Source organism: Rhinoraja longicauda, chromosome 2, assembly GCF_053455715.1.
Source record: "Rhinoraja longicauda isolate Sanriku21f chromosome 2, sRhiLon1.1, whole genome shotgun sequence".
Classification (NCBI taxonomy): Eukaryota; Metazoa; Chordata; class Chondrichthyes; order Rajiformes; family Arhynchobatidae; genus Rhinoraja; species Rhinoraja longicauda.
Genome location: NC_135954.1, coordinates 109636482 through 109708570, shown reverse-complemented (window position 1 = coordinate 109708570; position 72089 = coordinate 109636482). Strand labels below are relative to the sequence as shown.

The following is a 72089-nucleotide window of genomic DNA, read 5'->3' as shown; positions in this document are numbered from 1 at the left end:
GCGGAGAGTTTCAACCATCCTGACGCAAGAGTTTCGATCGTCCCGAGCGCGAAGGCTTCGGACCGTCTGCTGCGGGGGCTTTGATTGGGGACGGTTCAACAGCCCTGGACCGTGGGAGAACAAAGAGGAAGCTGATTGAACTTTATTACCTTCCATCGCAGTGAGGAATGTGGTGGATGTTTATGCTACATTTTATTTTATGCGGCTGTGTGTCTTGTTGCTTTTCACTTCGTGTGGCTGTACGGTAACTCAAATTTCACTGTACCTTAATTGGTACACGTGACAATAAATTGATCTTGAAATCTTGAAATGGTAACTTGTTTTTTTGGTACAGGTCCACCACCGATTTTCCAACAACTATTAATCAGTACCCCGTTCCTGCCTTCTCCCCATACCCCCTGACTCCGCTATCCTTAAGAGCTCTATCCAGCTCTCTCTTGATCCGGCACCTCCTACAATCCAGACAACATCACAACAGCATACTTGAAATCCCCAGCCTCCGGACGTCCCCCCGAAAATGTGGTGCTGATGCCGGGTGAGGTGGCTGATTCCCACCTCATTGGAACGTACGTGGCTGATCGGCTGTTCAAATTTGTCCCCCCGCGGCCAGGGCTCTGGAACTCCGGCCCGATCGGAGCCGATGGATCTGTTCCCGTTGCCGACCTTCCGAGACTGATTTTGCGGGTCAGTAGATCGACCCCCCCTCCTCCCTAGGCAGACAGTTCTAATGCCATTGGACTCCTTCCAGAGACCGTGAACTCTTTTAAAAAAATCAAAAATATTTATTAATATTAATATTAAAATAATATATACAATACAATAAAATCAAAACACCCTAATACAAGACAAACAATAAACTATTATAGAACTATCTTACAATCCTTGTCCAGGATGCATTCAACCCCCCCCAGCGTGCCCAGCGGTCCCGAAAACCTCCCGGGTACCAGTGGACAGCGCGACCGTGAACTCTGTTTGTCCGGCAAACGGATAAACCAGAAAGGCTCTGGAAACCAAGGGTGCCGGAAGCTCGGTGGTGGATCTCTCTTCTCTGTAAGTCACAAAACAAACATCTCTGTGTGGTTAATGGGCAGTCAGTCGCAGGCTAGAGAAGCTCATCGCAGGAGCTAGCAGGTCCCACGAAGCAGGACTTTCCAAGTGGGTTTTACTGAACGCATTACAATTCTGGCGGCCACAATTTCCCTTTATTGAGGTTGGAACCAGATGTCACTTACCCACTTCCGTTTACACCGACTGACTTGTGAGAAATTGAAAACGTTCACAAGTTTTTGCTTTTGCATCAATCCGAAATAAAGAAAGAAAAGCTTCATAACAATGAGAAATTTCGCTGGAAGTGAAAATCATGAAATTTTTCAAAGTGTCATCGAGCTGAAGCCCAAGAATGTCCTTAAATGTATGAGTTGCAAAAGTAATTGTAGTAATTGTTCACAAAATATAATAACAAATCCTTAAGTATTTATAAAGTGCATATAAAAACGACCTGCTCTAAAAATGTCATTTTGTAGACAATAGACAATAGGTGCAGGAGGAGGCCATTCAGCCCTTCGAGCCAGCACCGCCATTTAATGTGATCATGGCTGATCATTCTCAATCAGTACCCCGTTCCTGCCTTCTCCCCATACCCCCTGACTCCGCTATCCTTAAGAGCTTTATCTAGCTCTCTATTAAATGCATTCAGAGAATTGGCCTCCACTGCCTTTTGAGGCAGAGAATTCCACAGATTCACAACTCTCTGACTGAAAACGTTTTTCCTCATCTCAGTTCTAAATGGCCAACCCCTTATTCTTAAACTGTGGCCCCTTGTTCTGGACTCCCCCAACATTGGGACCATGTTTCCTGCCTCTAACGTGTCCAACCCCTTAATAATCTTATACGTTTCGATAAGATCCCCTCTCATCCTTCTAAATTCCAGTGTATACAAGCCTAGTCGCTCCAGTCTTTCAACATATGACAGTCCCGCCATTCCGGGAATTAGCCTAGTAAACCTACGGCTGCACGCCCTCAATAGCAAGAATATCCTTCCTCAAATTTTCCAACAATCTGCGTTTGGTTTCATGGAGTTAAAGAAACACGGAAACAAGCCCTAAGGCCCAACGTCCATGCCAAACAAGATGCCCCATCTAAGCTAGTCCCATTTGCCCACATTTGGCCCATTTCCCCCCAAAGCCCTTCCTTAACGTCCAAGTATCTTTTAAATGTGGTTACAGTACCTGCTTCAACTACGAGGCTTATTCCATACAGCCACCACCGCCCGAGTGAAAAAGTTGCTTCTCCCACCTTACACGTCCGAGCTGTGCATTGTCCATTTTTTTCACTTTCTGCCATCCAGCGACACCTTCACGCATCGTTGCTTCTGAAGGAGCGAATAATGCGCCGGTGACTCGGAGAAACATACATTAATTCTCGGCCAGCCATAGATTGCCTGCAAAACGGATAAGAAACATAGAAACATAGAAAATAGGTGCAGGAGTAGGCCATTCGGCCCTTCGAGCCTGCACCGCCATTCAATATGATCATGGCTGATCATCCAGCTCAGTAACCTGTACCTGCCTTCTCTCCATACCCCCTGATCCCTTTAGCCACATCTAACTCCCTCTTAAATATAGCCAGTGAACTGGCCTCAACTACCTTCTGTGGCAGAGAATTCCACAGAGTCACCACTCTCTGTGTGAAGAAATGTTTTCTCATCTCGGTCCTAAAAGACTTCCCCCTTATCCTTAAGCTGTGACCCCTAGTTCTGGACTTCCCCAACATCGGGAACAATCTTCCTGCATCTAGCCTCTCCAACCCCTTAAGAATTTTATATGTTTCTATAAGATCCCCCCTCAGTCTTCTAAATTCCAGCGCGTATAAACCTAGTCTATCCAGTCTTTCTTCATATGAAAGTCCTGCCATCCCAGGGATCAATCCCAGGAAGCAGCAGTAAATCAGGCGAGGCGGATGCACAGCTGCCCAAGTCATATTCAATTGGGGTGGGAGCTGCTTTACGAGCTCCTCGTCCACCCTGGGTAGTTCTACGGAACTGGCAAAATTCGCAGCAAAGCCTCAACTACGGTACTCTGAAGCACCAGTTGCCACTTTTGATTGTTGTAGTTGACGTACGATAGAAGAAGATATTCAATTGAAGGTCGACACAAAATGTGGGAGTAACTCAGCGGGACAGGCAGCATCACTGGAGAGAAGGAATGGGTGACGTTTCGGGTCGAGACCCTTCTTCAGAAGGGAACGTCTGAAGGAGGGTCTCCACCTGAAACGCCACCCATTCCATTTGTCCAGAGATGCTGCCTGTCCCGCTGAGTTACCCCAGCATTCTGTGTCTATCTTCGGTTGAAACTGCAGGTCCTTCCGACACAAATTCAATAGAGCCCCCTTTAAGCAGAAATATACCAAATGTGCCGCCAAGCTGACGGTGGGATTTCAGGTGTAAAGAAGTGGAAATCTCGTTGTACCCCCTGTACAATGACAATAAAGATATATTGTATTGTATTGTATTGTATTGTGGAAACGTTTTCTATGCAGCACTGCCTAGTTGTATAAGCTGGTGAGCAACCTCAGCAGCACCCCACAAAAGATTCCATTGCCCAGCATGGTATTTTTGTAGTGTAGCCAAAAAGAAGTGTTGTCAATGTTAACTCATTAACTCATTAACTAATTATATATCGTGTAATTCGTGTAATATCGTGTAATTCATCTGAGCCTTTGATTTTTGTAGTGTAGCCAAAAAGAAGTGTTGTCAATGTTAACTCATTAACTCATTAACTAATTATATATCGTGTAATTCGTGTAATATCGTGTAATTCATCTGAGCCTTTGATTTTTGTAGTGTAGCCAAAAAGAAGTGTTGTCAATGTTAACTAATTAACTAATTATATATCGTGTAATTCATCTGAGCCTTTGATTTGTCACACACCCATCATGATCTGAAATCATTTAAAGAAAAGAAAACATTGCAACAGTCCAAACTGCAACAACTCAGCCTGTCAGTGCTCAAGGTCCTTGATTAGTTCACAATACCTGCTGTACGTCAGTAGTGTAATATTAATTATTTCTTAAGAGCCGGTCCTGAGCCTACTGTGAAAATGACAATCACGGCCCGCTTCCACTCCCCATGATCTGAGCATTCTCACCGTCAAAGTTTATTTAACTCCACAACTAGAGAGTGCTTCTGAACCTCTTTGGTGATCCTCAGAGTATCCTTGATCGGACTTTGCTGTCTTTACCTTGCACTAAACGTTATTCTCTTACCATATATCTATGCAGTGTAAATGGCTCGATTGTAATCATATATTGTCTTTCTGCTGACTGGTTAGCACGTAACAAAAGGGAGGCACGGTGGCGCAGCGGTAGAGTTGCTGCCTTACAGCGAATGCAGCGCCGGAGACCCGGGTTCGATCCTGACTACGGGTGCTGTCTGTACGCGGTTTGTACGTTCTCACCGTGACCTGCGTGGGTTTTCTCCGAGATCTTCGGTTTCCTCCCACACTCCAAAGACCTACAAGTTTGTAGGTTAATTGGCTTGGTAAATGTTAAATAAAATTGTCTCGAGTGGGTATAGGATAGTGTTAATGTGCGGGGTCGCTGGTCGGCACGGACCCGGTGGGCCGAAAAGGCCTGTTTCCGCGCTGTATCTCTAAACTAAACTAAAAGCTATTCACTGTACCTCAGTACATGTGACAATAAACCTAAACTGAACTGAGCTGAATTTACCGTGTAAATGTCTTGTTTTTGTTGTTAAACATTTCGGTTATGTCATGATTAATTAAGAAATACTGCGGTCCAACAGTGCTGATTATGGGCGGCACGGTGGCGCAGCGGTAGAGTTGCCGCCTTACAGCGAATGCAGCGCCGGAGACTCAGGTTCGATCCTGACTACGGGCGCCGTCTGTACCGAGTTTGTACGTTCTCCCCGTGACCTGCGTGGGTTTTCTCCGAGATCTTCGGTTTCCTCCCACACTCCAAAGACGTACAGGTATGTAGGTTAATTGACTGGGTAAATGTAAAAATTGTCCCTAGTGTGTATAGGATAGTGTTAATGTGCGGGGATCGCTGGGCGGCGCGGACTCGGTGGGCCGAAGGGCCTGTTTCCGTGCTGTATCTCTAAATCTAAAATCTATATTATCTAGATGGATACTCTCAGACTCTGATCATTGCTTTATTTCTGTGGATTTCTTGTCCTGTTGAAAGTTAAAAAAATGAGAAATATCGTTTTCTTAATTGTTGTTCTTCAGTGGACATTTTAATTGTTCGGAAGGGAAGCAACATCAGAAATAAAGGGAGATTAAGTTTCACAGCAAAAATAAAAAAGAACTTTAAAAAACATCGGGTGGGACGGTGCAGTGGAAGAGTTGCTACCTTACAGCGCTTGCAGCGCCAGAGACCTGGGTTCGATCCTGACTACAGGTGCTGTCTGTGTACGGAGTTTGTACGTTCTCCCCGTGACCTGCGTGGGTTTTCTCCGAGAACTTTGGTTTCCTCCCACATTCCAAAGACGTACAGGCTTGTTGTAGGTGAATTGGCTTCGTATCAACGTAAAATTTGTGTAAGATAGTGTTAATGTGCGGGGATTGCTGGTCAGTGCGGACATGGTGGGCCGAAGGGCCTGTTTCCGTGCTCAACCTCTCCCTATAGCTCAAGCCCTCAAGTCCTGGCAACAATCCTGTAAATCTTCTCTGCATTCTTTCCAGCTGAATAACATCTTTCCTGAAACAGGGTGACCAAAACTGAGCACAATACTCTAAATGTGGCCTCACCAACGTCTTGTACAACTGTAACATACATGCCAACTTCTATACTCTGAAGAAAGGTCTCGACCCGAAACGTCACCCATTCCTTCTCTCCCGAGATGCTGCCTGACCTGCTGAGTTACTCCAGCATTTTGTGAATAAATCGATTTGTACCAGCATCTGCAGTTATTTTCTTATATATCTCTATACTCAATACTCTGACTGATGAAGGCTAATGCGCCAAATGTCATTTTGACCACCCGATCTACCTGCGACTCCACCTATCTATATACTAAAACTCACGTTTGTTTGTTTATTTGTTTCTGAACTACAGCCAAAATGGTACAGGATAGTGCGACAATTTTAGGCCCACCTTACTCACCGTCGTCCCTTTGGTGCTAATGGAAGAAGTTTCATTGAAATCGGTGTTATCTTTTTAAAGTTATTCACATTTTAAAGTTTAAATCTATCTCCGAGGGACGGAAGGGGGGAGGGGGGTGGAGGGAGGGAGGGGGAGGAGGGGTGAAGGGGATGGGAGCGGGTGAAGGGGATTGGGGTGGGCGTAGGGGGAGGAGAGGTTTGGACCCAACGGGTCCACCTGGTCTAGTATTTAATAAAAGGGAACTACAGATAGTGGTTTATACCAATGACAGACACAAAATGCTGGAGTAACTCAGTGGGTCAGGAGTAACTCAGTGGGTCAGGCAGCATCCCTGGAAAAAATTGATAGGTGACATCTCGGGTTGAGACCCTCTAACTGATGAAGGCCAATGTGCCAAAAGCCTCTATCTACTCTATCTACCTGTGATGCCACTTTTAAGAAACGATGTATCTGCACTCCAGATCCCTCTGCTCTACAACACTCCCCAGAGCTCTGCCATTCACTGTGGCCTTGCCCTGGTTTCCAAAGTGCAACTCCTCACACTTATCTGTACTGGCCACAACTGATGACTGCACCAATCCTTGCCACTCCCCCGGCCATCAACTCACCTGGACACCAGGGACAGTTCCAGACCAAATGTCTGAAGAAGGGTCTGGACCCGATGTATTGGCTAACCATGTTATAGACAATAGGTGCAGGAGTAGGCCATTCGGCCCTTCGAGCCAGCACCGCCATTCAATGTGATCATGGCTAATCATTCTCAATCAGTACCCCGTTCCTGCCTTCTCCCCATACCCCCTGACTCCGCTATCCTTAAGAGCTCTATCTAGCTCTCTCTTGAATGCATTCAGAGAATTGGCCTCCACTGCCTTCTGAGGCAGAGAATTCCACAGATTCACAACTCTCTGACTGAAAAAGTTTTTCCTCATCTCAGTTCTAAATGGCCTACCCCTTATTCATAAACTGTGGCCCCTGGCAACGAGATCTGGGTGTCCTTGTATATCAATCATTGAAATTAAGCATGCAGATACAGCAGGCAGTGAAGAAAGCAAATGGCATATTGGCCTTCAGAGCAAGAGGATTTGAGTTTAAGAGCAAGGAGATCCTACTGCGGTTGTACAGGGCCCTAGTGAGACCACACCTGGAGTATTGTGTGGAGTTTTGGTTTCCTAATTTGAGGAAGGACATTCTTGCTATTGAGGGAGTGCTGCGAAGGTTCACCAGGTTAATTATGGGATGGTGGGACTGATATATGAAGAATGGGTCGAATGGGCTTATATTCACTGGAATTTAGAAGGATGAGATGGGATCTTATAAAAACATTAAAAATTCTTAAGGGATTGAACAGGTTAGATGCAGGGAAAATGTTCCCCATGTTGGGGGAGTGCAGAACCAGGGGTCACAGTTTAAGAATGAGGGGTAGGCCATTCAGGATTGAGATGAGGAAAAACGTCTTCACCCAGAGAGTTGTGAGTCTGTGGAATTCTCTGCCATTTCACTGGATGTTTTCAAGAGAGAGTTAGATATAGCTCTGAGGGCTAAAGGAATCAAGGGATATGGGGAGAAAGCAGGAACGGGGTACTGATTTTGGATGATCAGCCATGATCATATTGATTTTAGATTTAGATTTAGAGATATAGCTCAGAAACAGGCCTTTCGGCCCATCGGGTCTGCGCCGCCCAGCGATCCCAGCACATTAACACTATCCTACACCCACTAGGGACAATTTATACATTTGCCCAGCCAATTAACCTACAAACCTGTACGTCTTTGGAGTGTGGGAGGAAACCGAAGATCTCGGAGAAAACCCACGCAGGTCACGGGGAGAACGTACAAACTCCGTACAGACAGCACCCGTAGTCAGGATCGAACCTGAGTGTCTGGCGCTGGATTCGCTCTAAGGCAGCAACTCTACCGCTGCGCCACCGTGCCGCCCATGAATGAATATTGAATGGCGGTGCTGGCTCGAAGGGCCGAATGGCCTCCTCCTGCACCTATTTTCTATGTTTCTATGTTTATTGCTTTACCAGTCCAGCCACTCACTTTGAAATCAGTGCAATTCAATCCAGCAGTCCTCCCTCGCTCCCTGCCCGGCTCCTGCCCATTGTACCCGTCGTGTGTAGGATGTGAAAGTGGGATAACATAAAACTAGTATACAGGTGATTGTTGGTCGGGGCAGACTCGGCGGGCCGAAGGGCCCGTTTCCACGCTGAATATCTAAACTGAACAAATCTCAGCAGGTCAGGCAGAATTGAGGAAAGAGAAACAAAGTTATGGTTGCAGGCCAGAGACTCTGCTGGAATTAGGAAGGAGAAAAAAAAAGTTTCCAGTAACAAACAAAGAAAGTGAAGGTACGATGTGGTGAATAAAGGGAATGTTTCTGATCGGGCAGGTCCAGATGTGACACTTATAAACACATTAGCAAATCAGGTTATACTAATTTAAATTATTCGTTTAATTCAGAGATTCAGCGCGGAAACAGGCCCTTCGGCCCACCGACTCCGTACCGACCAGCGATCCCCGCACATTAACACTACCCTTACACACACTTGGGACAATTTTAAATTTGCACCAAGCCAATTAACCTACAAACCTGCACGTCTTTGGAGTGTGGGAGGAAACTGAAGACCCCGGAGAAAACCCACGCAGGTCACGGGGAGAACGTACAAACTCTGTACAGGCGGCACCCGTAGTCGGGATGGAATCTGGGTCTCTGTAAGGCAGCAACTTCACTGTTACTGGTGAGAGAAAACCTGAGCCACACTCACGGATTATCAACAGGCAGAAATTGTCTGTTCTGATTCAGGCTGAAAGAAAGAAAGAGTGTGTCATAACATCATTGAGTAATAGACAATAGACAATAGACAATAGGTACAGGAGGAGGAGGCAATTCGGCCCTTCGAGCCAGCACCGCCATTCAATGTGATCATGGCTGATCATTCTCAATCAATACCCCGTTCCCGCCTTCTCCCCATATCCCCTACCCCCTGCAAAGGAAATAGAAATGCAGCATGGGAACAAGCCCTTCGGCCCAACTCATCCATGCCCACAAAGATGCCCCATCTGAGCTAGTCCCATTTGCCGTCGATTGATCCATATCCCTCTCAACCTTGCTTGCTCCTATATATCTGTCCGAGTGTCTTTTAAACGCTGTTATAACCACCTCCTCTGGCAGCTAATTCCAAATACTCGCCACCCTTTGAGTGAAAAGGTTTCCCCTCAGGTTCCTATTAAATCTTGCCCCTCTCAATCTTATTGAAACATATAAGATTATTAAGGGATTGGACACGTTAGCGGCAGGAAACATGTTCCCAATGTTGGGGGAGTCCAGAACCAGGGGCCACAGTTTAAGAATAAGGGGTAGGCCATTTAGAACGGAGATGAGGAAAAACTTTTTCTGTCAGAGAGTTGTAAATCTGTGGAATTCTCTGTCTCAGATCGGGTGGTCATAAAGGCATTTGGCACATTGGCCGCCATCAGTCAGAGTATTGAGTATAGAGGTTGGGAGGTCATGTTGCAGTTACATAAGACGTTGGTGAGGCCACATTTAGAGAATTGTGTTCAGTTCTGGGCACCATGTGATAGGAAAGATGTTGTTACATTGGAAAGGGTGCAGAGGAAATTTGCAAGGATGTTGCCAGGACTAGAGTTTCAGAGCTATAGGGAGAGGTTGAGTAAGCTGGGACACTATTCCCTGGAGGATGAGGAGTGATCTTATAGAGGTGTATAAAATCACGAGAGGAATAGATCAGGTAGACACACAGAGTCTCTGCCCAGAGTGGGGGAATTGAAGACCAGAGGACATAGGTTTCAGATGAAGGGGGAAAGATTTTATAGGAATCTGAGCGGTAACTTTTTCACGCAAAGGGCGGTGGGTGTATGGAAAGAGCTGCCGGAGGAGGTAATTGCGGCAGGAACTATTGCAATGTTTAAGAACCAATTAGACAGGTATATGGATATGGCAGATTCTGAGGGATATGGGCCAAACTCAGGCAGGTGGCACTATTGTAGATGGGGCATGTTGATCAGTGTGGGCAAGTGTGGTTGAGGGGCCTGTTTCCACGCCGTATCACTCTGTGACTCACTGACTTTAAGTGGAGAGATGAATTGGTCGAACAGTGGCATTTGGAGATTTTGTGTAAGCACAAGGTTAATCCCCGGAATGGAGGGACTGTCATATGAGGAAAGATTGGAAAGACTGGGCTTGTATTCACTGGTGTTTAGAAGGATGAGATGGAATCTTATAGAGACGTATAAAATTATAAAAGGACTGGACAAGCTAGATGCAGGAAAAATGTTCCCAATGTTTGGGGGGGGTCCAGAACCAGGGGCCACAGTCTAAGAATAAAGGGGAGGCCATTTAAAACTGAGGCGAGAAGAAACTTTTTCACCCAGAGAGTTGTGAATTTGTGGAATTGTCTGCCACAGAAGGCAGTGGAGGGCAATTCACTGGATGAATTTAAGAGAGAGTTAGATAGAGCTCGAGGAGCTAGTGGAATCAAGGGATATGGGGAGAAGGCAGGCACAGGTTACTGATTGTGGATGATCAGCCATGATCACAATGAATGGCGGTGCTGGCTCGAAGGGCCAAATGGCCTCCTCCTGCGCCTATTTTCTATATTTCTATGTTTCACATCTCACTCGGTCAATTTCTAAAATGATCAGATTATTTGTGACTGGGATTCCCTGCAGCTCTCCAGTCAATAAAACATCTAACAACTGTTCTACTTCACTTCATAGAAACATAGAAACAAGGAAACATAGAAACATAGAAAATAGGTGCAGGAGGAGGCCATTTGGCCCTTTGAGCCAGCACCGCCATTCATTGTGATCATGGCTGATCATCCACAATCAGTACCCTGTGCCTGCCCTCTCCCCATATCCCTTGATTCCGCTAGCCCCTATGGCTCTATCTAACTCTCTTTTAATTTCATCCAGTGAATTGGCCTCCACTTCCTGCCTGCCGTTGACCTAATTTTGGTTAGTAAACAGAATAATGTTCAGCTTGCCACACAGTTCCTTTCAGTAACAAATGTACACCCTTTTTCTTTTTCATCTTGGCCATGTTGAAAGAAATGTTTACGAGATTGAGTTTTGTTTTAGAGGACACATCGTCATCAATGTTTATCAGACTGATGTTTGAACCTATGAGATGCACGTTTCGGGTCGAGACCCTTCTTCAGACTGATGTCAGGCCACCTTGATCCCTATAGAAGAAGATAGCAACACAATCCTATGACCAGATGTCAACCTCTCTACATCGGCGAGACGAAACGCAGGCTCGGCGATCGTTTCGCTCAACACCTTCGCTCAGTCTGTCTTAACCAACCTGATCTCCCGGTGGCTGAGCACTTCAACTCCCCCTCCCACTCCAAGTCTGACCCTTCTGTTATGGGCCTCCTCCAGTGTCATAGTGAGGCCCACCGCAAATTGGAGGAACAGCACCTCATATTTCGCTTGGGGCAGCTTACAGCCCAGCGGTATGAACATTGACTTCTCCAACTTTAGATAGTTCCTCTGTCCCTCTCTTCCCCTCCCCCTTTCCAGTTCTCACACTGTCTTCCTGTCTCCACCTATATATATCCTTCCTTTGTCCCGCCCCCCCCTGACATCAGTTTGAAGAAGGGTCTCGACTCGAAATGTTAGCCATTCCTTGTCTCCTGAGATGCTGCCTGACCTGCTGAGTTACTCCAGCATTTTGTGATACCTTCGATTTGTGCCAGCACCTGCAGTTATATTCCTAGATAACAACACATTGTCATTGTGTGTATGGCTACTTCCAGCTGCACTGAAATCCTGACCATTAATTTACCCTAGTGGCAGCCCGGTGGCACAGCGGTAGAGCCGGGTTCCATCCTGACTGCGGGTGCTGGCTGTACAGTGTTTGTACCTTCTCCCCGTGACCACGTGGGTTTTCCCCGGGTGCTCCGGTTTCCTCCCACACTCCAAAGACGCACTAGTATGTCGGTTAATTGGCTTGGCTAAATTGTGCCTAGTGTGTAGGATAGTGTTAGTGTATGGGGATCGCTGGTCGGCACGGACTCAGTGGGTCGAAGGGCCCGTTTCCATGCTGTATCTTTAGACTAAACTAAACCAGTGTTACTATATTCAGAGGTTCTGCCCATCCCGGTGTTACGAAGGATGGAGTTGCCATTATTGCTATGACCATTTCATTCATTTCGACTCTACCATGTTCCCTGTGCCTCTTGGAGATGTTTGTGCAGCAGACCGTTTTTCTCCAGCGGTCAGTAAAGAACATGGAGTGGTGCTAAAGCTCTCCTGGGGAAGGGGATGGGAGATTAGATTTTTAGATTTTAGATTAAAGATACAGCGCGGAAACAGGCCCTTTCGGCCCACCGGGTCCGCGCCGCCCAGCGATCCCCGCACACTAACACTATCCTAGACCCACCATGGACAATTTTTACATTTACCAAGCCAATTAACCTGTACGTCTTTGGAGCGTGAGAGAAAACCCGTAGCAGGTCACGGGGAGAACGTACAAACTCCGTACAGACGGCGCCCGTAGTCGGGATCGAACCCAGATCACCGGCGCTGCATTCGCTGTAAGGCAGCAACTCTACCGCTGCGCCACCGTGTCCAGATTCTGTCGAGTGCTTTTGCTGAACTGACATTCAGAGTCTGTTTGGCTTATTGCCAGCTCATTGAAATTTGTAAACGAATTTGGCTGACTGTGAGAAGGGGCTTTCCCTTCAGATCTTTGAGACACTATGCAAGCTGCCTTCACGCGGCTAAAGTGGGAACGAGCCCATGATCCATCTAATTCTGGAATGTGGATTTGCTGAAACCAGGAATGTGACTCAGTATTTGCTGTCGAGATGTATCCAACCAGCCCATTCTCTGTCACTCGTGACATAATGTCCAACCTGCAATAAATTACACAGCTTTTCTGCTTGGCAACGCAATTGCTCACACATTCATTGTGAACAACCGGTCTGGAATCCACAGGGCCGATAGAACTATGTAGAAATGAACAATAAGTATCAGTTATGGTGCTGCACCTATTGATTTAGGAAGTTCTGAACGTAAGTCAATTAAAGACTATCGACTTTCTTGAAGTCTCGCTCCAAACGCTTGAACGCAGAATGAGAGGTTGCAACTCAATTGTAATGGGATATAGAACATAAAATATAGAACGTAGACACAAAATGCCGGAGTAACTCAGCGGGTCAGGAAAGCATCTTGGGAGAGAAGGAATGGGTGATGTTTCGGGTCGAGACCCTTCTTCAGTCTGAAGAAGGGTCTCGACCCGAAACGTCACCCATTCCTTCTCTCCAGAGATGCTGCCTGACCCGCTGAGTTATTCCAGCATTTTGTGTCTACCTTTGATTTAAACCAGCATCTGCAGTTCTTTTCGACACATAAAATATAGAGCAGTCTTGCACAGGGAGCCGTGTGTACGGAGTTTGTACGTTCTCCCCGTGACCTGCATGGGTTTTCTCCGAGATCTTCGGTTTCCTCCCACACTCCAAAGACGTGCAGGTTTGTAGATTAATTGACTGGGTAAATGTAAAAATTGTCCCTAGTGCGTGTAGGATAGTGTTAATGTGGGGGGATCGCTGGGCGGCACGGACTCGGTGGGCCGAAGGGCCTGTTTCCGCGCTGTATCTCTAAATCTAAATCTAAAAAAAGCTTCCGCTCCGCATGTCAGCTTCGATCTGGAGCACTTTGTATTTTACTGTAGCATTCTCCTTTAAAATATGAATAACTTAAAAAATATAACACCAATTTCAAAGAAACCTCTTCCATTAGCACCAAACGGACGACGGTGAGTAAGGTGGGCCTAAAATTGTCGCGCTATCATGCATCGTTTTGGCTGTAGTTTAGGAACAAACAAACAAACAAACGAGAGTTTTAGTATATAGATGGGCCAAATGGAGATGGGGGTGACATCTTGCTCAGCATGGACAAGTTGGGCTGATGGGTCTGCTCCAGTGTTGTGTAACCCCATGCCACGATGTTTAGTTTTTGTTTAGTTTAGAGATACAGCGCGGAAACATGCCCTTTCGGCCCACCGGGTCCGCGCCGACCAGCGATCCCCGCACATTAACACTATCCTACACACACTACGGGCAATTTTTTTTACATTTACCAAACCAATTAACCTACAAACCTGTACATCTTTGGAGTGTGGGAGGAAACCGAAAGCCCACGCAGGTCACGGGGGGAACGTACAAACTCCGTACAGACAGCACCCGTAGTCGGGATCGAACCCAGATCACCGGCGCTGCATTCGCTGTAAGGCAGCAACTCTACCGCTGCGCCACCGTGTCCAGATTCTGTCGGGTGCTTTTGCTGAACTGACATTCAGAGTCTGTTTGGCTTATTGCCAGCTCATTGAAATTTGTAAACGAATTTGGCTGACTGTGAGAAGGGGCTTTCCCTTCAGATCTTTGAGACACAATGCAAGCTGCCTTCACGCGGCTAAAGTGGGAACGAGCCCATGATCCATCTAATTCTGGAATGTGGATTTGCTGAAACCAGGAATGTGACTCAGTATTTGCTGTCGAGATGTATCCAACCAGCCCATTCTCTGTCACTCGTGACATAATGTCCAACCTGCAATAAATTACACAGCTTTTCTGCTTGGCAACGCAATTGCTCACACATTCATTGTGAACAACCGGTCTGGAATCCACAGGGCCGATAGAACTATGTAGAAATGAACAATAAGTATCAGTTATGGTGCTGCACCTATTGATTTAGGAAGTTCTGAACGTAAGTCAATTAAAGACTATCGACTTTCTTGAAGTCTCGCTCCAAACGCTTGAACACAGAATGAGAGGTTGCAACTCAATTGTAATGGGATATAGAACATAAAATATAGAACGTAGACACAAAATGCTGGAGTAACTCAGCGGGTCAGGAAAGCATCTTGGGAGAGAAGGAATGGGTGATGTTTCGGGTCGAGACCCTTCTTCAGTCTGAAGAAGGGTCTCGACCCGAAACGTCACCCATTCCTTCTCTCCAGAGATGCTGCCTGACCCGCTGAGTTATTCCAGCATTTTGTGTCTACCTTTGATTTAAACCAGCATCTGCAGTTCTTTTCGACACATAAAATATAGAGCAGTCTTGCACAGGGAGCCGTGTGTATGGAGTTTGTACGTTCTCCCCGTGACCTGCATGGGTTTTCTCCGAGATCTTCGGTTTCCTCCCACACTCCAAAGACGTGCAGGTTTGTAGATTAATTGACTGGGTAAATGTAAAAATTGTCCCTAGTGCGTGTAGGATAGTGTTAATGTGGGGGGATCGCTGGGCGGCACGGACTCGGTGGGCCGAAGGGCCTGTTTCCGCGCTGTATCTCTAAATCTAAATCTAAAAAAAGCTTCCGCTCCGCATGTCAGCTTCGATCTGGAGCACTTTGTATTTTACTGTAGCATTCTCCTTTAAAATATGAATAACTTAAAAAATATAACACCAATTTCAAAGAAACCTCTTCCATTAGCACCAAACGGACGACGGTGAGTAAGGTGGGCCTAAAATTGTCGCGCTATCATGCATCGTTTTGGCTGTAGTTTAGGAACAAACAAACAAACAAACGAGAGTTTTAGTATATAGATGGGCCAAATGGAGATGGGGGTGACATCTTGCTCAGCATGGACAAGTTGGGCTGATGGGTCTGCTCCAGTGTTGTGTAACCCCATGCCACGATGTTTAGTTTTTGTTTAGTTTAGAGATACAGCGCGGAAACATGCCCTTTCGGCCCACCGGGTCCGCGCCGACCAGCGATCCCCGCACATTAACACTACCATACACACACTACGGGCAATTTTTTTTACATTTACCAAACCAATTAACCTACAAACCTGTACGTCTTTGGAGTGTGGGAGGAAACCGAAAGCCCACGCAGGTCACGGGGGGAACGTACAAACTCCGTACAGACAGCACCCGTAGTCGGGATCGAACCCAGGTCTACGGCACTGCATTCGCTGTAAGGCAGCAATTCTACCGCTGCGCCAGCGTGCCGCCCTCCAGCAGATGAAAGTTCCACACAAAAAGCTGGAGTAACTCAGTGGGTCAGACACTATCTCTGGAGAAAAGGAATAGGTGACGTTTCAGATCGAGACCCTTCTTCAGACTGAGAGTCAGGGGAAAGGGAAACGAGAGAAATAGATGGATGCAGAGAGATATAGAACAAATGAATGAAAGATATGCAAAAAGTAACGATAATAAAGGAAACAGGCCATTGATAGCTGTGGGATAGGTGAGAACGAGTATAGACAATGAGACTCAACAAGACGACTTTGAAGCTGGTACGACTTGGGTGGGGGAGGGATGGAGAGAGAGGGGATGCCGGGGTTACTTGAAGTTAGAGAAATCAGTGTTCATACCGCTGGGCTGTAAGCTGTCCAAGCGAAATATGAGATGCTGTTCCTCCAAATTGGGTTTGGCCTCACTCTGACAATGGAGGAAGCCCGGGACAGAAAGGTCTCTGTGTGGGAATGGGAAGGGGAGTTAAAGTGTTTGCCAACCGGGAGATCAGGTAGGTCCAGGCAGACTGAGCCTGTCAGTCTCACAGTACCATGAACGAAGAAGGGTCTCAACCCGATGATGTCTGACCCTCTGAGTTACTCCAGCATTTTGTTTCTATCTTTGGTGTAAAACCAGCATCTGCAATTCCTTCCTGGACAAGATGAAAGTTTTACAGAACAATTTCAAAGATGAGTGGGAAATTCATCTCTGAATTTAGTGATTCAACATCACTAAATCACATGTATTTGTTCATCGCGCCACCACAAACCTTGGTGCTTACCTTCATAACACAACAACTTCAGAACATGTCATTGGTTGTGAGCTAGCATGAACGGCACTCTACAAATTCAATCTCTTCGTCATTTTCTGCTGAGGTTTGAGCCTGTTGTCGGAGGAGGAATTATTCACGGCACCACCAGCGGGCGGTCACGGTGGCGCAGCGGTAGAGTTGCTGCCTTACAGCGAATGCGGCGCCGGAGACCCGGGTTCGATCCCGACTACGGGCGCCGTCTGTACGGAGTTTGTACGTTCTGCCCGTGACCTGCATGGGTTTTCTCCGAGATCTTCGGTTTCCTCCCACACTCCAAAGACGTGCAGGTTTGTAGGTTAATTGGCTTGGTAAATGTAAAAATTGTCCCTCGTGGGTGTAGGATGGTGTTAATGTGCGGGGATCGCTGGGCGGCGCGGACCCGGTGGGTCGAAGGGCCTGTTTCTGCGCTGTATCTCTAAACTAAACTAAACAAAGCTGTTTCAAAATCAACAAAAGGTCAAGATAAATAATCGTTTACTTCACAGTTATTTTCCGTACAATGTCTCATAGTCCATTCATTGCCATGGAACCATGCCCGAGCAAGGCGTCAGAACCTTTAGAAGAATAAGGCACAGTACCCCAGTCAGGAAGGGAAAGTACATGAAGTTCAAGTAAGGTCTTGAAATATTTCAACAGTTTAATCTCAGAAGCTTTACAAACTGGAAATAGCCAGGAACTGCCAAGCATTGAATGAATTATGTTGACATTTACTGGGAGTCAGCCAATGTTCTCTGCTAATGCTTGTGAGACAGTTTCAGTTCAGTTTAGTTTAGTTTAGTTTAGAGATACAGCGCGGAAACAGGCCCTTCGGCCCACCGGGTCCGCGCCGCCCAGCGATCCCCGCACATTAACACTATCCTACACACACTAGGGACAATTTTATTTACATTTACCAAGCCAATTAACCTACAAACCTGCACGTCTTTGGAGTGCGGGAGGAAACTGAAGATCCCGGAGAAAACCCACGCAGGTCACGGGGAGGACGTACAAACTCCGTACAGATGGCACCCGTAGTCGGGATCGAATCCGGGTCTCCGGCGCTACATTCGCTGCAAGGCAGCAACTCTACCGCTGCGCCACCGTGACCGCCCGAAAATTTATTGTCGCCTGCATCGAGGTACAGTGAAAAGCTTTTGTTGCGAGCTAACCAGTCAGCGGAAAGACAATACATGATTACAATCAATCCATTTACAGGGTAATTGATCCATTTGACAGTGACAGGAGAATGGTAAATAGAACATGAATTCTCAGAAACATTTGATGACTATTAATGATTGATTGATAAATACAGCATGGAAACAGACCCTTCGGCCCAGCGAGTCCACGCCGACCATCAATCGCCCATTCACTCTAATACTATACTATCCCATTTTCACAGCCACTCCCTACATATTAAGGGCAATTTGCAGAAGCAAATTAATCTATCAACCTGCATGTCTTTGGGAGGAGACTGGAGCACCCAAAGGAAACCCACGTGGTCACAGGGAAATGGTGCAAACTCCACACAGACAGCATCTGAGGTCAGGACTGTCAAACTACAGTCTCTCTCTTTTTCTTCGCCCATCGAAGCCATGCACTCCCTGCCTTAGGGAGAGACAGTGTGTGCAGGGGAGACAGTGTGTGCAGGGAGATAGTGTGTGCAGGGGAGACGGTGGGGGGAGACAGTGTGTGCAGGGGAGAGTGTGTGCAGGGGAGACAGTTTGTGCAGGGGAGACAGTGTGTGCAGGGGAGACAGTGTGTGCAGGGGAGACGGTGGGGGGAGACAGTGTGTGCAGGGGAGAGTGTGTGCAGGGGAGACAGTTTGTGCAGGGGAGACAGTGGGGGGAGACAGTGTGTGCAGGGGAGACAGTGTGTGCAGGGGAGACAGTGTGTGCAGGGGAGACAGTGTGCAGGGGAGACAGTGTGTGCAAGGGGAGACAGTGTGTGCAGGGGGAGACAGTGTGTGCAGGGGAGACAGTGTGTGCAGGGGAGACAGTGTGTGCAGGGGAGACAGTGTGTGCAGGGGAGACAGTGGGGGAGACAGTGTGTGCAGGGGAGACAGTGTGTGCAGGGGAGACAGTGTGTGCAGGGGAGACAGTGTGTGCAGGGGAGACAGTGTGTGCAGGGGAGACAGTGTGCAGGGGAGACAGTGTGTGCAGGGGAGACAGTGTGTGCAGGGGGAGACAGTGTGTGCAGGGGAGACAGTGTGTGCAGGGGAGACAGTGTGTGCAGGGGAGACAGTGTGTGCAGGGGAGACAGTGTGTGCAGGGGGAGACTGTGCAGGGGGAGACAGTGTGTGCAGGGGGAGACAGTGTGTGCAGGGGAGACAGTGTGTGCAGGGGAGACAGTGTGTGCAGGGGAGACAGTGTGTGCAGGGGAGACAGTGTGTGCAGGGGAGTCAGTGGGGGAGACAGTGTGTGCAGGGGAGACAGTGTGTGCAGGGGAGACAGGGTGTGCAGGGGAGGCAGTGTGTGCAGGGGAGACAGTGTGTGCAGGGGAGACAGTGTGTGCAGGGGAGACAGTGTGTGCAGGGGAGACAGTGTGGGGAGACAGCGTGTGCAGGGGAGACAGTGTGTGCAGGGGGAGACTGTGTGCAGGGGAGACAGTGTGTGCAGGGGGAGACAGTGTGTGCAGTGGAGACAGTGTGTGCAGGGGGAGACTGTGTGCAGGGGAGACAGTGTGTGCAGGGGGAGACAGTGTGTGCAGTGGAGACAGTGTGCGCAGGGAAGACAGTGTGTGCAGGGGGAGACTGTGCAGGGGGAGACAGTGTGCAGGGGAGACAGTGGGGGAGACAGTGTGTGCAGGGGAGACAGTGTGTGCAGGGGAGACAGTGTGTGCAGGGGAGACAGTGTGTGCAGGGGAGACAGTGTGTGCAGGGGAGACAGTGTGTGCAGGGGAGACAGTGTGTGCAGGGGAGACAGTGTGTGCAGTGGAGACAGTGTGCGCAGGGAAGACAGTGTGTGCAGGGGGAGACTGTGCAGGGGAGACAGTGTGCAGGGGAGACAGTGGGGGAGACAGTGTGTGCAGGGGAGACAGTGTGTGCAGGGGAGACAGTGTGTGCAGGGGAGACAGTGTGTGCAGGGTGGTGTGAGGGTGGGGCAGTGTGTGCAGGGTGGTGTGAAGGTGGGGGGGGCAGTGTGTGCAGGGTGGTGTGAGGGGGGGCAGTGTGTGCAGGGTGGTGTGAAGGTGGGGGGGGCAGTGTGTGCAGGGTGGTGTGAGGGGGGGCAGTGTGTGCAGGGTGGTGTGAAGGTGGGGGGGGCAGTGTGTGCAGGGTGGTGTGAGGGGGGGCAGTGTGTGCAGGGTGGTGTGAAGGTGGGGGGGCAGTGTGCGCAGGGTGGTGTGAGGGTGGGGGGGGCAGTGTGTGCACGGTGGTGTGACGGTGGGAGGGGGGGGTGGGGGGCTAGTGGGGAGGGGGCAGCACGTGCCCAAGTGTCAGTGCGTGGGGGTGAGAGAAGGCCAGGCTGTGAAGAGTTAGAGAGACAAGGAGGTTCAGCACCGGACGCTGATGACTCATTCTGAATATTTATGTGTGAAGGTCTGGAATTCCTGCAAAATTAAAATGATGTAATGCTTCAGAAATGATTCTGAGTAATAGAGCAGCCAGCCAAGACAGGCTGAGTGAACCAGCCTGGTTTATGTTCTTTGAATGCTCATTAATCCTCTGCAATTTCTGTACCCCTTTGGGCTCAAGGATGATTTGCATTCATTCTCATTTGTTGCTGGATAACAAGTCTAATGAGTGACCTGTGCCAGGCACAGATAGAAACATAGAAACATAGGTGCAGGAGGAGGCCATTCGGCCCTTCGCGCCAGCACCGCCATTCATTGTGATCATGGCTGATCATCCACAATCAGTAACTCGTGCCTGCCTTCTCCCCATATCCCTTGATTCCGCTAGCCCCTGGAGCTCTATCTAACTCTCTTTTAAATTCATCCAGTGAATTGGCCTCCACTGTCTTCTGTGGCAGAGAATTCCACAGATTCACAACCCTCTGGGTGAAAACGTTTTTCGTCACCCCAGTTTTAAATGGCCTCCCCTTCATTCTTAGACTGTGGCCCCTGGTTCTGGACTCCCAACATTGGGGACATTTTTCCTGCATCTAGCTTGTCCAGTTCTTTCGTAATTTTATACGTCTCTATAAGATCCCCTCCCATCCTTCTAAACTCCAGTGAATACAAGCCCAGTCTTTCCAATCTTTCCTCATATGCCATCCCGGGGATTAACCTCGTGAACCTATGCTGCACTGCCTCATTAGCAAGGACGTCCCTCGAATTAGGAGACCAAAACTGTACACAATACTCGAGATGTGGTCTCACCAGGGCCCTGTACAACTGCAGAAGGACCTCTTTACTCCTATATTAAAGTCCTCTCGTTATGAAGGCCAACATGCCATTAGTTATCTTCACTGCCTTCTGTACCTGCATGTTTACTTTCAGTGACTGGCGTACACGGACACCCAGATCGGGGGGGCAGCTGCATATAGGATGGACAAGCGTGTAGTTTTGGAAGTTTAGTTTTGTTTGTATTTTTAAGTACTTCTTCTTGCGTTTGAGGCAGCAGAAGTTATCAAGATAGCTTTATTTGTCATCCAATATTGGACGAAATTCGGTCACCCACAGTCCAACAATAAAAGCATTAAATAGGCATTCAAATTACACAACCCCAAAAACCCCCAAAACACAGTCCAACAATAAAAGCATATGAAGCTGCTTCTGCTTCTGCTTTTTTAAAGTTTAGTTTAGTTTAGAGTTTCAGGGCGGAAACAGGCCCTTCAGCCCTCTGGGTCCGCGCCGACCAGCGATCCCCGCACATTAACACTACCCTATACCCACTAGGGACAATTTACATTTATACCGAGCCAATTAACCTCCAAACCTGCACGTCTTTGGAGTGTGGGAGGAAACCGAAGATTTCGCAGAAAACCCACGCGGTCACGGGGAGAACGTACAAACTCCGTACAGACGGCGCCCGCAGTCGGGATCGAACCCGGGTCTCTGGCGCTGTAAGCGCTGTAAGGCAGCAACTCTACTGCTGCGCCACCGTGCCGCCCGAGTGGTGAGCTTCTTCAAACCTCTGCTCTGCGATGGTGGCAGTGGAGGGGAGGAGTTGACAGTGGAGGGGAGAGGTTGACGGTGAAGGGGGGAAGTTGGCATCTGTGAAGAGGCGGCAGGCAAACGCACCTCCTGCATTCCCAGTCGCGCCCCACATTGATCAGCTCAGCAGGCAGGGAACGTCGACCTGAGCAGACAGGAGCGGAAGGAAAGGCATGGTGTGTTTATGGCGGTGTCGGGTGGCTGGGCTGGTAGATGCCGCTGCGAGAAGCCGTACAGCAGCTGGGCAGGCGAGGGAGTTGGCATGCAGCCAAGAGCATGTTGCTCTTGCTGGGCCAGCAAGATGCCCTCATTAATCCAATGCCACTAGGATGCCGGGCTTTAACGCGGGCAATTGAACAACTGCACGTTTCAATCTCTTACCTTGCTGGAGATGCGATTGTTTTCTGGATCGTATCTCCGGTCGCTCTGCAGCCTAACATCGTGGAGCTGGCGGCCTTGCTCGAGACTAACTTTGAGCCCCACCGCGGGGCCGTGGACTTACCATCGGAGCCTGCAATCTCTTGCCTGGGATCAAAGCTCCAACACATTTCACCATCGAGGAGCTCGCAGTCTCGGGTAGAGACTGATGTCGGGAAGCTCCAAAGTTGCAAAAGGTTTTGACCAGCCCCGACCCGGGGTCCGATCACTCGGAGCGGAGGAGATGTGAACCCCCCCGATGCGGGAACTTGATTGCCCCGACGCGGAGGGCTCGACCGCCGACTAAGGGATCCATAATCGCCCTGACAGCGGAAGGCTCGAGGCTCCCGACCTCAAGTTCAAACATCTTCCTCTTTGTTCACCCGCGGTCGGGGCTGTTGAACCATCCGCAGTCGCCGCTGCCGACTGTCTGAGGCCCTCGCGTCGGGATGATCCAAACTCCGGCGTCGGGACGGTTGAAAAACTCTCTGCGGCATGGGGCTCCCGAGTCGGCCTCTTCTTACCGGAGACTGCGGGCTTCACGGTGTTAAAGTCTACAGGCCCCACGGTTGGAGCTCTCCACCGTCGATCCTCGGCAAAGGGATCGCAAGCTCCACAATGTTAAAGTCCGCGCCGCGCCCGCAGCATCAAGCGCCGGGCCGGTCTCCAGGAAAGGCCACCAACTCCTCGACGTTAGGCCGCAGTGGGGATGGAGATCCTCGGGCTTTGGCTCCCGGGATACGTGTACATATGACACTAAAGAGACCATTGAACCATTGTTTACCCTGTGCTTCTCAGTACTCTTGCTGCACAGATGTGGCGTTCTCACTGTCTTCCTGAACACTTTCTAGCTCTTAGCATCCTTCGGTCAAAGATTTCCAGAAAATCTGTTACACTTTTACCAAAGAGGTTTTGAGAACTGCCTTAATTTAATGGCATGTAAATATATAAACCTCCTGTGTCGAGTCACCTTTAATAACAGGCTAGAGAATGGAGGGAGAGATAGATCAGCCATGATTGAATGTCGGAGTAGACTTGATGGGCTGAATGGCCTCATTCTGCTCCTATCACATGATCTTATGACTGGTACTGCAGGAGTAAACACTGAAAGTTGATTTCTCAACCACACAGTTTCAGGATGTTGAGTAATCAATGCAAAAATATATGAATGATAAATATCCAGCAACTCTACAGAAACTCTAGACTACAGAAACTCTAGACTACAGAAAGTTTATGGGGGAAAAAAGGCAGACTGTGCCTCATCTCCCCGTCACTCTCGATATCAAAACCTCTCAAAGCAAAGCCTCACACTCACTCTCCACATGCCACGCAGTGAAGAAAGCCAATGGAATGTTGGCCTTCATGACAAGAGGAGTTGAGTATAGGAGCAAAGAGGTCCTTCTGCTGTTGTACAGGGCCCCAGTGAGACTGCACCTGGAGTACTGTGTGCAGTTTTGGTCTCCAAATTTGAGGAAGGATATTCTTGCTATTGAGGGCGTGCAGCGTAGGTTCACGAGATGAATTCCCGGAATGGTGGGACTGTCGTATGTTAAAAGACTAGAGCGACTAGACTTGTATACACTGGAATTTAGAAGGATGAGAGGGGATCTTATTGAAACATATAAGATTATTAAGGGATTGGACACATTAGAGGCAGGCCACAGTTTAAGAATAAGGGGTAGGCCATTTAGAACGGAGATGAGGAAAAACCTTTTCACTCAGAGAGTTGTGAAGCAGTGGAATTCTCTGCCTCAGAAGGCAGTGGAGGCCAATTCAATGGAAGTTTTCAAGAGAGAGTTAGATAGAGCTCTTAAAGATAGCGGAGTCAGGGGGTATGGGGAGAAGGCAGGAACGGGGTACTGATTGAGAATGATCAGCCATGATCACATTGAATGGCGGTGCTGGCTCAAAGGACCGGATGGCCTACTCCTGCACCTATTGTCTATTGTTTCCAGATTACACTCACTCCCCACATCACACTCACTCCCATCACACTCACTCCCCACATCACACTCACTCCCCACATCACACTCACTCACTCCCCACATCACACTCACTCCCATCACACTCACTCTCCCCATCATACTCACTCCCATCACACTCACTCTCCCCATCACACTCACTCCCCACATCACACTCACTCCCATCACACTCACTCTCCCCATCACACTCACTCCCCACATCACACTCACTCCCCACATCACACTCACTCCCATCACACTCACTCTCCCCATCACACTCACTCTCCCCATCACACTCACTCCCCACATCACACTCACTCCCATCACACTCACTCCCATCGCACTCACTCCCCACATCACTCTCCACACCACACTCACTCCCATCACACTCACTCTCATCACACTCACTCCCACCACACTCACTCACTCCCCACATCACACTCACTCACTCCCCACATCACACGCACTCCGAAGATAGGCACAAAATGCTGGAGTAACTCAGCAGGACAAGCAGCATCTATGGGTAGAAGGGAAACGTTCCTTCCTACACGCTTACTTAATCTCTGCATTACACTTACTCCCCAAGCTGTCACTCTGCACCTACCTTTTAAAAGTCCTGCTCTCCTGCTACTGCCTTTAGCTTGTCCAACTGAAACTTGTATGTGTAGGAAGTCAAGTCAAGTCAAGTCAAGTCAATTTTATTTGTGTAGCACATTTAAAAACAACCCACGATGAACAAAGTGCTGTACATCAGTTCAGGTACTAAGAACAAACATACAATGACACACAAACATAACAGCACATACATAAACAGTTCACAGCGCCCCCCTCAGAGGGCCTCAAACGCTAGGGAGTAGAAATAGGTTTTGAGCCTGGACTTAAAGTGGTCGATGGAGGGGGTAGTTCTGATGGGGAGAGGGATGCTGTTCCACAGTCTAGGTGCTGCAACCGCAAAAGCGCGGTCACCCCTGAGCTTAAGCCTAGACCGCGGGATAGTCAGTAGCCCCAAGTCGGCCGACCTGAGGGACCAGGAGATAGAGTGGTGGGTTAGAAGGAAGGAACTGCAGATGCTGGTAAGTTTGTGGATGGCACCAATATCCGTCAAGTAGTGGATAGCGAAGAGCGTTATTTATGACTAGACCAAGTGGACCCGTTGGGCCCAAACCTCTCCTGCAATGGTGCAGTACTCTCTCCTCCCCCCCTCCCTCCCGTCCCCCCTTCCCCTCCCTTCTCCCCTCCCTCCCTCCTCCCCCCTCCTCCCCCCTCCTCCCCTCCCCTCCCCTCCACCTCCCCTTCCTTCCCCTCCACCTCCCCTTCCCTCCCCTCCCCTCTCCTCCCCTCCCCCTCCCTCTCTGCCTCCCCCTCCCCCCTCCCTCCCTCCTTCTCCTTCCTCCCTCCTTCCCCTCCCTCTCCCTCCCCTCCCCCTCGACCCTTCCCACTCCCCTCCCCCCTCCCTCCCTCTCTCTCTGCCCCCTCCCTCCCCCTCCCTCCGTAGGAGATAGATGTAAACTTTAAAATGTGAATATCTTTAAAAATATAACACCGATTTCGATTAAACTTCTTCCATTAGCACCAAAGGGACGACGGTGAGTAAGGTGGGCATAACATTGTCGCGCTATCGTGTACCGTTTTGGCTGGAGTTCAGGAACAAACAAACAAACAAACGAGAGTTTTAGTATTTAGATTACAACATGGATCAACTGTGGTAGTGGACCAACAAATGGTCGATGGAATTTGGCTTGTACAAGTGTGAGATGCAGACTTTGGTGCATTAAACCAGGAGGGAAATAACGCATACATTATGCGTTGGGGTCCTGGAGAGTGCTGTAGAATAGATGCATCGTTCCCTTAAAGTGGAGCCACAGGTGGAGAGGGTGGTGAGGTGGGCATTTGGCATACTTCCTTCATCTGTCCGGGTACAGAGTAAAGAAGTTTGGGGGTATTTATTCACAAAATGCTGGAGGAACTCAGCAGGTCAGGCAGCATCTCAGGAGAGAAGGAATGGGTGACGTTTCGGGTCACCCATTCCTTCCCTCCTGAGATGCTGCCTGACCTGCTGAGATCCTCCAGCATTTTGTGAATAAATACCTTCGATGTGTACCAGCATCTTCAATTATTTTCTTATACAGAAGTTGGGGCATCGTTTTTCAAGACCATACTTGGAGTATGGTGTGCAGTTCCGGCCACACAGTTATGGAAAGGATGCCATTCACAATGATGGAAGAGTGCGGAAAAGGATTAGAGGACTTACATTATGAGAAGCCGAATAGGCTAAGATTTTAGTCCCTGGCTTTTAATCAGGTCCCTCGTGGTCGGCTGATCCGGAAGATTAAGATGTACGGGATTCACGATGATTTGGGCGTAAGGATTGAGAACTGGCGTATTCACACAAGACATCGTGGAGTGGTGCGGCCTTTCTTGGAGACCGGCCCGGCGCTTCAAGCCGCGGGCGCGGCGTGGACATTACCATCGTGGATCTGGCGATCCTTTGCCGGGGATCGACTGTGGAGAGCTCCAACCGCGGGTCCCTGTGGATTTTAACACCGTGAAGCCCGCGGTCTCTGGTAAATAGAGGCCGATTCGGGAACTCCATGCCGCTGAGTGTGACAATAGACAATAGACAATAGCCAGCACCGCCATTCAATGTGATCATGGCTGATCATTCTCAATCAGTACCCCGTTCCTGCCTTCTCCCCATACCCCCTGACTCCGCTATCCATAAGAGCTCTATCTAGCTCTCTCTTCAATGCATTCAGAGAATTGGCCTCCACTGCCTTCTGAGGCAGAGAATTCCACAGATTCACAACTCTCTGACTGAAAAAGTTTTTCCTCATCTCCGTTCTAAATGGCCTACCCCTTATTCTTAAACTGTGTCCCCTTGTTCTGGACTCCCCCCAACATTGGGAACATGTTTCCTGCCTCTAACGTGTACAACCCCTTAATAATCTTATACGTTTCGATAAGATCCCCTCTCATCCTTCTAATGTGCTTCAATTCTGCCCCGACGCCGGAGTTTCGATCTTCCCGCGCGAGGGCCTTGGACATCGGACAGTCGGCAGCTGCGACTGCGGACGGTTCAACAGCCCCGACCGCGGGTGAACAAAGAGGAAGATGGTTGAACTTTATTACCTTCCATCACAGTGAGGAACGTGGAATCCGCTGTGGTGGATGTTTATGCTAAATTTTATTTTATGTGGATGTGTGTCTTGTTGCTTTTCACTTAGTGTGGCTGTGTGGTAACTCAAATTTCACTGTACCTTAATTGGTACACGTGACAATAAATTGAATCTTGAGGGGTGTGGTGGAAGGTATCCCAGTGGAGGTCTTTGACCGGTGGAGTTCCATAGGGATCTGTGCTGGGACCTCTGCTGTTTGCGATACATATAAATGCCCAAGCGTTCCACTAACGCTTGAGAAACTACACCATAATGCTCGTACAATCTTGGTTGATGGTATGGTAATCGCCAACAGATGTATTTTGAAACTATGGAAATCAGACTCTGCTCCTCAGTTTGAGACTTGGTTAAGAGAATTAATGGGCATCTTACATGTAGAGAGGCTGAGATATGAATTGTCTGACAACCCTCAAAAGTTCTTCAACATATGGAACCCAGTACTGCAGCATATTAAGGACAAGTAAAACTGTGTTTCCTGTCAAAAATACTCATGTTTTTGTGCTTTTGTCTTTGTTGTCACATTGTAGTTATGTTTTTTAAATTTTATTTTTACTTATTCATTTGTTTGTTTTTGTTTGTTTGTTTTCATGATTATGTCGGGGAGGGGAGGGATGGGGTTTACTGTTGTTGTTGTTATATGCACTGTAATTAATTAAATTAAAAATGAAAAAAAAAACATTAAAAAAAACGTATAAATGCCCGAGGCATGAATGTAGACGCATTGGCGAGTAGGTTTGCTGATGACACCAAAATTGGAGCCGTTGCAGGCGGTGAGGAAGGCTGTCAAAAGATACAGTGGGATATGGGTCAGCTGCAGAAATGGGCGGATATATAGCAGATGGAGTTTAACCCCAGCAAGTGTGAGGTGTTGTACTTTGGGAGGTTGTGTACAGTTAATGGCAAGACCCTCAACAGCATTGACGTGCAGAGGGATCTTGGAGTCCAAATTCATAGCTCGCTGAAGGTGGCAGCACAAGTAGATAGAGTGGTAAAGAAGACACATGTTATTGCTTGCCTTCATTGCTAGGGGCATTGAATGTAAGAGTCAGGAAGACATGATGTGGCTCTATAAGACTTTCATTGGGCTGCATTTGGAGTATTGCGTGCAGTTCCGCTCGTGCAGTTCCGTTACTGGAAAGGTGTAGAATCTTTTTAGAGGGGGCAGAGGAGGTTTACCAGAATGCTGCCTGGACTAGAATGTTTCAGCTACAAGGAGAGGTTAGATAGACTTGAATTGTTTTCTCAGGACCATCAGAGATTGAATAGCCTCCTCCTGCACCTATTTTCTATGTTTCTATGTAGTAGGCAAACCTGCTTTGAAAGACTTTTTGTCCATTTCTACTCATCTCTTTCGGTGTTCCTGTTAGGTGTCAGTCCCGTATATTTCAGGCACAGAACAACAGAGCCTGATATCCAGCCATTTGTTCTCTCAGGAACTGTCTGGTTTTTACAGCAATCTGACAACGTCCAAATTAACTCACCGTCCGAGATCCTTGTGTTTCTTTTAAATAAATCTCAGCTCAGTCGATCTCGGGGTCTATCCAAGCCACTCGATGGCGGCACAGCTAATGGAGCCGCTGCCTGACCAGTGCCAGAGACACAAATTTGACACCCAGACTTTGGGTGTTGCCTGTGTGGAGTTTGCACGTTCTCCCCTGTGCCTGCATGTGTGTTCCTCCGGGTGCTCCAGTTTCCTCCCACGTCCCAAAGACATGCGGGTTTGTCGGTTAATTGACCTCTGTAAATCACACCGAGTGTGTCGTAGGGAGTGGATGAGGATGTGGGATGCCATGGATGTCATGTGCATGTTCGGCGTGGACTTGGTGGGCTGAAGGGTTTGTTTCCATGCCGTATCTCTAAACTAAACTAATCTAATGACTGGGCCTATATCACACATCTATCCTAATTTGAGGAAGGACATCCTTGCTATTGAGGGAGTGCAGCGTAGGTTCACCAGGTTAATCCCCGGGATGGCGGGACTGTCATATGACGAAAGACTGGAGTGACTGGGCTTGTATTACACTGGAATTTAGAAGGATGAGAAGGGATGTATAAAATTATAAAAGGACTGGACAAGCTAGATGCAGGAAAAATGTTCCCAATGTTGGGGGAGTCCAGAACCAGGGGCCACAGTCTAAGAATAAAGGGGAGGCCATTTAAAACTGAGGTGAGAAAAAACTTTTTTGTTGTGAATTTGTGGAATTCTCTGCCACAGAGGGCAGCGGAGGCCAATTCACTGGATGAATGTAAAAGAGAGTTAGATAGAGCTCGAGGGGGCTAGCGAAATGAAGGGATATGGGGAGAAGGCAGGCACGGGTTACTGATTGTGGATGATCAGCCATGATCACAATGAATGGCGGTGCTGGCTCAAAGGGCCAAATGGCCTCCTCCTGCACCTATTTTCTATGCACAAAATATTGCAGTGCTTACCCACAGGCTTGCATAGACTTGACCACCGCACAACAGCACAACGGGTATAAAGTGTGTGTGAATTTGAGTTTTCGGAGAGAGAGGCTATACTGGCTGCCTGAGCGTTTCTGAACGCTCCAGTGCCTAGGCTCTCTTCCACCTGGGTGAGTAGAATGAAGAGTTAAACGAACTCGGTTGTCTGACTGTTTCTGTCAATAGGTCATGAACTACGACAACTGCACAAATTCTCAGAGCTTTTATTTGCACTAAAGTAACATTTATGAATCAGCACGTATAATCATTGAAGTAAACCAAAAAAAAACATACGAGGTTACAAATACATGAATATGTTACATTCATAACAAAGAGAACTATCTTGCTGTTTTCACTTTTTCCATTTTAGCAGCTCATGAAACGTGACGATGTTGCAGAAGGATGAAGTTAACACACGGTTGTGCGTTTGCACTCTTCCTTGATGAGCTGCAGAGGAAAGCTTGGGCTGACCCTTCCCCTAGGGTATATAGTAACTATCTGCTCCCAACATTTACAGAGCTACTGGGCTACTGGGAACCCTACAGCACACTCGGTGTGCGATTCAGTCGGCTGCACGGCTCTCGTTATACGCATGCTCTGGTTTCCATAGGAACTCTTGAATTTTGACAAGTCTAACCCTCATCGTTGCGAGTAAAAAAAAATTTTCATTAGAGAAATACAATAACCAGCGATCATCACTGAGAACTACGGACGTGAGCAGGGACCATCCATGCCGCCAGCAGGAACGGAGGGAATCAGCTCTGGCAAAAAAAACGGAGCAAAATGATGTCTTCCCGCCTCCACGCTCCGCCAATACCATTCACACCAAGTACTCAAACACTGTGGATGTCACTGAATAAAATATACTTTGGTGATAAAATATTTTTATATTAAAAAAAAATCATTTTTCTTAATGCTGCCTTAACAATGACGATTAAAAGAAAATGTGACTTTTAGATTTTTTTTAGATTTAGAGATACAGCGCGGAAACAGGCCCTTCGGCCCACCGAGTCCGCGCCGCCCAGCGATCCCCCCACATTAACACTATCCTACACACACTAGGGCCAATTTTTTACATTTGCCCAGTCAATTAACCTACATACCTGCACGTCTTTGGAGTGTGGGAGGAAACCGAAGATCTCGGAGAAAACCCACGCAGGTCACGGGGAGAACGTACAAACTCCGTACAGACGGCGCCTGTAGTCAGGATCGAACCTGAGTCTCCGGCGCTGCATTCGCTGTAAGGCAGCAACTCTACCGCTGCGCCACCGTGACCTCCCCCCCCCCCTTCCTACACTGTTCCGACCCACCCTTGCATCTTGACATCCAACTAACTCCTCTGAATCTGCCACCCATGTCTGGTGACCAACTCTTTACTCTTTACACCACATTCCATGCCTGACAAGCCAGGGGGGGGGGGGGGGGGGGGGGGGAGGGCGGGGGGCATCTCGGGACTTTTAGACAACAGTCAGCCGTATTCTGACCCTGGAGGCCCCCTGATGATGTTGAAATACCCAGCCAAGGCACCGAAGTCGATATAAAGTGAGCGGTTTCGTTTTCCAACTGTTGATTCTTCGGTGCTGCAGATGGAGTTATCTGAAATGTAAGTGAAAGTAAATCAGGATCACAAAAGTGCGCAGATCTCTTTACAAACTTCATAAAGACAAAATCAGACTTTATACCACTTGACAGGAAACACGAGCAAATCTGTTGCTTCATCATGGGGCCTGGCAGATTTTGCAATTTCTCTGGCCAACGTCATGGTTACAACATTGGCGTATTTATAGCTTTTGGAAGAGGAAGTTGCATGAACTAAGCTTCGGTTAGTCTTGACCCGAAACGGCACCCGTTCCTTCTCTCCAGTGACGCTGCCTGTCCCACCGAGTTACTCCAGCCATTTTGTATCTATCTTCTAAGCTTCCGTAAAGTTTCACATGGTCAACAGCTCTGGGTAGTTAGATCGCATGTGATCCAGGAAGAGCCAGCTAACTGGATACATCTCTGCTCAGCTCACCCAAAGCTGCCTGATCTCCCGGTTGCTAAACACTTTAACTCCCCCTCCCATTCCCACACTGACCTTTCTGTCCTGGGCCTCCTCCACTGTCAGAGTGAGGCCCAGAGCAATTTGGAAGAACAGCACCTCATATTTTGCATGGGCAGCTTACACCCCAGCGATATGAATATTGACTTCTCAAACTTCAAGTAACCCTTGCTTTCCCTCTCTCTCCATCCCCTCCCCTTCCCAGTGCTCCGACCAGTCTGACTGTCCTCGATTACATTTTATCTCTGCTTGCTTTGTTGTCACCTTCTCCTAGCTAACAATGATCTATCCTCCATTTTCCTTGATCCACATCCCCTTTGGTCTCATTTTCACACCTTACACCTCTTCATCTCTGAATCTCCCTCTCCCCTGACTATCATGGGATGCTGGTTTACACCGAAGATAGACACAAAATGCTGGAGTAAATCGGCGGGACAGGCAGCATCTCTGGAGAGAGGGAATGGGTGATCTTTCAGGTCGAGACCCTTCTTCAGACCCTGAAGTCAGACTCAGACTGAGAGTCTGAAGAAGGGTGTTGACCTGAAGCGTCACCCATTTCTTCTATCCAAAGATGCTGCCTGTCCCGCTGACTTACTCCAGCATCAAGAGGGTGTTGATGGACGGTTAGTTTTTGGACTGGAAGCTTGTGACTAGTGGTGCCCCTCAGCTATTCTTCATTCAAATCTATGGACAAGGCATGTACGTTTGCAGATGACACTGAAAGGGTGGTCACGGTGGCACAGCGGTAGAGTTGCTGCCTTACAGCGATCCCGATTACGGGTGCTGTCTGCACGGAGTTTGTACGTTCTCCCCGCGACCTGCGTGGGTTTTCTACGAGATCTTCGGTTTCCTCCCACACTCCAAAGACATGCAGGTTTGTAGGTTAATTGACTTGGTAAATGTAAAAATTGTCCCCAGTGGGTGTAGGATAGTGTTAATGTGTGGGGATCGCTGGTCGGCGCAGACCCGGTGGGCCGAAAGGGCCTGTTTCCGCGCTGTATCTCTAAACTAAACTAAACTAAAAATGGGTGGTATCGTAGACACTGAAGATGGTTACAAAGAATTACACTGGCAAGTGGGCAAGGAATAGTTAATGGAATTTAGTTTAGATAAATGTGAGGTTTTGCATTGTGGTTCAGAACCATTACTGGACCTTCACAGTGAACTGTTAGGCTCGTGTATGTGTTATAGAACAGAGGGAACCAGCAGTCTGAAGAAGGGTCTCGACCCGAAACGTCACCCATTCCTTCTCTCCCGAGATGCTGCCTGACCTGCTGAGTTACTCCAGCACTTTGTGAATAAATCGTACGTACATTATTCCCTGAAAGTGGTGTCACGGTGAGATAAGGTGCTGAAGGATGTTGGCACATTGGCCTTCATCGGTCAGGGCACTCAGTACACGAGTTGGGAAGTTATGTTACAATTGCAGAAGACGTTCGCAAGGCCACACCCAAGAATATTGTTTTCAGTTTTGGTCACGCTCTATTGGAAAGATGCCATTAGGCTTGAAAGGGGAGAGAGAAAATTTGGGAGGATATTGCCAGACCTCGAGGGCATAGGGAAGTGTTACGCGGACTAGGAATGTATTCCTTGGAGCGCAGGAGGCTGAGGGGTGTTTTTTATAGAGGTGTATAAAATCATGAGGGAAATAGACAGGTTTTTTTTTCCCCAAGTGGAAATTAGAGGGCATGGTTTTAAGTTTTGTTTTTAGAGATACAGCGCAGAAACAGGCCCTTCGACCCACCGAGTCCGCACCGACCAGCGATCCCCGCACATTAACACTATCCTACACACACTAGGGACAATTTTTACATTTACACCAAGCCAATTAACCTACAAACCTGTACGTCTTTGGAGTGTGGGAGGAAAGGGACGATCTCGGAGAAAACCTACGCAGGTCACGGGGAGAATGTACAAACTCCGTACAGACAGCACCCGTAGTTGGGATCAAACCCGGGTCTCTGGCGCTGCAAGCGCTGTAAGGCAGCAACTCTACCGCTGCGCCACCGTGCCACACAGCAGAGTGGATGGCAGACCAGAGCAAACACGAGGCAGAACCGATCTGGCATGAATTATGAATTATGTGGATGTCGTGTGCAGATGTGCCAGGTAGACTGGGAAAGCCCCGGAAATGCACCCAGCACAATCACAGACAGAATGGAAGCAGGAACCAACATCTCCTACTCCAGCAAGACCTTTCATGCAGAGAAGACAGCATTGCTGCCCTGGTGTGTAGGAAGGATCTGCAGATGCTGGTTTAAACCAGTGCTGGAAGGAACTGCAGATGCTGGTTTAAACCGAAGATAGACACAAAGTGCTGGAGTAACTGCGGGTCAGACAGCATTCCGGGAGAAAAGGAGTAGGTGACGTTTCTTCAGTCTGAAGAAGGGTTTCGAATCGAAACGTCACCTATTCCTTCTCTCCAGAGATGCTGCCTGTCCCTTTGAGTTACTCCAGCATTTTGTGTCTATCTTTCGTTTAAACCAGCGTCTGCTGTTCCTTCCTCCACATTTGCCAGCAATCCGTTTGCTCCCTGCCTTCTCTCGCCCCAAATGCCCAGTTAATATTTCAATAAACATAGCGTGGTTTGATAACATTCTCTACGGGCAGACTTGGTGCCAAACAGGTTTGGTAACATTGCTTCTTAGTGCTGCCATCAAGGACACTGGCAAGATTATACTTACAATATAACAGTGGACAGAATTGTTTACCTAATCTCATTTCCCCGAAGATTCCGCAGAGTGGAATTTTCTGCCAGCGTGTTTAGTTTAGTTTAGTTTAGAGATACAGCGCGGAAACAGGCACTTTGGCCCACCGGGTCTGCGCCGACCAGCGATCCCCGCACATTAAGTAGTGTAAGATAATAACTGCAGATGCTGGTACAAATCGAAGGTATTTATTTCACAAAATGCTGGAGTAACTCAGCAGGTCAGACTGCATCTCAGGAGAGAAGGAATGGGTGACGTTTCGGGTCGAGACCGAGTCTGAAGAAGGGTCTCGACCCGAAACGTCACCAATTCCTTCTCTCCAGAGATGCTGCCTGTCCTGCTGCCTGTCCTGCTCCAGCATTTTGTGTCTACCTTGGGCAAAACCAACTTTCTATATGTACATAATAGATATTTAATAAATATTTTATCTTTTTTTTTGTTGCTGATTCAATAGTTCATGCAATGGGCCTGGGGGTGAGGAAGGAGACATCAGAGTTCACAAAAGGAATCAATGATTTATCTACAGATTGGCATGTTGCTACATTGAGAATCCATGGATAGAAGTCTCAATCCAGATTATTGCCCAATGCCTAATTGTATTTTTTTCCTTTCTGCAGACCCCAATTTACACATCTGTACAGGTTTTATATTGTGACAGCAGATTTCACCACCCAGGTCATAGTGTTCCAGTTTGAGTACAAATTTCTTTTGTGTTATTTTGAACATATCATTTCATGCCTTCAGATGACATGCCTTTGTTTGTTATTTAAACAAGGAGCTGAATCATTCTATTTTATCCCAAGCATGTTATTTATTTCAGATGGAAACAGTGGAAATGTTGTGCCTTGGCATTGAAGCTAACCATCGTCTTTAGTTTAGTTTTGGGAAACGGCGCAGAAACAGGCCCTTCGGCCAACCGAGTCCGATCCCCGCACATTAACACTATCCTACGCAAACCAGGGACAATTTACACATGCACCAAGCCAATTAACCTACAAACCTGTACGTCTTTGGAGTGTGGGAGGAAACCAAAAATCTCGGAGAAAACCCACGCAGGTCACGGGAGAACATACAAACTCCGTACAGACAGCACCCATAGTTGGGATCGAACCTGGGTCTTCGGTGCTGCAAGCGCTGTAAGGCAGCGACTCTACCGCTGCGCCACCGTGGCCGCCCTCAGTCATCAAGATATACTTTCTGTCGATGTGCTTTCGAGCACTGCTTGCATGTCTAATACTCCAGCCAATCCGATAAATTATACTTTTATCCTGGATTTGTATTGGGAAGCTCTAAACGATGGGTTTAGCTGGAACTCCTTTCAATTGTATTTTTCGTATTATTATCCCCTTATATTGCCTTCTTTCCTTAAATCCTCAACATACTGGATACTATTACTCAGATGCATGCAGCCTCTCCAGATCAACTCTACATACAGCATGAGCACATGATGAAGCACAGGGTGAAACGGTGGTGCAACGGTAGAGTCGCTGCCTCATAGCACCAGGGACCCGGGTTCGATCCTGACTACGGGCGATGTCCGCATGGAGTTTGTACGTTCTTCCTGTGACATGCGTGGGTATCCTCCTCTGGGATATCCGTTTTCCTCCCATGCTCCAAAGACGTACAGGCTTGTAGATAAATTGACTTGGCATAATTTTGTAAATTGTCCCTAGTATGCAGGATAGCATTCATGTGCGGGATCACTGGTCGGTGTGGACTCGGTGGGCCGAGGGGCCTGTTTCCGCGCTGTGTCTCTGAACTAAACTAAACTAAATGAATGATTAGCTCTCAGTCCTTCAATGATTCGCTGAGGAATACCGAGTCGATGGTGCCAACTTTCAGATGAAATGCTAAATCAAAGCCTTGTCAAAACCAATCTGCCCGTTGCGGGAATGTTAAAAATCTAGTGATATTACTCGAGGAATGGTAGGAAAAGTAATCTCAGTCTTGCTTCACAATCAAGATAATTTGCAGTCTGTGATTGCTATTTGTGGGAATCCGAGCAGAGTTAGCAGTTGTTGTTTCTAACATTACCACAAAGCTGCTCCTCTACTATAAACCATTGTCTGCAACTCCTTATCACCCAGCCCACAGCTAACAATGGACCAGTTCCTTGATCAGCGTTACTTTTTTGCATCTCTTTCATTCATCCGTTCTTTATCTCTCCACATCACCGTCTATATCTCTCGTCTCCCTTTCCCCTGACTCTCAGCATGAAGAAGGGTCTCGACGCTCACTGGAAACCCCCATCAAACTCAACAAGACAGTGGCCCTGTGCATTGCGGCCTACCAGGAGGACCCGGACTACCTGAGGAAGTGCCTGCTGTCAGTCAAAAGGCTGACCTACCCGGGGATGACCGTGATCATGGTCATTGATGGCAACAGCGACGACGACCTCTACATAATGTAGATATTCGGCGAGGTGATGGGACGGGACCGCTCGGCCAGCTACCTGTGGAAGAGCAACTTCCACGAGCGGGAGCCAGGGGAGAGCGAAGAGTCTCACAGGGAGAGCATGCAGTACCTCACGGGGCTGATCAGGTCAAACAAGAGTATCTGCGTGATGCAGAAGTGGGGAGGCAAGCGAGAAGTGATGTACACTGCGTTCAAGGCACTGGGTCGGACTGTGGATTATGTACAAGTAAGGCTATTGACCTTGGAAATGGTTCTGATCAACTCGTGTGACCATGAAAGAACTCTATATGAAATGTAGCAGATGTACTTTGCATATTGCTCCAGTAAAACTTGCTATGTTTGTTAGGTCAATGTTATAATGTAGTACATTATACCAGGCTACTACAATATGGGTTAACATATGATTAGCATTTGAGGGCACTGGGCCTGTACTCGCTGGAGTTTAGAAGGATTAGGGGGGACCTCATTTTTTTTATTAGCGGTGCAGGCTCGAAGGGCCGAATGGCCTACTCCTGCACCTATTTTCTATGACCCGAAACGTCACCTATTCCTTGTCTCCTGAGATGCTGCCTGACCCGCTGAGTTCCTCCAGCTTTTTGTGTCCATCTTAGTATAAACCATCCTGTTGACTCGTGAGATCAAGAGAGATTCTGCTCAATGGATGTTTATATTTGCTGGTTTACACAAACTCAGAAGACGAAGGAAATTGACAGCAGATAGACACAAAAAAAGCTGGAGTAACTCAGCGGGGCAGGCAGCATCTCTGGAGGGAAGGAGTGGGTGACGTATCGGGTTGAGACCCTTCTTCAGACTGAGCGTCGGGAGACATTGCGTTGGTTGGAGATGATGGAAAGGAATCAAAGGAAGCTGTGCGGTTCTTGGTCAATGACCAACTCTGCATTTTCCAGCAGGCATATGCTCTCCATCACCTTCCACCTTCGCCAACACAGAGATGGTGAGACTAGTTTCTGCAGTTGGACCTTGTGCAAAGCTTTTCCTTTTGTCAGCAGAGTACCGTTTAGCCAACAGAGAGTGGAGTGGGGTGTACCAATTTTAATCTAACTTGCCCAGGGCAAAGTGATAAATTGGTGCATTATCAGTCGTTACTTTGTAACGTTGTCAGTGCCCTTTATGTGGGTACTATTTGCAAGCAAAGAATTTCACTGTGACTGGTCACATGTGACAATAAAGCATTCATTCAATCATTCATTCATTCATTCATTCATTCATGAATTCACCGCACGGTGGCGCAGCGGTAGAGTTGCTGCCTTACAGCGAATGCAACGCCGGAGACCCGGGTTCGATCCCGACTACGGGCGCCGTCTGTACGGAGTTTGTACGTTCTCCCCGTGACCTGCGTGGCTTTTCTCCGAGATCTTCGGTTTTCTCCCACACTCCAAAGAGGTACAGGTATGTAGGTTAATTGGCTTGGTAAATGTAAAAAAAATCGTCCCTAGGGTGTGTAGGATAGTGTTTATGCGCGGGGATCGCTGGTCGGCGCGGACCCGGCGGGCCGAAAGGGCCTGTTTCCGCGCTGTATCTCTAAACTAATCTAAAACTAAAACTAAGTTTCGCTTTGTATCCTAACAATCGACAAGAGAGGAATACTGGATCAAACGCAACACATCACCAAACCCAGCCCCTGAGCTTTCACCGCCTGCGTGGTGCTAACATGCTCCACTCCACTTGTTTCCAATAACACTTTGTGTTTCCCCACGTCGGGTAGGAAATGAAAGGGGAACCTACCGCAGATTTTCTCCGGCAACTCCAGTTCTTTCCGCCTGAAGGAACGACTTATCTCAAAGAGGGCCGAGTCGAGGCTCTGGCAGCGGGGCTGGTCTTCGGGCGGGGGGCTCAGTGCCTCGTGCGTCAGCAGCTCCGCTGCACACCACCGCTCCTTGGGATTCCTCTCCAGCATGGCTTCAATGAACTGCCTCAAGACCGAGCTGCAGTCTTCTGCAATGTCTTCCAACGGCGGAGCCTGCTTGTGGATCTTCAGGCAAAACAAAAAAGAAATAGAAATTACCACGAATCCTCGAGGATTTCACAAACCGGAAAGGGGGGGGACCAGTTACACATTTAAAAAATATTTGCAAGCACTCTTTATTATTAATTTTCTCTCTCTCCTTTCAATAATTTGGCTTCACTAAACCCAAACATCCTAGCTGCCTCTGCAAATAGGATTAAAGGCAGAAAATCCCAGGAGTATTCAGAAGGTTAGGCAGCAGGAAGATTCTGTAGGAAGAGTAACTGGTCATAGACTCTTCATCAAAACCTTGTAAATGCGGGATCTTTGATCTGGTTACATCTGTCATGGCCACACAGCATGGAAACAGGCCCAAACTGCTGGAGTAATTCAGCAGGACAGACAGGATAGAAGGACTGAAAGAGTTCCTTCTCTCCAGAGGTGCTGCCTGCCCTGCCGAGTTACTCCAGCATTTTGTGTCTAACTTTGGTGTAAATCAGCATCTGCAGTTCCTTCCTCCACATGGAAACAGGCCCTCTGGCCCAACTCCGCCATGCTGCCCAAGACACCCCTCCTTTGTCTATCTTTGATCGGACTTTGCTGGCTTTATCTTGCACTGAACGTTATTCATGTTATTCCCTTTATCATGTATCTGTACACTAGGGTTGCCAACTGTCCCGTATTAGCCGAGCCTTTTCGTAGATTGGGTTAAATTGGTTTGTCCCATAGGGGACCGCCCTTGTCCCGTATTAGGCCCGGACGCTGTAGGCCCGGACACTGTAGATCCGGACACTGTGAGTCCGGACAGTGTAGGTCCGGACAGTGTAGGGCCGGACAATGTAGGCCCGGGGGCCGCCTAACGGAGGTTGCTTAGCAACCCGCCTCCCGGCCTGGGCGGCCGCCATTGGTGGAGCGGGAACACCTGGCCTGCTGGCTGGGTGAGGTCACGGGGTGGTGACGTCACCTTGTCCCTTATTTGGGAGTGAGAAAGTTGGCTCCTCTACTGCACACTGTGATCGGCTCGATTGCAATCATGTATTGTCTTTCCGCTGACTGGTTAGCACGCAACAAAAGCTTTTCACTGTACCTCGGTACACGTGACAATGAACTAAACTAAACTAAGGTAGTCCCATTTAATCCATATCTCTCTGAATGTTTCCTATCCATGTACCTGTCCAAGTGACTTTAATGTCCAAAATATTTCTATTACAAGTTGTTATGATCTGTCCTTCCATAATGAAGTAATAAACCAACAGGGAATTAGCTAGGGAAGTTCCTGCTATGTGTCATTCAAGTTGTTTCACTGAGTTTCAGCAGAGATGCTCAGAATTATTTATTCCTTGATTACTTCCAGTTTATTTGTTTCTCTGTCTGTCCAGAGTTCAGGTTGACTCAGAAAGCCAGTACACCCAACCAAAGGGCTTTTTTTCGATGTTCTGCATCAATCAACCAAGAAGAATTTATTTTCGTCTGATATCCTTTTCTTTGCCAAGTTTCTGGTCTACTCTTTACAGAACCATAAGTTGTTGTGACCTGACTCACAGTTGCCAGAAATCAAATTTCAGAACCGTGGGTGGCTTGGTAGGCGGTAGAGTTGTTGCCTTACAGCACCAGAGACCCGGGTTTGATCCCTTGCTGTCTGTACGGAGTTTACGCGTTCACCCCGTGACCATGTGGGCTTTCTCCGAGATCTTCCACACTCCAAAGACGTGCAGGTTTGTAGGTTAATTGGCTTGGTATAAATGTAAAAATTGTCCCTAGTGTGTGTAGGATAGCGTTAATGTGTGCGGGGATTGATGGTCGGTGCGAACTCGGTAGGCCGAAGGGCCTGTTTCCGTGCTGTATCTCTAAACTAAACTAAACTTGCGCCACCCTTTCCACACTGTATGACTCTATGACTATGACTCTATAACCCTGTTGGAAGAGACAGTCTAACTGGCCAGTAATTCCCCTCCATTTCCCTGGTAACTGGTAATCTTTGGATCCTTGTTCAGGATGGGCTCTCACGCAACCTTTTTGATGACCTTCGGACTTTCCTTGATCGGACTTTGCTGGCTTTACCTTGCACTAAACATTATTCTCTTATCATGTATCATGAATCTATCCACTGTGAATGGCTCGATTGTAATCATGTATTGTCTTTCTGCTGACTGGATAGGACGCAACACAACGTGTACCTCGGTACATGTGACAATAAACTAAACTGAAACTGAAGCAGTAACCTGATGCTTCCTATCATCATTGCTATTCTTAGTTATTTGGCATGAATGTCTGAATAGGGACAGGTTCTTTGCTGATTGTGCCTCTTAATGTACCACAACCAGGGAGCAGTCCTGAACTATTATCTACCTCATCACAGACCCTTGGACTATCTTTGATTGGACTTTATTGACTTAATCTTGGCTTAACATTATTCACGTTATTCCCTTTATCATGCATCTCTACACTTTGTAATCGTGTGTTGTCTTTCTGCTGACTGGTTAACACGCAACAAAAGCTGTTCACTGTACCTCGGTACACGTGACAATGAACTAAACTCAAACTCAAAGAGACTGCCTGAGAGGCCCAGCCAGTCAAATCTGATGCTGTACATGGTTTACATGGTTGCTTTCTAACTAGAGGAAGAATTATTTGTGGCTCATTGTGAACAATTATATTGCAAATCTTCCAGGTGAGACAGATTCACCTGAACTCCTCCAACCTCATCCACTGCCTTCGATGCTCTCGATGTGGCCTCCTCTACTCCGCAAGGCCAAGCGTAGACTAGGTGACCTGAGCTTGGTCCTATGACATTTCAATTGCCCATTCCCATTGCCCATGTTTATCCGTGACCTCCTCACTGCCACTCATGTTCCGCTTGGGTAGCCTACAACCCAACACAAAACCTTCCACTCCCCTGTGTATCTCCCCCACCACCAGTCTGCCCAGGGTCTCCCTCTCTCTCTCTTGTCCACATTTTCCACCTTCCTCCCTCACCTGCTTCCACCTGCCCATCACCCACACACCTGGGGTAACTCAGAGGGTCAGGCAGCGTCTCTGGAGAAAAGGACGTTCCGGGTCTGACTGAAGACTGAAGCGGCTCAGACTGAAGAAGGGTCTCAAACCCGTTCCTTCTCTCCAGAGATGCTGCCTGACCCGCTGAGTTACTCCAGCTTTCTGTGTCCATCTTCGGTTTAAACCAACATCTGCAGTTCCTACACCCACACACCGACCAGTCCATCTCCCTCCCTCCTCTGGTCCCCTCTCCTCCCCCCAGATCTTGCTTTCCACACTCACCAATGACAAACTGACTAATCACACGTCCAACATTCACACCCAAGTCTCTAACACACGCCACAAACATCAGAGGTGCCCGCACACATCCGTGCGGTAAACACTGGACCTCCTGTGACTACAGTTAATTACTGAAAATCAAGCTATATGGCACTGGAAATGAACAAGTAAAAGCGTGACTTTTCATTCCTGCACCTATTAATTTTTATTTGACGTTTTAAAAAAAAAATATATATAATTTACCCATAATCTTTTTGTTAGATAGAGCTAGATAGAGAGTTAGATAGAGCTCTAGGGGCTAGTGGAATCAATGGATATGGGGAGAAGGCAGGCACGGGTTACAGATTGTGGATGATCAGCCATGATCACAATGAATGGCAGTGCTGGCTCGAAGGGCCAAATGGCCTCCTCCTGCACCTATTATTTTCTATGCTTCTATGTTTCTAATCTTTTTCTGACTCTTGTATTCTCTCCCTTCCATCATTTCTCATTCTATATCTGACCCGAAACTGTTCACCAATTTTAATTTACCATCATACTTTTTCCAATTTTCAAATCCTTTAACCTGATGAGTTCAAGAGATAGTTAGTTACTTTCGAAGGTATCACAAAACGCTAGAGTAACTCAGCGGGTCAGGCAACATCTCTGGAGAGAGAAGGAATGGGTGACGTTTCGGGTCGAGACCCTTCTTCAGACTGTTAGTTAGTTGCTTTGTTCTCTCTGTCTCCCAGTTGTTCCATTTCCCTCAACATGAAAACATTCTTTCTCATAAAATTACTTGGATGACTTTTTCTTTCACAAGGATATTATTCGGACCAAAGAGCTTGAATTATATATACCGAGAGACTGGATAGCTTAGTTTAGTTTAGTTTGTAGTTTAGAGATACAGCGCGGATACAGGCCTTTCGGCCCACCGGGTCCGCGCCGACCAGCGATTTCTGCAGATTAACACTATCCTACACACACTAGAGACAATTTTTACATTTACCAAGCCAATTAACCTACACACCTGCACGTCTTTGGAGTGTGGGAGGAAACCGAAGATCTCGTAGAAAACCCACGCGGGTCACGGGGAGAACGTACAAACTCCGTACAGGCAGCACCCGTAGTCGGGATGGAACCCGGATCTCCTGCGCTGCATTCGCTGTAAGGTAGCAACTCTAATGCTGCACTAACTTGCTCTTATCCCTTTAGGGCATAGGAAGCTGAGGAATGATCTTATAGTGGTGTATAAAACCATGAGATGGATGTCAAGGTTCTCTTGCCCAGGGCAGGGAAGTCTAAAACTAGAGAGCACAGATTTAAAATGAGAGAGGAAAAAAAAATTAAAGGGTACCTGAGAGATATATTTTGCAAAGAGAGGGTGGTGGGTGTGTGAGGGACGAGCTGCCAATGGAAGTTACAATACAGAGGAAAGTACAATTACGACATTTAAAGGACACTTGGATGATACATAGTTGATACATGGTTGATACAAGGTTATACAAGGCTGATGATACAAGGTTGGATATGGTTCAGTGAGGTATGTATGGGTCAAATGGGCGGCATGGTGGCGTAGCGGTAGAGACACTGCCTTGCAGGGCCAGGGACCCGGGTTCGATCCTGACCATGGGTGCTTGTCTGTTCGATCTTATTGAAACGTATACGATTATTAAGGGGTTGGACACGTTAGAGGCAGGAAACATGTTCCCAATTGTTGGGGGAGTCCAGAATAAGGGGCCACAGTTTAAGAATAAGGGGTAGGCCATTTAGAACGGGGATGAGGAAAAACTTTTTCAGTCAGAGAGTTGTGAATCTGTGGAATTCTCTGCCTCAGAAGGCAGCGGAGGCCAATTCTCTGAATGCATTCAAGAGAGAGCTAGATAGAGCTCTTAAGGATAGCAGAGTCAGGGGGTATGGGGAGAAGGCAGGAATGGGGTACTGATTGAGAATGATCAGCCATGATCACATTGAATGGCAGTGCTGGCTCGAAGGGCCGAATGGCCTCCTCCTGCACCTATTGTCTATTGTCTATTGTACAGAGTTTGTACGTTCTCCCCGTGACCTGCTTGGGTTTTCTCCAAGATCTTCGGTTTCCTCCCACCCTCCAAAGAAATACAGGTTTGCAGGTTAATTGGCTTGGTAGATGTAAATTGACCCTAGTGTGTGAAGGATAGCCTCGGTGTGCGGGGATCGCAGGCCGGTGCGGACTCGGTGGGCCGAAGGGCCTGTTTCCACGTTGTATTTCTAAACTAAACTAAACTGAATGCAGCAGGAAGGAACTGTAGATGCTGGTTTAAACGGAAGATAGACACAAAATGCTGGAGTAACTCAGCGGGACAGGCAGCGTCTCTGGAGAGAAGGAATGGGTGACATTTTGGAACTAAATGTAGGGAAATGGCACTAGCCAAGATGGAGAACTTGGTTGGCATGATCAAATTGAGCCAAAAGACCCATTTCCATGCTTATAACTATGACTAAACTGATGAGGGTAGAGTTTGGATTTTGATTATTGGTGCTAAATCATCTAATTCTATAGTGACCATTTAGTCTCTAACTGCAGGCAAATTTCAACACCCACCTAATTTTATCATCTAAGCATCAAATGGCGTATCAAAACAGCATTAAGAAATAAAGGAAAATAATTGAATCAGGCGATTTGGTCCCTTGAGTCTGCACACATCCAGAGCTCATGGACTTCATTAACTTCACTACCAATTGCCATCCTGCACTCAGAATCACTTGGATCCACGTTCCTCCAAGTCCAAGGCGTATCTATGGGCACTCGCGTGGGCCCCGGCTGTGCCTGCCTCTTTGTAGGGTACGTTGAACAATCCCTGTTCCAGGTGTGTACACTGGCCTTATCCCCGAACTCTATCTCCGTTACATTGACGACTGCATCGGTGCTACCTCCTGCACCAATGCAGAACTCATGGACTTCATTAACTTCACCACCAATTTCCATCCTGCACTCAGATTCACTTGGACCATCTCCGACACCTCCCTCCCCTCTCTGAATCTCGCCGTCTCCATCACAGATTGACATCAATAACAAACCCAGTTACTCCCACAGCGATCTAGACTACACTTCTTCCCACCATGCTTCCTGAAAAGACTCTATCCCCAACTCCCAATTCCTCCGTCTAGGCCGCATCTGCGCCCAGGATGAGGTGTTCCATACCAGGACATCTGGGATGTCCTCGTTCCTTAGGGAACAGGGTTCCCCTCTTCGACCTTAGATGAGGCCGTCATACGTGTGTCTTGGCACCCCGTAACTCCGCTCTTGCTCCCCCTCCCCCAGTCACAACAGGGACTGAGTCCCCCTAGTCCTCACCTTTCACCCCATCAGCTGCCGCATGCAGCACATAATCCTCTGACATTTTCGCCACGCCCAACAGGATCTCACCACCAGTCTCATCTTCCCATCTCCAGCCCTTTCATCTTTCTGCAGAGACCTTTCCCTCCGCATCTCCTTCGACCTCATCTACTGTATCCTGCGTTCTCCATACGGGCTCCCATATAACGGTGAGACCGAGCGCAGGCTGGACGGCCGTTTCGCTGAACACCTAATATCCGTCCACCGTGGCCTACCTGATCTCCCAGTTACCAAACATTTTAACTTCCCTTCCCACTCCCATATTGACCTTTCTGTCCTGGGCCTCCACCGTTGTCAGAGTGAGGCCAAACGCGAATTGGAGGAACAGCATCTCATATTTCGCTTGGCCAGCTTACAACCCAGTCACAAGGTATTGATATGCCTAACTTCAACTAACCCTTGCATTCCCTCTCTCTCCGTCCCTCCCCCACCACAGTCCTCTTCCTAAGTTCACCGTTTGTATTCCTTTGTTATCACTTCCACCCCAGTCAACAAGGCACCATTGTGGGCTCCACCTTTCCTGAGTCATCGATGCAGGCTCTGCTTTGTTCTGCACCTGCCCACACCTCCAGCGTGCCCCACCCTGACACTCAGTCTGATGAAGGGTCTCGACCCGAAACGTCACCCATTCCTTTTCTCCTAACTGCTGCCCGACCCGCTGAGTTACTCCAGCAGTTTGTGCCTATCTTCGGTGTAAACCAGCATCTGCAGTTCCTTCCTACATATTCAATAATATCATGGCTGAGAAACATCATCTTAATTTTCTGTGCTGTTCCACTATCTCGATTCATCTAATATTCAGAAATCTATTGATTTCAGATTTGAATGCAATCGATGACTGATCATCCACGACTATACACAGATCAGAGTGAAGAGATTTCTTCTCATCCTAATTTCACACGTAAATGGCATACCCCTTCTCTTCAGCCTGTGACCTTTAGTTCTCGACTTCTTTGCCAGGGCAGACAGGCTCTATTGTATCTATTTTGTCAAGCTCTCTAGAATTGTTTGTATTTCAATGAGGTCACCTCTCATCCTTCTATCCTCTGGAGAATCAAGGCAGGGTCTACTCAATTGAGCGTTTCGCTCAAAACCTTCGCTCAGTCCGCCTTAACCAACTTGATCCCCTGGTGGCTCAGCACTTCAACTCCCCCTCCCACTCCCAGCCTGTCCTTTCTCTCATGGGCCTCCTCCATTGTCATAGTGAGGCCCAGCGCAAATTGGGGGAACAGCATCCCATATTTCGCTTGGGCATCTTGCACCTCAGCGGTATGAACATTGACTTCTCTAACTTCAGATAGATCCTTTGTCCCTCTCATTCCATCTCCCCCTTCCCAGTTCTCCCACTGTCTTCCTATCTCCTACTACATCCCATCTTTGTCCCGCCCCCATCCCCGGACATCAGTCTGAAGGAGGGTCTCGACCCGAAACATCACCCATTCCTTCTCTCCTGAGATGCTGCCTGACCCGCTGAGTTACTCCAGCACTTTGTGTCTACCATCGATTTGAACCGGCATTTGCAGTTATTCCCATACGCAACTCTTTAAAATGAATCATTTTCAATCTCACCAACTCTTTGATCAATCTCGCCTGCCCTGCTATTGATTTCCAGCACCACATACCTTAGCCGCACACCCGGATTTCTCAATTTAAAGCAAGAATCTACACTTTAGCCTCAATCACAGGGACCAATCTCAACAATGCAAATTAAAACAATTAGTTTCTTCGTTTCATGTAGATTACCTTAAGACCATTGCATAAATAGTCAATATATCAATAGTCAATAGTCAATTTATTTGTCGCATACACATAAATGTGCAGTGAAATGAAAAATTACCCGCAGTTCAACAATAAGACCAATAAGAATAAGCAATAAAAATATGCAATAACACATACAATCATAAACCAACACCAAACAAAAGAAACATCCATCACAGTGAGTCTCCTCCAGTCACCTCCTCACTGTGATGGAAGGCCAGAATGTCTGGTGTTCCATCTTGAAACAATGCCTGCTTTTGATTCAGATGCCCTGTAGTGGAAACTTACAATGTACAGGTAGGATGGGTAGGCTGTCCTCGGATACCTCTTCACCCAAGGTGGGTTCCCAGTCTGCATGTGGATGATGGTGGAACCAAGACTGTAGATATCTGACTTGGTCGAATGTCCTCTGCAGGTAATAACTTCCGGACTCATATAAAACTAAAATTTAAAAAAATATATAATTGAAGGTTAATTCATGGTTTATAATCTCAACATCATAGAGTCATAGAGTGATACAGTGCGGAAACAGGCCCTTCGGCCCAACTTGCCCACGCCGGCCAACAATGTCCCGGCTACACTAGTACTGCCTGCCTGCGCTTGGTCCATATCCCTCCAAACCTGTCCTATCCATGTACCTGTCTAATTGTTTCTTAAACGTTGGGATAGTCCCAGCCTCAACTACCTCCTCTGGCAGCTTGTTCCATACACCCAACACCCTCCATGTGAAAAAGTTACCCCTCAGATTCCTATTAAATCTTTTCCCCTTCACCTACACCCATGCCCTCTGGTCCTCGATTCCCCTACTCTGGGCAAGAGACTCTGTGCATCTACCCGATCTATTCCTCTCATGATTTTGTACACCTCTATAAGATCACCCCTCATCCTCCTGCGCTTCAAGGAATAGAGACCCAGCCTTCTCAACCTCTCCCTGCAGCTCAGACCCTCTAGTCCTGGCAACATCCTCGTAAATCTTCTCTGAACCCTTTCAAGCTTGACAATATCTTTCCTATAACATGGTGCCCAGAACTGGATACAATCCCTGGTTTTGATTCAGATGTCCTGTTGTGGAGACTAACAATGTACAGATACGATGGGTAGGCTGTACCCATCGATGGGCAGTGCCCAGAACTGAAAAGGTGTTTTAACATTTACAGAACCACTAGGACATACATGCTTTTACTTTCATAGAAACATAGAAACACAGAAAATATGTGCAGGAAGAGGCCATTCGGCCCTTTGAGCCAGCACCGCTATTCATTGTCATCATCGCTTATCATACATAATCAATAACCCGTGCCTGCCTTCTCCCCATATCCCTTGATTCCACTAGCCCCTAAAGCTCTATCTAACTCTCTCTTAAATCCATCCAGTGATTTGGCCTCCACTGCCCTCTGTGGCAGCGAATTCCACAAATTCACAACTCTCTGGGTGAAAAAGGTCCTTCTCACCTCAGTTTTAAATGGCCTCCCCTTTATTCTAAGACTGTGGCCCCTGGTTCTGGACTCCCCCAACATTGGGAACATTTTTCCTGCATCTAGCTTGTCCAGTCCTTTTATAATTTTATATGTTTCTATAAGATCCCCTCTCATCCTTCTAAACTCCAGTGAATACAAGCCTAGTCTTTTCAATCTTTCCTCGTATGACAGTCCCGCCATCCCAAGGATCAATCTTGTGAATCTACGCTGCACTGCCTCAATTACAAGGATGTCCTTCCTCAAATTAGGAGACCAAAACTGTACACAGTGCTCCAGATGCAGTCTTACCAGGGCCCTGTACAACTGCAGAAGAACCTTATACTGAAATCCTCTCGTTCCATCCCTCTGACTGAAAATGTTTTTCATCATCTCAGTTCTAATGCCCTACCCCTTATTCTTAAACTGTGGCCCCTGGTTCTGGACTCCCCCAACATTGGGAACATGTTTCCTGCCTCTAACATGTCCAACCTCAATTGTATACACTCAAATAATCACAGAGATCAAGGCTATTCTATAGATTCAGGATCAGTTCCTGTGGATTGGAGGGTAGCTAATGTTATCCCACTTTTTAAGAAAGGAGGGAGAGAGAAAACGGGAAATTAGACAATATAGACAATAGGTGACATATAAGATTATTAAGGGGTTGGACACGTTAGAGGCAGGAAACATGTTCCCACTGTTGTGAATCTATGGAATTCTCTGCCTCAGAAGGCAGTGGAGGCCAATTCTCTGAATGCATTCAAGAGAGAGCTAGATAGGGCTCTTAAGGATAGCGGAGTCAGGGGGTACGGGGAGAAGGCAGGAACGGGGTACTGATTGAGAATGATCAGCCATGATCACATTGAATGGCGGTGCTGGCTCGAAGGGCCGAATGGCCTCCTCCTGCACCTATTGTCTATTGTCTAAAATGATTTTAAAATAGCTTCTTCTTTGCCTCCAAATCACGTGTAGAACCTCCAGTGAAATCAGTTGGGTTGGTTTCAGATAATTCAGAATGTCTAAATGTTGATTCCACTAACTATATCAAAGTCCAGTTATAGTGTGTTATTCCTCTACTAAGTGACAGGAGTAGAATTAGGCCATTCGGTATGCTGGCCTTCATAGGTCAGGGCATTGAGTGTAAGAGTCAGGATGCCCCACGATAGAGTTTCTAGGACTTTGGTTAGACCACATTAGGAATATTGTGTGCGTTCCAGTCACACCGTTACAGGATGTGGAAGTTTTGAGTGGGCAGAGGAGGATTTTGCCTGAATTAGTGCGTATCAGTTACGGGGAGAGATTGGGCAGAATTGGACTGTTTTCTCGGGAACTCCGTAGGTTGCGGGGAGACCTGATGGAAGTATATAAAATCAGGAGAGGCAGAGATAGGGTAGACAGTCAGAACCTTTATTCCCCAGGATGGAAAAATCAAATACTGGAGGGCATAGCTTTAAGGTGAGAGGGGCAAAGTTAAAAGGAGATGGGCAGGGCAATTTTTTTTTACAGAGAGGGTGGTGAGTGCCCGGAACATGCAGCCATTGTTGGTGGTTGAGGCAGATACCATGCTTTTGGATAGCGATATGAATATGCAGGGAATGGAGGGATGTGGAGCATGCGCAGGGTAATAAGAGATGATACCAGCATCATATATGGCACTGGCTGTGGGCCTATGACCCTGTTCTTGTCCTGTGCTGTTCTTTGGTCCATGTTAAGTCTCCACAATGCTCTACGATAGGGAATTCAAAATATTCCAGAACCTTTATATCTTTGGGATTCTGGGCGCAGCGGTAGAGTTGCTGCCTTACAGCGAATGCAGCGCCGGAGACTCGGGTTCGATCCTGACTACGGGCGTACTACGGAGTTTGTACGTTCTCCCCGTGACCTGCGTGGGTTTTCTCCGAGATCTTCGGTTTCCTCCCACACTCCAAAGATGTGCAGTTCTGTAGGTTAATTGGCTTGGCAAATGTAAAAATTGTCCCTAGTGTGTGTAGGATAGTGTTAATGTGCGGGGATCGCTGGGCGGCGCGGACCCGGTGGGCCGAAGGGCCTGTTTCCGCGCTGTATCTCTAAATCTAAATCAAAATATATTTCCCCTGGCTCGCAGTCTGAAGAAGGGTTTCGTCCCAAAACGTCACCCATTCCTTCTCTCCAGAGATGCTGCCTGTCCTGCTGAGTTACTCCAGCATTTTGTGTCCATCTTCACAAACACATATCTTGTTTTATATGCTATCATGCCTTTTTGCCTAGATCCGCTTCGTTACTATTCTCTATATCTTTATGTCTTATCTAATTTTAGATTGCAATAAACTGTTAGAAAAATTTGCAGAAAACAAAATACTTGCTACAAATGACATAACAGGATTATTCGGCACAAACGTTTGCCGGAAAAAAAGAGCACTTGAATTCAAATTTCGACTGTTCTAATATTTATTCTACACCTTCTCTATTCTGCTTCACCGGAAGACAGACACAAAATGGGCGGCACGGTAGCGCAGCGGTAGAGTTGCTGCTTTACAGTGAATGCAGCGCCGGAGACTCAGGTTCGATCCTGACCATGGGTGCTGCACTGTAAGGAGTTTGTACGTTCTCCCCGTGACCTGCGTGGGTTTTCTCCGAGATCTTCGGTTTCCACCCACACTCCAAAGACGTACAGGTATGTAGGTTAATTGGCTGGGTAAATGTGAAAAATTGTCCCTAGTGGGTGTAGGATAGTGTTAATGTACGGGGATCGCTGGGCGGCACGGACTTGGAGGGCCGAAAAGGCCTGTTTCCGGCTGTAAATATATGATATGATATGAAAATGCTGGAGTAACTCAGCGGGACAGGCAGCATCTCGGGAGATAAGGAATGGGTGACGTTTCGGGTCGAGACCCTTCTTCAGGCCTTCACCAGGCTCTCTCTGATCACTGGAGTCCCACGAGATTGCAGATGCTGGTCGGAACGCCCCCACCTGAAACGGTCAGTTCATTTCCCTCCGTGGATGCTGACTGACTGAGAAGTATAAATGGCAATCGTAAAACAATAAAATGAGGTCGAAAGGATAGCAGGACATCTGTTCATCTGCAATGGCGGTGGGGCTGAGTTATCTTTGTTAATCCGTCTTTTGGAGGTGCATGATTTATAATTGTTATAGAAACATCGAAAATAGGTGCAGGAGTAGGCCATTCGGCCCTTCGAGCCTGCACCGCCATTGAATATGACCATGGCTGATCATCCAACTCAGTATCCTGTACCTGCCTTCTCTCCATACCCCCTGATCCCCTTAGCCACAAGGGCCACATCTAACTCCCTCTTAAATATAGCCAATGAACTGGCCTCAACTACCTTCTGCGGCAGAGAATTCCACAGACTCACCACTCTCTGTGTGAAGAAATGTTTTCTCATCTCGGTCCTAAAAGACTTCCCCCTTATCCTTAAGGTGTGACCCCTGGTTCTGGACTTCCCCAACATCGGGAACAATCTTCCCGCATCTAGCCTCTCCAACCCCTTAAGAATTTTATACGTTTCAATAAGATCCCCCCTCAGTCTTCTAAATTCCAGCGAGTACAAGCCCAGTCTATCCAGTCTTTCTTCATATGAAAGTCCTGCCATCCCAGGAATCAATCTGGTGAACCTTCTCTGTACTCCCTCTAAGGCTAAAATGTCTTTCCTCAGATTAGGAGACCAAAACTGTACACAATACTCCAGGTGCGGTCTCACCAAGGCCCTGTACAACTGCAGCAGAACCTCCCTGCAAACAACAACAACAACAACACATCAATGAGAGATGCTGCATATAAGGACCAGATGGAACTTTGTTCACCGAGCAATCTGCCAGATTGTTCCCAGCATTCGCTGTATTTGACGCTCTTAAATAAAGTCTTGATTGCCTTGCCTGATCTTTGTGGTGTGTTTTAACATTTTAGAAACATAGAAAATAGGTGCAGGAGTTGGCCATTCGGCCCTTCGAGCCAGCACGGCCATTCAATGTGATCATGGCTGATCACCCAGAATCAGTGCCCCGTTCCTGCTTTTTCCCCATATCCCTTGATTCCATTAGCCCTAAGGGTCAAGTCAAGTCAATTTTATTTGTATAGCACATTTAAAAACAACCCACGTTGACCAAAGTGGTGTACATCAGTTCAGGTACTAAGAACGAACATACAATGGCACACAAACATAACAGCACATACATAAACAGTTCACAGCGCTCCCCTCAGAGGGCCTCAAACGCTAAGAGGCCCTGTACAACTGCGGTAGGAACTCCTTGCTCCTCTACTCAAATTCTCTTGCTCCTTTTCCGAATCTGACACCATTCAGATAATAATCTGCCTTCCTGTTCTTGCCACCAAAGTGGATAACCTCACATTGATCCACAGTATACCGCATCTGCCATGCATCTGCCCATCCACACAACCTGTCCAAGTCACCGTGCAGCCTCATAACATCCTCCTCGCAGCTCACACTGCCACCCTGCTTTGTGTCATCCGCAAAGTTGGAGATGTTACATTTAATTCCTATGTCAAAATTGTGACTGAAAATTGTAAATAACTGGGGTCCCAGCACTGAGCCTTACGGCACCCCACATTTTCTTTAACACTGACCTGCAGAGTTCCTCCAGTAAGTTTTTTTTTCTCCCCTCTCTAACACTTCCTGTTCCCAGCTATCTCCATCATAAACCACAATTTAGGTGTGTTTCCACGCATGGAATAGATTATTCAAAAATGACATAGCCACCAAGGATGGAGCGAATCTATCACAATATCTTGAGTAAACATATCTCACTATTATCAAAATACATTATCAGAGATGCAAACTCTTCCAATTGTTAAAGCAGTGTATCACCAAACTGGTTTATTTTCATTAGAGATACAGCATAGAAATAGGCCCATCGGCTAGGGTTGCCAACTTTGGGCTAAATTGGTTTGTCCCTTACGGGACCGCCCTTGTCCCGTATTAGGGCCGGGGGGCGCTGTAGGCCCGGACGCTGTAGGTCCGGACAGTGTAGGCCTGGACAGTGTAGGCCTGGACAGTGTAGGTCCGGACAGTGTAGGCCTGGACAGTGTAGGTCCAGACAGTGTCGGCCTGGGGGCTGCTGTAGGTCTGGACAGTGTAGGCCCAGACAGTGTAGGCCCGGACAGTGTAGGTCCGGACAGTGTAGGCCCGGACAGTGTAGGCCCGGACGCTGTAGGCCCGGGCGCTGTAGGCCCGGACAGTGTAGGTCCAGACAGTGTAGGCCCGGACAGTGTAGGTCCGGACAGTGTAGGCCCGGACAGTGTAGGCCCGGACGCTGTAGGCCCGGGCGCTGTAGGCCCGGGCGCTGTAGGCCTGGACAGTGTAGGTCCAGACAGTGTAGGTCCAGAGGCCGCTGTAGGTCCAGACAGTGTAGGTCCGGAGGCCCGTGCGCCGCCTGATGGAGGTTGCATAGCAACCTACCTCCCGGCCCGGCAAACTCCACACAGTCAACACACGAGTTCAGGATCATACCCAGGTCTCTGGTGATGTGAGGCAGCAGCTCTACCAACTGGGCAATGTGCCGGCTTATTTTTAAATCAAAAACCTCTAAAAGGAACTGAAACCTCCAATCTGAAGCCAAACAAAATAACAGATCTGTTGGTTCTGCTACAGTTTCTTTATGAGAAACACTACTGCCAGCTTACAGTTGCAGTTTGCAAAGAACTAGAAAAACATATTGCGTAGGAAGGAACTGCAGATGCTGGTAGACACAAAATGCTGGAGTAACTCAGCGGGTCAGGCAGCATCTCTGGAGAAAAGGAACGGGCGACGTTTCGGGTCGAGACCCTTCTTCAGACCGAGAGTCAGGGGAGAGGGAGACACAGAAATAAGGACGGGCAAAGTGTGTGTGGAAACGAAACATCAAAAGAGTTGAGGATCAAGGAAAATGTAGAATAGGTCGTTGTTAGCCAGGAGAAGGTGGCAGCAAAGCAAACTGAGATAAAATGTAATCGGGGGTCAGTCAGACTGGTCGGAGAACTGGGAACGGGGAGGGATGGAGAGAGGGGGAACGCAAGGGTTACTTGAAGTTAGAGAAGCTAATGTTCATACCGCTGGGGTGTGAGGTGGCCAAGCGTAATATGAGGTGTTGTTCCTCCATACTAAATGATCTGAATATTTGGATGTGGATTACTTTTTCCATACATATACAGTGAGGACATCAAAACCAAGGTCATCCAATTTGAAACATGATTGAAACATGGTTTACACAATTCAAGTGTGAGCTTGGGGATATTCTCACCTCTGTCCCTCGAATGTCCTTGGGAATGTAGATGTCCTCGGTCATCTGGATGGTGAGTCCAAAGTCCACCAGCACCGCCTTGGTTGACATGAGAACTATGTTGCTGGCTGTGAGAAAATGGCCAAATCGGATGTCATTCCATCATTCCTTTCACGGACCAACATCTTTAAAGATTTGCCGCTATTCAGAAATCGCAGCGAACGAATGAATGAAAAGCTTACGTTTAATGTCATGATGAATGACTTTTTTGGAATGCAGGAAGTCGAGCGCTTTGAGGACGTGTTTGGTCAACCAGATGATTTCATATTCCTTCATCGGCCCACAGCTTTCCAATTTTTCCAGGACAGAGCCCCCCTCCCCAGCCTCCATGAAGAGGTGTATGGTATCGTCCCAGAGCAGGGCACCGTACAACTCTGCAATGTTCTCATGGCGGAATCGGGCTTGAATTTTAATGTCGGCAGGCTTGAAGTATTCCACCGGTATCTTTGAATTGAAAAGAAAACGCATTATACAGTGCATGAAATTAGATTTGCGTGTGTGAGATTCATAGAGTCAGGCAGCACGTTGAAAGGCTGGAGCGATTGGGCTTGTATACACTGGAATTTAGAAGGATGAGGGGGGATCTTATTGAAACATATAAGATAATTAGGGGATTGGACACATTAGAGGCAGGAAACATGTTCCCAATGTTGGGGGAGTCCAGAACAAGGGGCCACAGTTTAAGAATAAGGGGTAGGCCATTTAGAACGGAGATGAGGAAGAACTTTTTCAGTCAGAGAGTGGTGAAGGTGTGGAATTCTCTGCCTCAGAAGGCAGTGGAGGCCAGTTCGTTGGATGCTTTCAAGAGAGTGCTGGATAGAGCTCTTAAGGATAGCGGAGTGAGGGGATATGGGGAGAAGGCAGGAACGGGGTACTGATTGAGAGTGATCAGCCATGATCGCATTGAATGGCGGTGCTGGCTCGAAGGGCTGAATGGCCTACTCCTGCACCTATTGTCTATTGTCTATTGTCTATAGAACCACGTTCTTCAGCCCCAACTCATCCAGGCCAGACAAGGAGCTCCATCTAAGCTTTGGCTGGATTTGCCCCATATCCATCTAAATCTTTCCCATCCATCTGCCTACCTGTCCAAAGGTATTTTGATTTTGTTGCACCTGCCTCAACTGACTTCACCTGACAGCTCAAGACGGACGCAAAAAGCTGGAGCAACTCAGCGGGTCAGGCAGCATCTCTGGAGAAAAAATGAATAGGGTGACGTTTTGGGGCGAGACCCTTCTTCAGGCTGAGAGTCAGGGGAAAGGGAAACGAGAGATATAGACGGTGATGTGGAGAGATGTAGAACAAATGAATGAAAGATACGCAAAAAAGTAACGATGATAAAGGAAACAGGCCATTGTTGGCTGTGTGCTAGGTGAATATTGGTGACAGCCAATGAGCCCGAACGTTTACTGTGAAGGTCCTACCCTGATTCGACTTCCCATAATGAAACACCTCACATTTATCTGAATTAAACTCCATTAACTATTACTCGCCCACTTGTCCAACTGATCCAAGTCACATTGTCATTTCTGTCGGCCATCTTCTTTGTCTACGATACCACCTACTTTTAATGTCCTCTGCAAATTTACTCATCATGCTTTGTACATAGGGTTGCCAACTATCTCACTCCCAAATAAGGGACAAAAGGTGACATCACCGCCCCGCGCCCCACGTGACCTCACCCAGCCAGCGGCCACGTGCTCCCGGTCCACCAATGGCGGCCGTCCGGGCCGGGAGGCGGGTTGCTATGCAACCTCCGTTAAGCGGCGCCCGGGCCCCCGGGCCTACACTGTCCGGGCCCCCGGGCCTACACTGTCCGGGCCTATAGTGTCCGGGCCTACAGCACCCCCCGGGCCTACAGTGTCCGGGCCTACAGTGCCCCCCGGGCTTAATACGGGACAAGGGTCAAACCAATTTAGCCCAATGGATGTCCCGGCTAATACGGGACAGTTGGCAAACCTATTTGTACATTGTCATCCAAATCATTGATATAAGTATCAAGCAGCATTGGGCCCAGCACCAATCTCCCTGAGAGACAGGTTTCTACAATGCGGAACTTTATCAAAGACCTTGCTGAAGTCCATGTACACAATGTCTATGGCCCTCTCCTCAATTTCCTTGTTACGACTTCAAAAATCTCAATCAAATTCATGAGACAAAATCTCCCACACTCCAAAGACGTACAGGTTTGTAGGTTAATTGGCTGGGCAAATGTAAAAATTGTCCCTAGTGTGTGTAGGATAGTGTTAGTGTGCGGGGATCGCTGGGCGGCGCGGACACGGTGGGCCGAAGGGCCTGTTTCTGCGCTGTATCTCTAAATCTAAAAAAAAAATCTCCCAACGTTTAAGAAACAGTTAATCAGGTACATGGATAGGACAGGTTTGGAGGGATATGGACCAAACGCGGGCAGGTGGGACTAGTGTAGCTGGGAAATGTTGGCCAGCATGGGCAGGTTGGGCCGAATGGCCTGTTTCCATGCTGTATGACTCAATGACGTCCCGAAAAATATGTGGTGTCCTGGCCTCTATCTATCACAGTCCAGAACCATAATCACACACAGTACAGAGGCATGGCTAGGGTAGACAGTCTGAACTTGTTCCCCCCGGGATGGGAATATCAAGGACCAGAGGACTCAGCTTTGAGGTGAGAGCGACAAAGTTTAAAGATGTGCGGCAAGCGTTTTTACACAGAGGGCGCTGGGTGTCCGGAACGTGCTGCCAGGGTCGGCGGTGGAGGCAGATGCTATGGTGGTGTTTAAGATGCCTTGAGGTAGGCGCATGGATACGGAGGAAATGGAGGGATTTGGAATACGTGCAGGTAGAGGAGATGAGTTAAACGCCATCAGGGTGGCGCGGCTGGTAGAGCTACTGCCTTACAGTGCCAGAGACCCGGTCCGATCCTGACCTTGGGCGTGGAGTTTGCACGTTCTCCCTCTGATCACGTGGGATTAGTCCAGGTGCTCCGGCTTCCTCCCGCATCCCGAAGATTGGTAGGTTAATTGGCCTCTGTAATTTGCCCCGTGTGTGCAGGAAGTGAATAATCCACAGCAAGTATGCGTAAGTTATTCACACTGTACATGAATCCTGGATGATTCATATCCCACTGATCACTCATGTGGTTTAGCAATGAATAGCACACTTTGGTGTAGGGCGGCACGGTGGGGCAGCGGTAGAGTTGCTGCCTTACACTGCCAGAGACCCAGAATCGATCCTGACTTCGGGGTGCTGTCTGTACGGAGTTAGTACGTTCTCCCCGTGATCTGCATGGGTTATAGACAATAGACCATAGGTGCAGGAGGAGGCCATTCGGCCCTTCGAGCCAGCACCACCATTCGATGTGATCATGGCTGATCATTCTCAATCAGTACCCCGTTCCTGCCTTCTCCCCATACCCCTGACTCCGCTATCCTTAAGAGCTCTATCTAGCTCTCTCTTGAATGCATTCAGAGAATTGGCCTCCACTTCCTTCTGAGGCAGAGAATTCCACAGATTCACAACTCTGTGACTGAAAAAGGTTTTTCCTCATCTCTGTTCTAAATGGCCTACCCCTTATTCTTAAACTGTGGCCCCTTGTTCTGGACTCCCCCAACATTGGGAACATGTTTCCTGCCTCTAACGTGTCCAACCCCTTAATAATCTTATACGTTTCGATAAGATCTCCTCTCATCCTTCTAAATTCCAGTGTATACAAGCCTAGTCGCTCCAGTTACCGGTAACCCAGAAACCGGGTTACCCCCGGTTTCCCCCCACACTCCAAAGACGTACAGGTTTGGAGACTGATTGGCTTGGTATAAATGTAAATCATCCCTAGTGTGTAGGATAGTAAATGTGCGGGGATCGCTGGTCGGCGCGGACTCGGTGGGCAGAAGGGCCTGTTTCCACGCTGTATCTCTAAACTAAACTAAACTAAATATTTTGGGCTTTCGGGTAGGTTTTATGAGGAATATAAATACACAAGAATTAGGAGCAGGAGTAGGCCATTGAGCCCCAGTACTTGCTCCAAAATTCATCAACAGCTGGTGTTCTATCATTTTGCAGTATACCTATAATCAGGCCGGAGGCATTTGCAAGAATATGGACCATAATGCTGGCAAATGGAATATCTCAGAATGCCAACTTTATCTCGACATGGACAAAAGAGAAGGGTCCCAACCTAAAGCCTCACCTATTCCTTTTCTCCAGAGATGCTGTCTGACCCGCTGAGTTACTCCAGCTTTTTGTGTTTTTGGACAAGATGGGCCTGTTTCTATTTTGTATATGCCCGCTGCATCGTGTATGTGTTCTTGCATCATGTTTGGCACCGACATTGTGGGGTGAGGGGCCTGCTTAGAGATACAGCGAGGAAACAGGCCCTTCGGCCCACCGAGTCCACGCCAACTCGCAATCACTTGTTGTAGTTTACTAGTACAACCGGTGCTGTCTTATACACGAGGGCCAATTTACAGAAGCCAACTAACCTACAAACCTGCACGTCCTTGGAACGTGGAACCAGAGCACCCGGAGAACGTACAAACTCTGTACAGACGCCAGCCATAGTCAGGACCGAACCCAGGTCTCTAGCGCTGTAAGGCAGCAGCTCTACCACTGTGCTGCCCCAGTTCTGGGGCTGTACTGTTTTATGTTGTATAGCTCTGATTCTATCACTCGAACCCTCGATTCCCAGAAATGTACAAAATCTCTGTTTTAAATTAACAGAATGCACTGGGGTGGAACATTTTAACTTGGCACCATGCTCTGCATGAAAATATTTCTCCTTGTGTCAGTCTTAATTGGCTTGCCCCTTATTCTTAGACTATTTCCTGGTTGTAACCCTCTCGTTCAGGAGACATGTCCTCCCTGTATTTCCCGCCCTTTGAGCCCGGCTGTATGAATGATGTCAACTTCAAGGAGACCTCAAGAGGAGGTTTATAAGAGGAGTTTATAAACTCTGAAAAATACAGACAGAGTCCACTTTGCAAGAAACACTTCACCAAATCAAACAGGAACACAGGGAGACTTTGATATGTTGGCGCCTGATGTGTTGGATTGCATGTGTGCACAAATGTCAGAAACCTGAGAGGAACACAGTCCTTCTGTGAAAGACCTTCTTTTATGCCAAATAGCTTTCAAACGCATTGCAACTTTAAAGATTATGGAAAAGAATGAACAAAAGCTGATACCAGCTGAATGCTCACTCTGGCGAGAGGGCTCGTGTTTAAAACCAAACAGTAAAGAGTAACAAAGGGGAAGTCACATGGAATTATTTCTACACAAAGGGCCATGATGCAAATTCCAGGAACCGGCGACCAAAATGAACAACACGAATGACTTAGGAGTATCCCAATTGCTTCCTTTATACCGAGAAGAGAGATTGTGAGATATGATGATGAGTTGGACAGATGACGTCTAGAGTCCAGAGTGTTTTATTGTCACATGTCCCAGATAGAACAATGACATTCTTACTGATGTTGAGACTAAGCAAAGTTGAATTGGCCGTAAGTTACCAAAATACTTGTGTGCTAGTTTAGTTTAGTTTAGAGATACAGCGCAGGAACAGGCCCTTCGGCCCACCGAGTCCGCGCCGACCAGCGATCGCTGCACACTACCCGACACATACTGGGGACAATTTACATTTATTCCAAGCCAATTAACCTACAAACCCTGTACATCTTTGGAGCGAGGGAGAAAACCAAAGATCTCGGAGAACACCCAAGTGGGTCACGGGGAGAACGTACAAACTCCGTACAGGCAGACAGCACCCGCAGTCGGGATGGAACCCGCGCCTCTGGCAGCAACTCTACCACCGCGCCATACTATTGTAGTTTGTATAAATACTTAAGTGCTACCAAGTCACATCCCTTGAAGTTGAAAGTGCACTTCCGTACACGAGGAGGTGTGTGCCTTACCAGTTTGCATGCCATTCGCTTCTTTGTCGTTTTATCCTGTGCAAGGTGGCACTTTCCAAAGGTACCTCGAGGAATGTAGCCAGGCCCGATATTTCTATGGGCAAATTTCCATGGAAACAAGGAGAATTCGGCGTTGACCCCATAATGTCCATTGTTGATAATTATATCACTCTGTTCAACAGAAGAACGGATAAGTCAACACTGCGGAAAAAACATTTTCTGCTCATTCTCATTTTTGCTGTCACTGGGAGACACGCGCTGTGTGAAATTCAGCTGCGCAGTGCCTCCAGTGATTGTGCTTCCGTTGTTAAAAAACCTTTACACCAAAGGGATGTGAAAAAACACCGTACAAATGCACATCTTTGTTTCGTTTGATAACAATCAAAAAGGACAACATGAAAAAGAATTCGGCTTAATGACAGCAACCCATTACTTAATGCCTGAAGAAGGGTCTCGACCCGAAACGTCACCCATTCCTTCTCTCCAGAGATGCTGCCTGTCCCCGCTGAGTTACTCCAGCTTTTTGTGTCTAACCCATTATTAAAAGGACAAAATGCATTTGTCATTCATGAGCACATCCTATTCACCTAAACGGGCTTCCCCCCCCCCCCCCATATCAAAAATCTTCTAACCCACCACTCTATCTCCAGGTCCCTCAGGGCGGCCGACTTGGGGCTACTGACTATCCCGCGGTCTAGGCTTAAGCTCAGGGGTGACCGCACTTTTGCGGTTGCAGCTCCTAGACTGTGGAACAGCATCCCTCTCCCCATCAGAACTGCCCCCTCCATCGACTCCTTTAAGTCCAGGCTCAAAACCTGTTTCTACTCCCTAGCGTTTGAGGCCCTCTGAGGGGGCGCTGTGAACTGTTTATGTATCTGTTGTTATGTTTGTGTGCCATTGTATGTTCGTTTCTTAGTACCTGAACTGATGTACAGCACTTTGGTCAACGTGGGTTGTTTTAAAATGTGCTATACAAATAAAATTGACTTGACTTGACTTGACATCAGTGGGTTTAGAAGGTATTCAAAATTACTTTGCAACACAAAATATTTTCTCTTGCCTCTGAAATCTAAAATGTGCACGACAGTGTATCGTGGAGCAATGACACACTAGTAGAAGTGCCATTTTCGAGATGAGGCAAATCATCTCACAATATCTAATTAGTATCCGGGCCAACACTTCAATTGCCATGGCTGGAATCGTACTTGAAGGTCGGCAACGATAGGGTGGGTCGAAGGGCCGCTTCCTGAGCTGTATGATACTGTCCCCCTCTCCCATCAGGGCAGAAGGGAGAGAAATGTGAAAACACACACCTCCGGATTCAGGGACTGTTTCTTCCCAGCTGTTAACAGGACACCGAACCATCCTACAACAACTGGAGAGCAGTGATGAACTACTATCTGCCTCGAAGATAAACACAAACTGCTGGAGTAACTCAGCGGGACCGGCAACATCTCTGGATAGAAGGAATGGGTGACGTTTCAGGTCAAGGCCCTTCTTCAGCCTCCTGTCTACCTCTTTGGAGACCCTCGGACTATCTTTGATTGGACTTTAATGGACTTTATATACAATAAACAATAGGTGCAGGAGTAGGCCATTCGGCCCTTCGAGCCAGCACCACCATTCAATGTGATCATGGCTGATCATTCTCAATCAGTACCCCGCTCCTGCCTTCTCCCCATACCCCCTGACTCCGCTATCTTTAAGAGCTCTATCTAGCTCTCTCTTGAATGCATTCAGAGAATAGGCCTCCACTGCCTTCTGAGGCAGTGAATTCCACAGATTTACAACTCTCTGACTGAAAAGGTTTTTCCTCATCTCCGTTCTAAATGGCCTACCCCTTATTCTTAAACCCATTATCTTGCATTAATTCACGCTATTCTCATTATTGTGTGGATGGCATGATTGTAGTCATGCATTGTCTTTCCACTATAGGCAGTGGTATCTGTAATTCGGGTTGGGTCCAAACTTGGATGTCTGGAACCAGAGTTGGAGTTGGAATCTGAAGAAGGATCTCGACCCAAAATGTCACCTATTCCCCTTCACCAAAGATGCTTGCTGCCTGACCCGCTGAGTACTACCACAGCTTTTTGTGTCTGTCTTCTATTATCTTTCTGTTGACTGGTTAGCATGCAACAAAGGCTTTTCACTGCACCTCGGTCTATGTGACATTAAACTAAACTCAAACTCTTCAGATGGAGGTGAAAGCCCCTACAGTACTATCAACATTAGTGCAAGGAATTTCCCCATGAAAACAACTAATCCCCGTGAGAACATATCTAAACTAAACTACAATTAAACTACTGCACACACCTAAACTACTGATTTACAAAACAGATCATCTGGGTGATTTAGACACTGCCATCTGTGCAAAGTTGCCGCAAAGAAGGCAGTGGAGGCCAGTTCGTTGGATGCTTTCAAGAGAGAGCTGGATAGAGCTCTTAAGGATAGCGGAGTGAGGGGGTATGGGGAGAAGGCAGGAACGGGGTACTGATTGAGAGTGATCAGCCATGATCGCATTGAATGGCGGTGCTGGCTCGAAGGGCTGAATGGCCTACTCCTGCACCTATTGTCTATTGTCTATTGATGTTACAATAATAACCACCCTTCAAAACATTGCTTGGGCAATTTCGCTTGAGCAGCTTACAACCCAGTGGTATGAACATTGATTTCTCTATCTTCAAGTAACCCTTGCATCCCCCCCTCTCTCCTTCCCTCCCCCACCCAAGTCGTACCAGCTTAAAAGTGTCTTGTTGAGTCTCATTGTCTGTAACTCATTTTCACCTAGCCCACAGCTAACAATGGCCTGTCTCCTTTATCATCGTCACTTTTTTGCATATCTTTCATTCATTTGTTCTTTATCTCTCCACTTCACTGACGAGATCTCTCGTTTCCCTTTCCCCTGACTCTCAGTCTGAAGAAGGGTCTCGACCCGAAACATCACCTATTCCTTCTCTTCAGCTTTTTGTGTCTATGTTTAGTTTAAACCAGCATCTGCAGTTCCTTCCTACTTACTTGGCTACAAAGTTATACTGTATTAAAATATATTAACACTATATTTGTGTTATTTAACACTGTATTAAAAATAATATCTAAAACCATTTAATTAGGACTTCCACCTTTATGGGTTACAAAAAGGTCACTTAGTAAGTAGTTCTTTATCATATACAAATGTATAATATTTGAAAATGAAGATAGACCAATTCTTTCTCTCCAGAGATGCTGCCTGTCCCGCTGAGTTACATAGACACATAGACAATAGGTGCAGGAGGAGGCCATTCAGCCCTTCGAGCCAGCACCGTCATTCAATGTGATCATGGCTGATCATCCACAATCAGTACCCTGTTCCTGCCTTCTCCCCATACCCCTTGATTCCGCTAGCCCTAAGTGCTCCATCTAACTCTCTTTTGAATGCGTCCAGTGAATTTGGCCTCCACTGCCTTCTGTGGCAGAGAATTCCACAAAATTCACAACTCTCTGGGTGAAAAAGTTTTTCCTCATCTCAGATCTAAATTCTCAAACTGGTTCTGGACTCCCCGAACATCGGGAACATGTTTCCTGCATCTGCCCTGTCCAATACCTTCAATTAATTTGATATCATATCATATCATATCATATCATATATATACAGCCGGTGTTCTCATCCTTCTAAATTCCAGTGAATCCAAGACATTCTTTCATCATATGTCATTCCCGTCATCCCGGGAATTAACCTGGTGAACTTACGCTGCACTCCCTCAATAGCAAGAATATCCTTCCTCAAATTAGTCACTGTTGTGTGTATCTCCGGCTTAAAATACAGCATTTTGCAGAGAGTGGTGAATCTGTGGAATTCTCTGCCACGGAGGGTAGTTGAGGCCAGTTCATTGGCTATATTTAAGAGGGAGTTAGATGTGGCCCTTGTGGCTAAAGGCATCAGGGGGTATGGAGAGAAGGCAGGTACAGGATACTGAGTTATAGACAATAAACAATAGACAATAGGTGCAGGAGGAGGCCATTCGGTCCTTCGAGCTAGCAAGGCCATTCAATGTGATCATGGCTGATCATCCCCAAATCAGTATCCCGTTCCTGCCTGCTCCCCATACCCCCTGACTCCACTATCCTTAAGAGCTCTATCCAGCTCTCTCTTGAATGCCTTCAGAGAATTGTCCTCCACTGCCTTCTGAGGCAGAGAATTCCACAGATTCACAACTCTCTGAGTGGAAAAGATCCTGGGAGGTTTTTTTTTTCACACAGAGAGTGGTGAATCTGTGGAATCCTCTGCCACAGAGGGTAGATGAGGCCAGTTCGTTGGCTACAATTAAGAGGGAGTTAGACGTGGCCCTTGTGGCTAAAGGGATCAGGGGGGTATGGAGAGAAGGCAGGTACGGCCATGTACGTTTGTACGTTTGTATGTCACCTTATTGAGTATGACTCCCGCCTCGTAGCCCGTGTCCGGCGTGAACCTGCGGGAGGTGCTGGAGACCTGGTTGGCAAAGTTGAGCAGATCGTCCACTGTGCCGTACGAGACGGTGGCGAGCCCCCTCCTCTCCTGTTGCTGTTGCTGTTGCTGTTGCTGCTGTTGTTGCTGTGGTCCACTAGCCAGCCCAGACAGAGCCGTGTCCCCCAGCGGGTACAGCACCTCCAGCGCCTCCACCATGTCCCCCATCCGCTCCAGCAGCAGCTCCAAGCTGGCCTCCCCTATGCACTCGCTCAGCAGCGACTCCATCGCCTGCACTCGCTCAGCAGCCGGGACCATCAGCTAGGCGAGGCGTCCCAAACCATCCTCCGCTCGCCGTTGTCCTTGTCGTTGTTCCTCCTCCCCTCCCCTCCACGGGCGACTGAGACTGCCAGTTACGATCCCTCTGCTCTCACAGTCACACTGGGCTGGTTTCAGTACGTGCAAACTTTTTTTTTTGTTGTTGCCAGGGGAGGGGCGGAGAATAGAGGAGAGGACGGCCCAGGGATTACCCCAGCTCTGACAGGCACGGAAACATCACCACGTTATGTATCAGCGTCATTAACCCTTCAGCCGTCTGCAGAAGGCTCTTCCACCCATTCCTTCTCTCCAGAGATGCTGCCTGTCCCTGCTGAGTTACTCCAGCATTTTGTGAACAAATACCTTCAGTCTGAAGAAGGCTCTTCCACCTATCCCCTCTCTCCAGAGATGCTGCCTGTCCCTGCTGAGTTACTCCAGCATTTTGTGAACAAATACCTTCAGTCTGAAGAAGGCTCTTCCACCCATCCCCTCTCTCCAGAGATGCTGCCTGTCCCTGCTGAGTTACTCCAGCATTTTGTGAATAAATACCTTCAGTCTGAAGAAGGCTCTTCCACCCATCCCCTCTCTCCAGAGATGCTGCCTGTCCCTGCTGAGTTACTCCAGCATTTTGTGAATAAATACCTTCAGTCTGGCTCTTCGACCCATTCCTTCTCTCCAGAGATGCTGCCTGTCCCCGCTGAGTTACTCCAGCTTTTTCTTTTTTTGTATTAGGAAAATTAACTGCAGATGCTGGTACAAACCGAAGGTGTCTGAAGAAGGGTCTCGACCCGAAACGTCGCCCATTCCTTCTCTCCTGAGATGCTGCCTGACCTGCTGAGTTACTCCAGCATTTTGTGAATAGCTTAGATTTGTACCAGCATCTGCAGTTATTTTCTTACACAACATGCTGGAGTAACTCAGCGGGTCAGGCAGCATCTCAGGAGAGAAGGTTCCTCCAGCATTTTGTGCCAGTTCTCCCACCAGCCACCCATTCCTTTTCTCCTGAGATGCTGCCTGACCTGCTGAGTTACTCCAGCATTTTGTGACACCAGCTTTTTTTTTGTGTGCGTGTCTGCCGTCAACGATTAAACCAGAAGGGGGGCAATTGTTTTAAAAGCCAAATCTCCTGCTCTGGATTCAAAGGACAGATAGTTTAAACCGAAGACAGACGCAAAATGCTGGAGTAACTCAGCGGGACAGGCAGGCAGCGTCTCTGGGGAGAAGGAACAGGTGACGTTTCGGGTCACGTTTATAGTAGAATTAGGCCATTCGGCCCATCGAGTCTACTCCACCATTGGGACATGCCTGATCTCTGCCTCCTAATCCGATTTCCTGCCTTCTCCCCATAACCAATGACACACATTCTAATCAAGAATTTGTTTATCTCTGACTTAAAGATATATCCACTGACTTGGCCTCCACAGCCCTCTGTGGCAATGAGTTCCACAGATTAACTACCCTCTGACTGAAGAAGTTCTTCCTCACCTTTTTAAAAGAACACCTTTTAATTCTGAGGCTGTGACCTCTGGTCCTAGACTCTCCCACCTGTGGAAACATCCTCTCCACATCCTCTCTGTGCCTTTCATTGTTCTGGCCGAAGCCGACCAGCGATCCCCGCACACTAACACTATCCCACACACACACACTAGGGACAATTTACAATTTTACCGAAGCCAATTAGCCTACAAACCTGTACATTTTTGAAGTGTGGGAGGAAACCTGAGCACCCAGAGAAAACCCACGCAGGTCACGTGGAGAACGTGCAAACTCCGCACAGACAGCACCCATAGTCAGGATCGAACCAGGATCTCTGCAGCAACTCTACCGTTGCGCCACTCTGCTGCATTTGAACCCATTGCAGAATGGGTAGAAAATTGGCTTGATGGAAGGAAGCAGAAGGTGGTGGTGGAAGGTTGCTTCTCGGACTGGGGGCCTGTGACCTCTGGGTTCGATGCTGGGCCCGTTACTGTTTGTCAAATACATCAATGATTTAGATGAGAACATACAGGGCAAAGATGAGCAAGTTTGCAGATGACACAAAAGTGGGTGGTTTTGCAGATAGCGAAGATGGTTGTAAAAAAAATGCAACAGGATCTTGATGGATTGGCCAGGTGGGCTGAGGAATGGTTGATAGAATTTAACACAGTGATGTGAGGTGTTGCATCTTGGAAAGTCTAACATGGGCAGGACCTACACAGTGAATGGTGTAGCAGTGGGATCTAGGAGTGCAGGTGCATGGTTCCTTGAAAGTGGCATTATTGGATGTTCAAGAAGGTGGGAGGTCATGTTACAGTTGTATAAGACGTTGGTATAAGACCGCATTTAGAGTATTGTGTTCAGTTCTGGGCACCATGTTATAGGAAAGATGTTGTCAAGCTGGAAAGGGTACAGAGAAGATTTACGAGGATGTTGCTAGGACTCAAGGGTGTGAGCTAAAGGGAGAGGTTGAGTAGGCTGGGATTCTATTCCTTGGAGCGCAGGAGGATGAGGGGAGATCTTATAGAGATTTATAAAATCATGAGAGGAATAGATCGGGTAGATGTACAGAGTCTCTTGCCCAGAGTAGGCGAATCGAGAAGCAGAGGACATAGGTTTAAGGTGAGGGGGGAAAGATTTAATGGGAACACGAGGGGAAATGTTTCCGCAAAGGGTGACACAAAAAGCTGGAGTAACTCAGCAGGACAGGCAGAATCTCTGGAGAGAAGGAATGGGTGACGTTTCGGGTCGAGACCCTTCTTCAGACAAAGGGTAGTGGGTGTATGGAACGAGCTGCCGGAGGAGGTAGTTGATTGAGTCAGGGACTATCGCAACATTTAAGAAATATTTAGACAGGTACGTGGATAGGACAGATTTAGAGTGATATGGACCAACCACAGGCAGGTGGGACTAGTGCAGATGGGGCATGTTGGCCGGAGTGGCAAAGTTGGGCCGAAGGGCCTGTTTCCTCGCTGTTTGACTCTGTGACTCTGTGAAAAACATTTACAGAAATCCCACTGTATTCATTCAATTTGGACGGTGGGGCAAACCAAGGAGGCTGGCGTGGGACCTAAACTTCTTCAGAGGGATATATGGATCTTGCGACACGTTGTAAAGACTGTGTTAAAGAATTTACAAAGCGACTGTGTGCCACTCGTCTATTTTTGAAATACAGCCATGAACGGGGTCTGGGAAGAGTTAAAAGGCGAAAAGAACTGCGCCACAAAGTGTTGGCTAATGAAGGACATGTGGCAGCCTCCTGACCCTGCCACTCCGCCAGAACAGTCCCACCCCCTCAAACACCGACAAGACAATGGAAAGGCAGAGAGAGAGAGAGGGAGAGAGAGAGCTAGCGGGTCGCCGGCAGGGCGATCAGTGTGAAGATTCCTTGTCTGCCACCTCTCACGTCCGCCTCCAGCTCCGTGACTACAACAACAAACATTGGGGCTGATGTAACTGTTGTGGCACCGGTCTCGCAGCCACGAAACGCGGACTGGATTTAATGTGTGCAGGCGACATTGTTGCAACTATCTCATCACATCCCACGTCCCTTTTTATTTCACAAAATGCCGGAGTAACTCAGCGGGTCAGGCAGCATCTCAGGAGGGAAGGAATGGGTGACGTTACAATACAATACAATACAATACAATACAATACAATACAATACAATACAATACAATATATCTTTATTGTCATTGTACAGGGGTACAACGAGATTGGGAATGCGCCTCCCATACGATGCGATAAATTAATTAGCTAGTCAGTATTAATTTGAACAACCCAACGAAACAAGTTGTAACAGTTTTAAGACAGAATAAAGTGTAAGTAGATCTGTGCCGTATCACTGTGCGATGTGACCATCCGGCTCAGCAGGACCAGTTCATAGCAGCTATGGCCCTGGGGATGATGCTGTTCCTGAGTCTGGAGGTGCAGGCGCAGAAGGCCTTGTATCATCTGCCCGATGGTAGAAGTTCGAACAGACTGTTGCAGGGGTGTGAAGAGTCTTTGTGGATGCTGGTGGCTTTCGGGTCGAGATCCTACTTCAGACAGACTGACCCTTCTTCACACCTCACATCCTGATAAACATTGAGTGCAATCTAGAGAGGTCGCAGCACACACTAGAGCTAAGTAAGTGGCCAATATTAAATTGTGCAGAGGTGCCCGCTCCCATCCTTGCGGTAAACCCTGGACCTCCTGTGACTACAGTTAATGACTGCAGATCAAGCTATATGGCACTGGAAATGAACAAGTAAAAGCATGACTTTTCATTCCTACATCTATTAATTTTTATTTGACGTTTAAAAAAAAAATATATATATAATTTTCCCATAATCCTTTTGTTAGATAGAGCTTCAGGGGCTAGTGGAATCAAGGGATATGGGGAGAAGGCAGGTACGGGTTATTGATTGTGGATGATCAGCCATGATCACAATGAATGGCGGTGCTGGCTCGAAGGGCCAAATGGCCTCCTCCTGCACCTATTATTTTCTATGTTTCTATGTTTCTAATCTTTTTCTGACTCTTGTATTCTCTCCCTTCCATCATTTCTCTTTCTATATCTGACCCGAAACTGTTCACCGATTTTAATTTACCATTGTACTTTTTCCAATTTTCAAATCCTTTAACCTGATGAGTTCAAGAGATAGTTAGTTGCTTTTGAAGGTATCACAAAACGTTGGAACCCCCTTTAATGTAATAATGCAAGTGGCATTTTTTAAAAATGTTCAGGTTTGGTTAAACCAGATGCTGGTTTAAACCGAAGATAGACACAAAGAGCTGGAGGAGTAACTCAGCGGGGCAGGCAGCATCTCTGGAGAAATTGGAAATAGGGTGACGATTCTTCAGACTCAGGGTCACGGCCAGAAAGATCCCCCCATTTCTTCTTCTCTCCAGAGATGCTGCCTGACCCGCTGGGTTAAACTCCAAACTCTTTGTGTCTGTCTTTGGCTTTCAACTCCAGTATTTGTTGTGATACTGCAAGGACTACTTTGTTGTATCACAAGGACTACTTTGTTTGCCTGTGTAGTAACGTGTATATAAGAGATTGAGGTGATTAGGTGGTCACTCTGGTTCCAGGTGGCCGTGGAATAAACAGCCTGGATTTAAGCTCCAGCTTTATAACCTTTTAAACACGTGTACTTGTGGTGCGTCCAGAGTCATAACAAAGGTACAACAGATACCGGACCACAAAGTACAACAGTATTCACGCCTTGATCCAAACGATTCAAAATGCCCAAGGAAGTGGGGGAAAACACACACTAGGCAGCGTTGGAGCCGGCTTTGCCTCCGGGTACAAAGGATGGTTTCGTTGCCATTTCATTTCCCCTGGACGACGGGCACAATGGGCAGCGACTCTGTTTTCTTGGACACACGTTCACCGAAGCCCTCTACACGGGCAAGGCGCCGCTGCCCCAGTCTACGTCCAGACCACGCACAAGCTTTAACACTTTGTTCACAAACCTCAGATGACCAGATCTGTGTAGAATGGAGACACAAAAGACTGGAGACGCTGGGAAACCTCGAGTAAACACAAGGCGCAGAGTTCTCCCACTAAATCTCCCGTCTGCACCGAGTCAAAGACTTTGCTGCATGGAAATTTCAGAGACAGAAATGCTTCGGCATTAGTTTAGTTGAATTCAGTTTGGTTTATTGTCACGTGTACCGAGGTACAGTGAAAAGCTTCTTGTTGCGTGCTATCCAGTCGGCAGAAAGACAATACACCATTACAGTCGATCATAGACACAAAATGCTGGAGTCACTCAGGCAGCATCTCTGGGCAGAAGGAATGGGTGATATTTCGGGTCGAGAGTGAGTCTGAAGAAGGGTTTCGACTAGGGTTGCCAACTGTCCCGTATTAGCCGGGACATCCCAGTATTTTGGGCTAAATTGGTTTGTTCCGTATGGGACCGCCCTTGCCCTGTATTAGGCCCGGATGGTGTTGTAGGCCCGGACACTGTAGGCCCGGACACTATAGCCCCGGGGGCCACTGTAGACCCGGGCAATGTAGGCCTGGCCACTGTAGGCCCGGACACTGTAGGCCCGGACAATGTAGGCCTGGAGGCCCGGGCGCCGCCTAACGGAGGTTGCGTTGCAACCCGCCTCCCAGCCCGGGCGGCCGCCATTGGTGGAGCAGGAGCACATGGCCGCTGGCTGGGTGAGGTCACGAGGGGCGCGGGGCGGTGACATCACCCTTTTTCCCTTATTTGGGAGTGAGGAAGTTGGCAACCCAAGTTTCGACCCAAAACGTCACC

At 47.7% G+C, this 72089-nt stretch overlaps 1 protein-coding gene across 1 annotated transcript; it reads right to left on the bottom strand.

Moving 5' to 3' along the window:
- Window positions 1–30259: 30259 nt before the first annotated feature.
- On the bottom strand, window positions 30260–66030 carry map3k8 (mitogen-activated protein kinase kinase kinase 8). The gene is made up of 7 exons (XM_078429623.1): window positions 65524–66030; window positions 61125–61295; window positions 55423–55684; window positions 55202–55308; window positions 47798–47950; window positions 38904–39150; window positions 30260–31589 (listed from the first exon to the last, which is right to left on the bottom strand). The coding sequence occupies exons 1-7, from the start codon at window positions 65860–65862 to the stop codon at window positions 31462–31464; spliced, it is 1407 nt and encodes a 468-aa protein (XP_078285749.1). The 5' UTR covers window positions 65863–66030; the 3' UTR covers window positions 30260–31461.
- Window positions 66031–72089: the final 6059 nt, after the last annotated feature.

Excerpts from the sequence above, each read along its gene's own strand:
- map3k8 (XM_078429623.1), bottom strand. The coding sequence starts at position 65,862 with ATGGTCCCGGCTGCTGAGCGAGTGCAGGCGATGGAGTCGCTGCTGAGC. Across the intron at positions 61,296-65,523 it reads CGGGAGTCATACTCAATAAG|AGTGATATAATTATCAACAA; the intron begins GTGACATACAAA and ends TCTGTTGAACAG. Across the intron at positions 31,590-38,903 it reads GTTGCCGGAGAAAATCTGCG|ATAACTCCATCTGCAGCACC; the intron begins GTAGGTTCCCCT and ends CTTACATTTCAG.